Source organism: Neoarius graeffei, chromosome 14 (assembly GCF_027579695.1).
Source record: "Neoarius graeffei isolate fNeoGra1 chromosome 14, fNeoGra1.pri, whole genome shotgun sequence".
Taxonomy (NCBI): domain Eukaryota; kingdom Metazoa; phylum Chordata; class Actinopteri; order Siluriformes; family Ariidae; genus Neoarius; species Neoarius graeffei.
In genome coordinates this window covers 52,864,218-52,936,306 of record NC_083582.1, presented here as the reverse complement: position 1 = coordinate 52,936,306, position 72,089 = coordinate 52,864,218, and the positions used below count along the sequence as shown (strand labels likewise).

General features: G+C 39.8%; 4 protein-coding genes across 5 annotated transcripts in view; 2 read left to right on the top strand and 2 right to left on the bottom strand.

Moving 5' to 3' along the window:
- Positions 1-11,699, bottom strand: part of cyth1b (cytohesin 1b) — a 97,781-nt gene extending 86,082 nt beyond the window's left edge. For both annotated transcript variants that reach the window (XM_060939988.1, XM_060939991.1), the window contains exon 1: positions 11,554-11,699. In XM_060939988.1, coding sequence (XP_060795971.1) covers positions 11,554-11,572 — 19 coding nt within the window. In that variant the 5' untranslated portion in view covers positions 11,573-11,699. The remainder of the gene's footprint in view (positions 1-11,553) is intronic.
- A 5,629-nt stretch (positions 11,700-17,328) lies between these two features.
- Positions 17,329-38,138, top strand: timp2a (TIMP metallopeptidase inhibitor 2a). Its single transcript, XM_060939993.1, has 5 exons — positions 17,329-17,735; positions 32,673-32,773; positions 32,872-32,980; positions 35,215-35,339; positions 35,624-38,138. The coding sequence occupies exons 1-5, from the start codon at positions 17,609-17,611 to the stop codon at positions 35,819-35,821; spliced, it is 660 nt and encodes a 219-aa protein (XP_060795976.1). The 5' UTR covers positions 17,329-17,608; the 3' UTR covers positions 35,822-38,138.
- A 795-nt stretch (positions 38,139-38,933) lies between these two features.
- Positions 38,934-54,794, bottom strand: sfxn2 (sideroflexin 2). The gene is made up of 12 exons (XM_060939992.1): positions 54,391-54,794; positions 51,161-51,340; positions 46,650-46,820; positions 43,113-43,211; positions 42,874-42,949; positions 42,682-42,767; positions 42,509-42,569; positions 40,459-40,525; positions 40,292-40,341; positions 40,080-40,129; positions 39,880-39,927; positions 38,934-39,737 (listed from the first exon to the last, which is right to left on the bottom strand). Exons 2-12 carry the CDS (start codon positions 51,316-51,318, stop codon positions 39,638-39,640), a joined length of 966 nt encoding a protein of 321 aa, XP_060795975.1. The 5' UTR covers positions 51,319-51,340; positions 54,391-54,794; the 3' UTR covers positions 38,934-39,637.
- Positions 54,656-57,795, top strand: arl3b (ADP ribosylation factor like GTPase 3b). The gene is made up of 6 exons (XM_060939994.1): positions 54,656-54,939; positions 55,500-55,643; positions 56,228-56,344; positions 56,430-56,480; positions 56,569-56,754; positions 56,922-57,795. The coding sequence occupies exons 1-6, from the start codon at positions 54,937-54,939 to the stop codon at positions 56,967-56,969; spliced, it is 549 nt and encodes a 182-aa protein (XP_060795977.1). The 5' UTR covers positions 54,656-54,936; the 3' UTR covers positions 56,970-57,795.
- The last annotated feature ends 14,294 nt before the right edge of the window (positions 57,796-72,089 follow it).

The window sequence follows — 72,089 nt, the reverse complement described above, 5'->3', positions numbered from 1 at the left end:
GCCTGATGAGCATCAGCAACACTTTTTCTGAGGTCCTCAGAAATCTCCTTTGTTCGTGCCATGATACACTTCCACAAACATGTGTTGTGAAGATCAGACTTTGATAGATCCTTGTTCTTTAAATAAAACAGGGTGCACACTCACACCTGATTGTCATCCCATTGATTGAAAACACCTGACTCTAATTTCACCTTCAAATTAACTGCTAATCCTAGAGGTTCACATACTTTTGCCACTCACAGATATGTAATATTGGATCATTTTCCTCAATAAATAAATGACCAAGTATAATATTTTTGTCTCATTTGTTTAACTGGGTTCTCTTTATCTACCTTTAGGACTTGTGTCAAAATCCGATGATGTTTTAGGTCATATTTATGCAGAAATATAGAAAATTCTAAAGGGTTCACAAACTTTCAAGCACCACTGTACATGTATTTGAATTTGTATTTGTATGTCCTTGTGCAAATGTCAATACAGTATACTTAGTAAGGAGGCTATAATATTTATTCTGAGGGTGGACCCCCCAAAACAAAATAAAACAACACCAGAGGCCACGTCACCACTCGCACACCCCTGACCCATTTTCATGCCTGATTAAATTCTGGAGCTGACTATAATAATTATTTTAACTTAAAATAAATAACTCATCCCATCTCATTATCTCTAGCCGCTTTATCCTTCTACAGGGTCGCAGGCAAGCTGGAGCCTATCCCAGCTGACTACGGGCGAAAGGCGGGGTACACCCTGGACAAGTCGCCAGGTCATCACAGGGCTGACACATAGACACAGATAACCATTCACACCTACGGTCAATTTAGAGTCACCAGTTAACCTAACCTGCATGTCTTTGGACTGTGGGGGAAACCGGAGCACCCAGAGGAAACCCACGTGGACACGGGGAGAACATGCAAACTCCACACAGAAAGGCCCTCACCGGCCCCGGGGCTCGAACCCAGGACCTTCTTGCTGTGAGGCGACAGCGCTAACCACTAAACCACCGTGCCGCCTAAAATAAATAACTATTTAATACAATTTTATTCACTTAAAAACATGTCAGTGTGGTAAATGTTGAAAGTAACTGTTTTGTTTGTCTAAGCTTGGAACATTACTCCCTGTAATATATATAGTTAGGGAACTCTGAGATTGTGATCTATTTGAGATCGTGCAGGAAAATCCACCCAGAACTTTCCAAATCCCTCCTAAACTTTCCCTATTTCATCTCCTATTACTCATGCACTGGGTCACTCCTTTCCTTCTCTTTTATCTCAGAGCTATATTATAAACCTATCACATCATTTATGTCTATTTCTCTGTAAGTAACCTTTTAACAATATTTTTCTATTATTATTATTATTATTAATAATAATAATAATAATAATAATAATAATAACAACCACCATAGGAGTCTAAAATAACCTAAAGTGGAAAATGGACACACACTCTCATTCTTACAGGCCATCACTCTCCCTAGCTGGATTTAAGTGACGTCATAGCCTTTCCTGTTTATAGTTATAGCTGGTTTTAATTAAGCAACAAATTTTTATGACCATCTAATGTGACTGAGTAATATTCATATTCTTGAGAGCTGCAATTACATTACATTAAAGGCATTTAGCAGACACTCTAATCCAGAGCGATGTATGACATACCCAGAGCAGCCTGGGGAGCAGTTGGGGGTTTGGTGCCTTGCTCAAGGGCACTTCAGCCATTCCTGTTGGTTCAGGGAATCGGATTGGTGACCTTTTGGTCCCAAAGCTGCTTCTCTAACCACTAGGCCATGGCTTAATAATTATACCAAATTAACAACACAGACAGTTTCCATTTCAATATAATTAATAGTTACCTGTGTATACTGTGTAAACTACTAGAGGTATAACAGAGTGGCACTATCTTCATCTGTTTATTGCTCCAAACAGCAGTATCTGTATTCAGATACTGTATTCAAACCTGATGTGGGCGTGATCTATTTCTGAACAATATCTTTTTCCATTAAATATGAACCCTATCACTATGAACAAAATTTAGTGGGTAAACAAATGAGCATGAATGTACTATTTCTGCATAATCAGAATCAGAAATACTTTAATAATCTTGAGGGGAAATTGAGTAATAATCCTGACGGGAAGTTGAAGTAACAGCAACATATTAAAAAAAATAATAAATAAATAAATAAATAATAATAGTACTATAACTTAAAACTACTGCAATTCTGACCAGGCAGTTATTAAGGATGCTGCAAATCCATCATGGTGTGCCGCACATTCATATTAATGAATGTGGTCTGTCTTTGTCCTGCAAGTTTTATATCTGTTGCTCACACCTGCATAAAAGTAAAAACTTCTTGATCATAATGTTTTTGCTGTGTACCATGGGATCCCACCTCTAGTCTCAAGCTGAAGTCATGTGAATCGAACACAGAACCTTTCTGGTAAGCTGACCCCAGCCAATAAAAATAAAATTGAATTTAAAAATTCTATTCATATCTTTATTTGTATTAATTTAGAACATGTCATTCATTTCTAATAATGTATTAGTGTTCAGTTATGTTCCTAAAAAACTACCATATACATTAATATTCTACATTAAATTTCAGTTACAAAAAAGCTTCTTCCTTCACAGCAGTAGTTAAAAAACAGAGAGAAATGCACTGTCAGGATTTGAAAATTAACACAACATCACTGCTGAGGAACCAAAGGCCCAATAAAACTCCTCAGTCAGCAAATTCCCATCAGTGTTATATTTGATTTTGTTTTGCTTTCTTCATAATATGCCTCATGAGAAAGCAAAACCGTGGGGTGAGGATTTGTTGGCGCATACAAATGACCAGATATTAAAGACCAGAATATGTTTATCTAAATCAGACTACAGAAAGTATATTTTTTCCATGAATCATGGTTTCACATTAAAATAAAATGTGGAACAGGAACCACATTGTTTACTGTACGTATAAAGATGTTAAATCGTCTACACATCAATAAGTCATATGTGCTTGGTTTAAACATATATTAACATAACATTGCTGGGATCCGACCACACAATATTTTTGTCTTTCACGATGGTCAGCATGTCAGATTAGGCAAATCATAGTGCCATAAATTCTTGCTGTATCTTTGTCAGGAGACTGAGAACACTACAAGTTTGACCTTGACCATTCATTGTTCACTTCCTTGCTTGTCATCGGGGAGGAAGGTCAAGGAACTGTCAATCATGGCTATTAAGGAACACGCTGTAGGAGTTATCAAACTAGGCGAGAAAATACAAAAAAAAAAAAAAAATTCTGGTGTGTTCGACTTTGTCAGTGTGTTGTGAGGTGTTCCAGATGCCACATTTCTGTTCTTTATTTAATGTCACACTACAAGGCCCATTCATTGTTCCCTATATTCCAGCCTCTCTCAACCGGGTTGCCGTGGTACCCTGGGGTGCCGTCTGGCTTTGTTAGGGGTGCCGTCAAAAAATTATATATTCTAACATTGAAATAAATAAAATGAATTAAAATTCCAAAAAATGATAGTTACACTAATGCAGATCATCGCCGCCTCATGCATCATCAAAATTTGTCTCACGGCTCCCTTTCCCATGTCACAACGTCACTGCCGGGGTCAGCGTATGGTCAGCGTGACTGCGTATATTTTATATGGGGGTACCTTGAGAATTTGCATACTTCTGAAGGGTGCTGTGACTGAAAAAAGGTTGAGAAACGCTGCTATATTCATAATCAGGCCAAAAACTGGACATTCATTGACTACAACAAAATCTTGTCAAAATCAGGCTGAATTCATGTTCTGATCCCATCATGAAACACAGTTTAGTCAAGTTCAAACAAGACTATCTTGTGTAGCCTGATTGAGTTATCTATAGAGTGTGTTAAAATTATAGCTATTACTATAATTCCCACTTTTAGGCTTAGGCTTTTGTGTTAAGGTTGTAATATCATTGTAAAATGTAATTGAGAGCAAAAGTCGGAAAGCTTAAGTGTTACCAATTTAAAAAATTTTTTAACTAATCATAAACATAAGAACTCACATCAACGTGCTCTACAAAATAACTTTTTTAATAGCGCTCAGTTTTTAATCTGATGGAAGCTATCTGAAAACTAGAAAGTGATACTCAGATGCCAAATTTAGTGGTCATTATATAAACAGAAGACAACAGGCACCTGCAATATGTGAAAAGCCGATGTGTGTATTTGGTACCACTTGATGATTTGATTATTTTCCTTTTTTTTGGGCTTTTTTCACCTTTTTTATTATTGGATAGGACAGTGTAGAGACAGGAAATGAGTGGGAGACCAGAGACGGGGAGGGATCGGGAAATGACCTTGGGCCGGAATCGAACCCAGGTCCCCGGATTTATGGTATGGCGCCTTATCCACCTGAGCCACGACGCCCCCCACTTGATGATTTGATTGATTTTTTTTTTTTTAGAAATTCATTCTGATTTTGTTATAGCTTATTAGGGTTTTACATGCCGTTTCAGTTTGCTTCTGTGTTCGTTTTGACAGGGTATTGGTTCACCTACGGATATATTTTTTATTAATTTACACTGGACACTTCATGAGCAGTCAGTTACATGTACTGTATATTCTAAAGCTTATGAACTGTATCGCCTATAAACAGGATTGTCTCCTTTAATAAAAACACAATACGTGGGATGTGAGCTTATTTTGAAATGTTGTCTTCATTCCATCAACAACAGCCTACACAATGCAGACTTAACATCTGACATGTATAATTTAATTATACATTGTTTCTATGATTTCCTCTGTCCCTCTAAACTTCTGTTATTTAAATCGGCTATCTTGGTTGTTCGCCTACAACACAGCAGTGTGTACAGTGTCTATTAGTCTGAATATGGCACCAAAGATCTGTTTCCTCTGTTATAAGCTGTAACTACTGATGGTTGCCAGCCTGGTATTTTTGAGCTACAGTCATTATGTGCTGAAGCTGCTGTTTCAACTCATGGCATGTCTCAATAGCATGTCTGATTCGATAATGCAGTGTGTCAGTTGTTAACTCTTCCCAAGAGCAAATAGCACTGCAAGCATTCACCATTAAAATTCTTTCGTTAACATCTGCATGCCTCCTCTGATGTGCAGAGATTCTTAGCACGGTCACTGCTACTATGGCACTGAAGATGTGAAAATGAGGAAAAAAAAATAAAACACTTAGTGACGCATCAATATCAGCAGGCTGTTTACATCCGATGTAGCATTATCATTTCATCTATTCACACAGCAGAGAGTAACAGCAGCCAAACAACCTTTACACTCGCATACATCATACAAAATAAAAAGGCATTTCAACAATGTCAGTGTTTCCGTCACTGCAAACCCTTCACCTATAAATATGAACTGTACAGAACAAAGGATTTCTGTCTCTCACATCTTCCTGTCTCTCTCTCACTCTGCTAATGAACATACAAACACTTATGTACAGTGTGTATTCATTATGAGAGGCTCTTAAATTGCAAGGGCATTCACTGACCCTGCCTCAGACCCAACAATCCCATGCTTTACCACCAGAGGTCATCATCTGTTACCATGGTTACACTGTTGTTTCTAATTAGCACTTGTTAGTATTCTGCATGTACTGTATAATCAGCTTCACCTCAAACCTGCTGTGAGGTTTTGCTCTCTTAGTACTAAGACAAGTTTGTCGAAGGAGGTTTTTGTCTGATTCTTTTGGCCCTAACCTAAAATGTTAACAGTACTTGGATTACCCCTGCACATTTTGCCACTGATTGAGACAGACGTTTTTTTGTTTTTTTACCCAATGCCTGTGACTATGGCTGGGTATAAAAGGTAAGGGTGTGTGGATCTTGAACAAATAGCTAGCACTGCAGAGGTATGATTCATGTGCTGGGTTTTACTTTTTTTTTAACATTTAATTCAAAATTCACAATCAAAATACCATAACATGCTTGTTTTAATTCTGGCTTCTCTGACCTTTAGAGAAAAGGTTAAAGGTTAGAAAAGCAGGTCTGGGACCAAAAGGTCACCATTTAGATTCCCTGAATCAGCAGGAAAAAAAAAAAATGTGTGGGTGGCAAGAGTGAATGAACAGTCCTTTCCCCTGCCCCTACAGCCACAGAGAAGTGCACTTTAGCAAGGCACCTAACCTCAGGTGCTGTCTGGGTGTGTGTTCACTGCTTCAGATTGTTTCTCTGCAGAGAAACAATTTCACTGTGCTGTAATGTACCTGTAACAAATAAAGGCCCAAATGCTTGTCCTTTGTCTTCTAATTCAGGCTTATAAAACTGAACTTGTACTAGATACATTTGCCATGATACCCCATCTGTTATCCATTCTCTTCGCCATGGATGAATGCTCCAAATCTCAAATACCTGCCTTTAATTCCACGTGTTTCTTTAATTTCTTCCTACATCTGTAGTATAGTTCATATTGAAATATGCAGCAATATCAATAGCAAAGTTAAGAAGCGTTAAGAGATGGGAACAACTAACGTCACTAGTCACATCAAGACAGGACCTCGCTGAATCTAATGCCATGTCAATATATCTCATCTCATCTCATTATCTCTAGCCGCTTTATCCTTCTACAGGGTCGCAGACAAGCTGGAGCCTATCCCAGCTGACTACGGGTGAAAGACGGGGTACACCCTGGACAAGTCGCCAGGTCATCACAGGGCTGACACATAGACACAGACAACCATTCACACCTACGGTCAATTTAGAGTCACCAGTTAACCTAACCTGCATGTCTTTGGACTGTGGGGGAAACCGGAGCACCCGGAGGAAACCCACGCGGACACGGGGAGAACATGCAAACTCCACACAGAAAGGCCCTCGCCGGCCATGGGGCTCGAACCCAGGACCTTCTTGCTGTGAGGTGACAGCGCTAACCACTACACCACCGTGCCGCCCCATGTCAATATATACCTCCAGCAAATTGATGTATATTAAATTCATTTAAAAAAAAAAAAAAGCTTAGTGTTATGGTGGTGCAGAGAGTAATGTTACTGCCTCACAGCTCCAAGATTCCTGGTGCAAATCCTGAGATCAGGTTACTGTTTGTGTGGAGCTTCTCATGTTCTAACACATGGATTTCCTCTGGGTTCTCCAGTTTCCTCCTTCATCACAAAAACATGCCTGTAGGTGGATTGGCTATTTTAAATTGTCCCTAGGTGTGAATGTGTGTGTATGCACTGGCATTCCATTCAAGGTGTATTCTCATATGTCAGACAGTGCTCTTGGGATATACTCCAGATGCACCATGACCCTGACCAGGATAAAGCAGTTACTGATGTTGAAAGAATGTTTAAATAAGCATTTATTAACAACTGACAAGCATTACATAACTTCACCATACTGTCATTCAAGTCATTCATACAAGTGATTCATTTTCTATGTGAGCCAGCGTCTCTCTGCGGTGAGACTGTTGGGCAGTGGGGGCGTCAGAATAAAGTCAAGGCAGCTTTATGGTAATAAACTATGATTGGAATTTAGAAATGCTCCACTCTAAAGAATTCTAGAGAACACAGTCATGAAAATGTTGGTTCCGTTCAAACTGTTCCCAAGTAGACTACCATGGAAGAGAAACTGATAATTGCAGTGGCAGTTTCCCCATTATTTATGATGTGTCCCTGTTTGCATACAGAGACATAAATAATAATTTAAAAAAGTACACACACACACACAAAGCATGGTCCAAGGTGTCGGAAATCGGTGTTTCAAGTGAGTTGGTAAAGTGCATAATGTATTTTGTGAAGATAGGAGGGAATTGCAAGCTAACTAGTGGCATAGCATGCAAAAGAGTGTTGGCTATTTACTTACATGTGACTTGAATGATGCTCTCGAATGGCAGATATTAAGAGACGAGCGGTGCATATTAGATATGTAAAAAAATAATGATAAAAGCACTTACTTTTGCTGAGCAGTCACTTTTGAAGGCAAAAAAAAAGTAAAAACAAAGTCTACCCAGTCTCCCTAATGGTATTGTTAACCATTTCCTAAAATTATTTTAGTTATTTAAATTATTTTTATTAAGATATGATACCAGTTAACATGTGCATTTGCTTTGCAGCCGTTTTAAATAAAGTTTGCAAGATGAAGCATTCTGAACAACCTCATAACCATGTATTTCATCTACATCACAGAGCATCCATGAACCTATGAACCTCGCTGGCAGGGCAGCCGGAGTGGATTTTGACACTCCCGGGTTTGGGGTGAACGTTGGGATGAACGTTAGTTAATCATGTGAATGTAGGGATGAATGTGGGGTGAACATAATCACTGAAAAAGTTAAATATTTTTGCTCTACTTCATTCAAAAATACCTAAGCTACCACCTCACCAAATGTAGTCAATCTAACTACTTAACTGTAGGTTATTGCTAGGCCCTGTATATGAATTACATATGCCATTGTCAGTTTGGCATTGCCTTACCAGCTACCTATGGTTTTTCTGCTCATCATTGGGATTGTATTTCCAGCCATCTCACTCTCTTTATTGAAACTCTGGCACACTCCTCCTCGCAAGTCATTCAAGTTATCCAAGTCCAAAGTCTTTTTTTCATTTTGTTGAAGTTATGAAATTCATTATTTGGGGCTAGCTCAAGTTATATGAAACACATCCACAGTATGACTATGATGTGCTTTCTCACTGCATTTCAACACATTTAGTTCAACTGCACTTTGGAGTAGATCACCCTCTACTGAGATTTCTGAGCAAGTGCAAGATTTATCAATGAATCTACAGTTAATTTTTCTACAATGTGCGTATCAAGAAAATGCATATAAACCACTGCGCTATTCAACCACATTGATGAAAATACTTTGGTAAAATGTAGCGTAAACTGGGATCACTTGTGCTTATGAATGAACTAAAGAGACAGCTTGTGTGACAGTGCAGATGTCTTAGCTTCGTAGACCAAAAGAGGAGAAGAAAAACCACCAAATGCTACACTTAATCACTGCAGCTGTCTCAGTACATCTTCTAACCAATCTCTTCGAAATCAAATAAAATTCACTGAGAAGGACAATGCACAAGCATGGGCTGGAGGAGTTAAGGGAGCTGACAGATAGTTGGATGAGGTGAAATAAGGACAGGCTCAGAGGTTTGCTTGTGCAGCCTTGCTTCTTCCTGGATGTGACACATTGCCACGTCTGCAGTTGCAACCATGGCAGAGCTGAGAGATCACAGTCACCTGTGTGTACATATTCATAATTACCCCTAAAAATTAAAGGGATCCTAAATAATGGTTTTCATTCAGCAGCTTTTTTCAGCCGAAAGACATTATTACAGAGTGTTGTTTTTTTACGTTAATGAAATTGCACACCAACATAAGAACAGCAATCATTCTGCAGGTTCCTGTGCATCATAATACACCACTATAGCCACAAGGTTACAGTGTACAAGGATTGGTACACCAAAGAACAGCAGCAAAAAAAAAAAAAAACATTCATTATTCTCTTACTCCAAACACAAGGCAAATGCATTCATCGTTTTCACTGCAAAAACATGACATCTTAGCGAGTGAAAATATCTTGAATGTACCTGAAATGGTCTAGCATTTCTTATTAAAAGAATACAAAACACCAACTCAGATTATTAAACCTAGTTCTAGATTGTAACCAACTTATTCCGAGATGTCTTGTCAGGTAAAAATATCTGTCCATGCAGAAAGATAACTTCACTATTAAGTAATTTTCTCCTCACATTCAGTTTTCAAATTTTTTTTTGCAGTGTTCTGAATCTACTTTAATATCTGTAAACAAATTATAGTTTTCCATCCATAAATTTGAGTGTGTGGTGTGCAATATGACCTCAAATATTTCATATCTGTCACAATAAACAGCATTACAATAGAATGTTACAAATACATGCATTTTAAAAAAATACAACAAATATTTATTAGCATTATCATGTTGTTGTATACAAAAACTTTGTATATGTTAGAAAATGTTTTCGGAAAACATTCCATCATTTGCCAAATTTGTAAAATAAGATGTTCATAATCATAATGGCAGTCATTGATCTTAGCTGTGAAATATGCATGCAAAACACACTGCACAGTGGTTGGTGTCAGGTGTTGCTGGCATGTGAGAATTGGAAGTGGGTGGAGTACTTTTGAGTTCCTGTCGTTGATGCATTTTTTCTTATTTCCTGTCTATCTAGCTCATACCAAAACTGAATGTTTTGTTCATTTTGTCTTGTTAAAACTAACAAATAAATATAACCATCACTCTCAGCAAGTAACCATCAAAGATTTCCACAATATTTCCAATATTTATACTATCACAAACACACATGCAGTGGTGCTGTATCTTAGTTCAGAATTCAGACAGGAAATCCTGTTACACCATTTCTGCTTGTCTGATGCTTCATGAAGCACCACATAACACAAAGAAACAGGTCAGACTAAACAATATCTACAAATCAAGGTCCAATACTGATCTGATTCTTTTTTTCTGATCTGATTCTATGTAAAGCCCACTGCACAAAATATACACACATTCATATAAAGAAACAACTCAGCAAAAAACAAAAGTACAACTCATATTCTCTGCACTATATTGTACATTAAGTTGTATGTAAAATGTCTGTAGGAACTACCGTTCTGTCCTACCCTACCTCACAAACAAAGACTAACAAATTACTGAAGTGAATAAGGACACAATCAAGATAGTTGTCTTCTAATTATATTACTGAATTGAGCAGCATGAGATCGTAAAGCACAATGACGTTAAATATATTGAATAAAAGAAGACGACTTTGGTGACTGTATAGTTACAGCCGTAGCACTCCTGAGAGTAACAAATCACAACACTGTTGGCATTGATCAAAAACATTTGGAAAGTGCACTCTACTATTACAGTATATTCGCCATTCTTTGGGTTTGTTGCAGCAGTGAAGTTACAGGAAGCTGTACATCAACAGAAAGCTCTGGGTTACAGGTTGAGTCCCAGAACCTCTAAGCCGCCATCGTTGGGCCCTTGGACAAGGCCCTTAACCCTATCCACATCAACACCACATAGAAGTGGGAAAAGATGTTAAAGAAAAAAAAGTAGTAGTAGGTCTTTTACCATGTAGTGTACCTCTAAAAAAAAAAAAAAAAGGCACCTTTGCTATAAAAAGCTAATTAAAGTCAATTTATGTACAGTCACTACAGTGCAGTATATCCAAGTTTCCAAGTGAAAGACAGAAATTAAAAAGGTACAAAACATGTCCACTGAGGAACCTGTACAACAAGGAAATGTACAGTTTAGTACTTGTGTATTTGAGTGTATTATAAACCCAGTGTTTATATTTCAGCTGGCAAACAAACTAAATGAGCAGCCTAATGAACCTGACTGTTTATGTACCAGGCATTCTTTACAACAAATTTATATTAAAGTATATTTAAGGAGAAGTTGTCTTTAAACTACAGAACAACACAGACAGTGTCAAACCACTAACAGCATGTAACAGTCACACTGTGGTTTAACTGTGATTTCAGTCACTTGTCTGTAGAGTAGACTGATGTACAGACTGTGCATCTTTCTCTTTCAAACTAAACCACAGTGTCGGTCATGACTGCTGTATCGCAATTTACCGTAAATGTCGGTGTCCATCCTTCGGCTTTAGTTCACTCTGCACTGTATCGTTACTTCTCCGGTTATTTAGTCCCCTGTGTTGTGAACATCAGCTCCTGTGCCGCTTCTCTATCTCTCCCTCTCTCTCTCTCTCTCCATCCCACCCACTACCACGTGGCCGCACACATCCACTCAGCCGCTGCGTGTGCACGTGCGCTTTTACAGTAGGAAGTATTGCCAAACGCCAAGTGTTGTGAATCTCCCTCTGGGATTAATAAAGTGATCTATCAAATATCTCCCTCTGAAATATTTCCTATGAAGTTCTACGAGGCCGAATGGTGATTTACGGTCTCTATTTTGACATATTACACAATGATGACACAAATACAGAGCATCCTGTTACGGCCCTGGTACAGGTTTAGCAATAATATAGATTCTCCAGCAGAGGGCGCACTTCTACCACGATGCATAGCTAAATATCTGTAAACGTGCCCTCTAGCGGTGAAGATTCTATTTTGGTCAAGATTCTATTTTGACGTACACTATTTTATAGAGGATGGTACTTGGTCTAGAAGAGCCATTTTGGGGCTGAAGAAAAGCCGGAAATTTTATGGATGACAAAAGACAAAGAGAGAAGGTTGCTCCTTAACCTCATTTCTTGCTTCAGCCACTAGGTGTCACTCTATACCTGACTTTGGTTTATATGAAAGTAGACTCACGCAGTTTTTGCATTTGGATGAGAAATAAGAAAACTCCCAAGCATGAATATGGAACAAATATCAGGCTCAAAGCTTAGATAGGTTCGTAGCATGTTCATACTGTTGAGTGTGGTAATGCAGTTTGTTTTAATAACAGTGTTTTTCTGGTCTGTTTAAAAAAACTACAGAAGACAATATAAATGTCCAGTTAATTAAATTATTTATTTACTGTTTATTTGCATTGTACTGAAGGTGGTGGTTTTTATTGTACACACTGGATCATCGTAGTTAATTATCACGTACATCAAGATTCTTCCCTGCACTGGCACGCAGGTGTTAAATGAACTTCCCAGACAGCTGAGTCACTGTCTTCAAAAAAAGACTGAACACCTACCTCTTCTCCAATTACTATAAATGAACCAAAAAAATAAAAAAAAATCCCCATATATTAGTTTTTCTTGCTGTACACACTGCTCTCTCTTACAGGGTTTCAGCTTAATAGCATTCCTAAACCCTGACTTACAGCTGTATTTATACTAGCATGAGGATATGTTTTTGATGGAGACTATAGCACTTTTGGATAATTCTGGATAAGGGCATCTGTTAAATACTTTAAATAGAAATGTAGCAAAAACACACTGTGGCTTGATGTCATGGGCTATCATTGTAAAGGTAACATTTAGAAATATCTAAATGTAAGCACGTTGCTTTGGCCCATGTTGTACCATGTAGGAAGGGAAATTCTATGTATTTCACCAGTCAAAAGTTTGGGCACACCTACTCATTCATAGATTTTTCTGTATTTTGACTATTTGCTACGTTGTAGAACAATACTGAAGACATAAAAACTATTAAATAACATATGGACCATATATGACATTATGTGGTAAACAAAAAAAATTGCTGTTTTTTAAAAAAAATATATGCTTCAAAGAATTAGAAAGTGCATCCAAACCTTTGACTGGTACTGTGTACTGTGTGTGAACTGACTGCATTTTTGTCATAGTTTCCTTGTTAAGCATTTGTACAGACACAAAATTGTTTTTGTATGTCACACATTCAATAACACTCAACATAATAGGTCTATGGGTGTTTTCACTGACACAGTAAATAACACAAGACTCTTTAAAACCACAGTCATGGTTTGGAACCAGAAATTGAGATCCTTAAGGTAAAAGGGAAAGAGTTAGGGAGAAGTTAACTTTGTTTTTTCTTTCTTATTATGCCAATTTGAGAATGCACAAGGCAACAGTATTTTGTCCTGAGCAAATGTTGCATTTTAAGGATAAAAGTGCTGTTAGTTATAAGATTTCTTTGAACTTAAACTAGCATGATCATATACATGACAGGAACGGCAATCTTCTCTTAATATTATTGGGAATATGATAGGAAATATTAACTGAAGGCGGCACGGTGGTGTAGTGGTTAGCGCTGTCGCCTCACAGCAAGAAGGTCCTGGGTTCGAACCCCGGGTCCGGCGAGGGCCTTTCTGTGTGGAGTTTGCATGTTCTCCCCGTGTCCGCGTGGGTTTCCTCCGGGTGCTCCGGTTTCCCCCACAGTCCAAAGACATGCAGGTTAGGTTAACTGGTGACTCTAAATTGACCGTAGGTGTGAATGTGAGTGTGAATGGTTGTCTGTGTCTATGTGTCAGCCCTGTGATGACCTGGCGACTTGTCCAGGGTGTACCCCGCCTTTCGCCCGTAGTCAGCTGGGATAGGCTCCAGCTTGCCTGCGACCCTGTAGAAGGATAAAGCGGCTAGAGATAATGTGATGTGATGTGTGTGATATTAACTGAATACAATAAAGTCATATAAACACCTCTAAGATAGAAATTTATAAATCTAGGCCAAAACATCAACAAAGAAGTGTATTGCTAAAGCTAGAGAGTGTGTGTAGCTATGGCCAAGGAGATGATGTCAGGAGCCTAATGCTGTAAAGAGCACGAGCCTTGCCACAAGATTTTCCAACCCCTGTATCTCTCTCTCTCTCTCTCTCTCTCTCTCTCTCACCAAAGCACAGATTTTTAAATTTTTTTTTTTTGTGCTTCTGCACATGTCAAAGTGGAAATAATGAGAGTGGGCCAGCCTAGTTGGCAAGCTTAAAAGCAGTGGGAGCTTTTTTACCAGTCCTCTGAGTGGGAAATCATACAATAAAATGAATTTCAGTAGGTTTATGACTGAGAAGGCACATTCCTCATTGATGTGATAGTTGAAACTATTACCAATACTATTACCAAAAAAAATGCTTTTGTGCATTTATGTGAATAGGAAATAGATCTTTAACAGAACAATATCAACTCATGTTCAAAGTGAAACACAGTAGTTTTCAATAGAAACTTTTTTTTCAAAGTTACTCTGGAATTTAGTTAATTGTGGTAATAAGTCCATCAGAATTTTCCCTTAATTATTACAATTATAGACTGCTGCTAGTCATTAATATTAGAATGCTGTTCTTGACTGAGCTTTATTAACCCATGAGGAATTATAGATAATAAAGTGAAGTGATTTAGTGACTAATGGAATGTGTTGTGTTACTAGTTTTCTGCTTCTCTGTCAGTCTTTTGAGTTATAAGACTGATTATTTCACATTGATTATAAAATACTACAATTGACCTTTAAAGCACAGAATGATCTTGTGCCACAGTACCTGAGCAAACTTCTGGTCCTTTATGACCTGTCACGCCTGCTTAAATCAAAAGGTGCAGGCTATCTGTTGGTACATCAGGAGGCAGAACCTTTTCTTTCAAAGCCCCACAGTTATGTAACAACCTTCCAAGTAGTGTTCAGGTCTCAGACACAGTCTCAGTGTTTAAGTGTAGGCTGAAAACATATCTGTTTAGTCAAGCCTTTTGTTAATAGCTTTTTATTAGGTAAAGGAGTAGATCTAAAAGGTCATCAGGCATAGAGTGTTTTGGTAAACTGGGATGTATGGATGCTGTGTCCCCCCCACCCCCCCACCCCCACACACACATCCACACACACTCACATGTTCACTCGGGTTTGTTGACGGTGGAGTGGCTGGCTGCTTTATGTCCCAGGGCTATATCTGTGTTATCTTCTGGCTCTCCCTTTTAGTTATGCTGTCATAGTCAGTCTTGCCGGAGTCCCTGCTTGCACTTAGCGCAAAATGTATACTGTTCTTAACCATTAGGTGACACCGGGCAAACCTAACAACCTGTCCTTCTCCCCACCCCCCCTCTCCCTCCCTCTGTCTCTCTCTGTCGAGTTAAGTGTTGATCCTGAGACACCAGTGATGCTGACCTCTTCTGCTCTTCGGACCTGCCTGATCCATCCTGATGTCCTATGTCTGGCTGAGGTTCTCATCACTTTGCTCCTGTGGGGGATGGCCCCATATGGACAGTTGAAAGTCACACTTGGAAGATGGCTCTGGACATTTACCGTTTTGCTATGATGGCTGAGGACTAGAATTGCCATGATAACTTTAGGACTGCAGTTGTCATGAACAGTTTTGTACTCAAGTCTCCATCAATGAACAGTTGATAGCTTCAACAAAATAAAATTCATGATAAAACTATAATGATTTTCCTGGTTGCACAGTTGTACTTTGTGACTATATAGGACACCACTTATAGAAACAAGTTATTTATAATCACGCTATCTTTTATCCACCCAGATGAGGATGGGTTCCCTTTTGAGTCTGGTTCCTCTCAAGGTTTCTTCCTCATGTTGCCTAAGTTTTTCCTTGCCACTGTCATCACAGGCTTGCTCATCAGGAATAAATAAATTTATTAGGGATAAAATTAGCTCATATGTTTAAAGTCTTTAATTTTATCTAAAACTGCTTACATTAAAAGCACTATACAATTAACTTGATTTGACTTGATTAGGGGCGGCACGGTGGTGTAGTGGTTAGCGCTATCGCCTCACAGCAAGAAGGTCCTGGGTTCAGGGGCCGGCGAGGGCCTTTCTGTGCGGAGTTTGCATGTTCTCCCCGTGTCCGCGTGGGTTTCCTCCGGGTGCTCCATTTTCCCCCACAGTCCAAAGACATGCAGGTTAGGTTAACTGGTGACTCTAAATTGACCGTAGGTGTGAATGTGAGTGTGAATGGTTGTCTGTGTCTATGTGTCAGCCCTGTGATGACACATACCCCGCCTTTCGCCTGTAGTCAGCTGGGATAGGCTCCAGCTTGCCTGCGACCCTGTAGAAGGATAAAGGGGCTAGAGATAATGAGATGAGATGAGATGAGATGACTTGATTAGTCAGTAAATTCCATACAGCAGCCTAATCACTGTTTTTCATGATATTTTGGAGTTCAAGATGTAAATTTTCAGTTTGATAACTCTCATAGCATTTTCTCTCCTAACCTTTTCTCTCAGAACAACTAAGTAGCATTAAATCATATTTCTGTTTCAGATTGTAGCTTAGTATGGGTGGCACAGTGGCGCTGTGGGTAACATTGCTGCCTCCAAGATCCTGGGTTTGATCCTGAGCTGAGGTTACTGTCTGTTTGTGTAGATCAAATATTTGCCCTGTGTTCAAAAGGGTTTCCTTCCACTATCCAAAATATGCAGGCATGAGGACCTGCTGTGCTAAATTGCCCCAAGGTGTGAATGAGTGTATGAATGGTGCCCTGTGATGAACTGGTGTCCCGTCTGGATGATGATGATGATGATGATGGAAACCATTACATAGAGATCATAACATTTGTGATAGACTCCATGTCGATTCCATCATTGTCAGTTTCCAACCACGGCACAGCTCATGGCTGAATATTTTTGTTGGTGGACTGTTTCTCAACCCAACAGTGACTGTGAAGTTTTTAAAAACCCTCAGCCATGCTATTGCCCATGATACACTCATACCAGCACCTACGTCACTGTTAATGTTGATCTGGTGCAAATTATATCTGCCTCACAAACTGGGCACCAGATGGACACAGGAATATAGTCATGATATGGATACCTAAAGTCCTTATATATATATATATATATATATATATATATATATATATATATATATATATATACTGATTCTAAAGTGTTTATTCCTGACCAATCTCTCTCTTTCTCTAGCAGTGTGCTGAAAGCGCCCACCTCTGGTCATATGAAAAGGAGGAGGAGGGGCACAGACAGACTAAAAGCGTGATGATCCTGTGCTCCAGAATGTAAAACACACCCGTGAAGGGATACAGAGAGGCTACAGTGTAGCAAAGTGTGTTTTATTATCACTAACCCAATCCAATTCCTTGCAGACTTTCTTTAAATCACCGGCAGCGCGGCCGCATTGGACGCTCTACTTTTTGTTGTTGTTTTTGTTATTGTTATTGACTGAATCAGGGCGGGCGATTCAGCCATCAGCTCCGTGTGTGTCTGTGTTTTTTGTTTTGTTGCTGTATTAAAGCTGTAATAAGCGAAGAGATGGCGTGTGTGAGCGGTCTGCTGGCCACCGTGGTGTTGCTGATCCTCTGTCGGATGGAGGAAATAGCAGAAGCGTGCAGCTGCTCCCCTGTGCATCCTCAACTGGCGTTCTGTAATTCCGACATCGGTAAGTGGGATAGAAAGAGAAAATGGAGAGGGGATGTAAGGAAAAGACCTGACACGGACCTCACTGCTAAGAGCAATGGTTACTCCTGGCAATGCGGAAAGCAGTAGGTCTTCTCTTGGGTGTTTTGTATGTGCATGATGATGACTTTACTCTTACTGGGTACTGAGTCGATATTTCATATTACTGTGGATGTACCACAAGTAATAAGTTCAAGTAAATTCACTCTTTTTACAAAGGAAATAAATGACCTTCTCGTTCATTTTGAAGCAGTCTGGTTGATTACGTATTTAAGCGCTCTGATCAAAACTTGGCTCATCATACACATTCATTCTTAGAAAGAAAGAAAACCAAGTTGCTCCAAGGTTCTTTGGAAAGGTGCTGGTTGTAGCTTTCTTTAAAGGCTGTTTCCTTAAATGAATAGCATTTGTTACAGGGTTCTACACAGAACCTATATGGGTTACCCCAGGACAAACCGAATAACGTTTTAAGGTGATAAGATAAGATAGCCTTTTATTATCCCACAAGGGGAAATTTACATTGTTACAGCAGCAAAATGTATAAAGAGAAAAAGATAAGGCAGTGAAGTAGTGCAAAAGTACTCTCTCTCATTATCTCATCTCATCTCATTATCTCTAGCCGCTTTATCCTTCTACAGGGTCGCAGGCAAGCTGGAGCCTATCCCAGCTGACTACGGGCGAAAGGCGGGGTACACCCTGGACAAGTCGCCAGGTCATCACAGGGCTGACACATAGACACAGACAACCATTCACACTCACATTCACACCTACGGTCAATTTAGAGTCACCAGTTAACCTAACCTGCATGTCTTTGGACTGTGGGAGAAACCGGAGCACCCGGAGGAAACCCACGCGGACACGGGGAGAACATGCAAACTCCGCACAGAAAGGCCCTCGCCGGCCACGGGGCTCGAACCCGGACCTTCTTGCTGTGAGGCGACAGCGCTAACCACTACACCACCGTGCCGCCCTGCAAAAGTACTAAGTATACAAAAAAGGATATATATATATGTGTATATATAAAAGAAATAAACTACAAATTTAGAGATAAAAAATTAACAAATTTACATAAATTAACAGGTTTGCTGATATATAGTTAACATAAGTGTATTACAAAGGTGGTATTGCATGTGTAAGTATTGCACAGGTATTATTACCAGTATTACCCAGGTAGTATTGCACAAGTAAGTAGGTATACTGTACAAGGGCCATTTTAACCATGTGTAGCTAGCAGTTCTCTGTAGGAGGAAAAGTTGCAACTCTTATTTCAAAAAGTCCTATAGTCCGATGGCTTATCAGACAAGTCCTATGAAAACACTTGCAGAGAACTTTGGAGCAAGAAGCACTACCCAGTAAATCCAGTAGACTCGTAACTCATAAGGTCCTTTGTTTTAATTATCACCGGTTTGGTACTGTATGTGTTGAATATGGAGGGTTTATGTGCTATTTGGTTATAATACATTTTCAGGTATTATGGGTCTCTGCTGTCTCGACTCTTCTTTGTTACCAACCCTCAATAGTCTTGTATACAGGCAGCCATTATTTTGACTCCTCGTATATCTGAGCCTGCAGCCCACATAAGGCTAGATGATGTTTTGGAGGTCTGCAAATGGGACAGTGTAAAAATACATGTCTCCAAAATAAATTAACTGAAAGTCCTTTTCTATTCATAGGCTTTGTCATTTCTACCCATTCCCTCCCTAAAAAAAAAAGCTCTAGTATCAAAAGTATCATCAGTTCTCAATGACACCTTCATATTGCTCTTGACGAATGTTGCTCTTATTCAATTGTGTATATGGGATTTAGCATATGATTAATGTAATTTTCTTTCCGGAGAATTTGTTAAAATAAATACCTGATATGCAGGTGGTGATACTGCATGTTTAGTTTATGGGTCTGTTGTGTTAGTAGCATCACAGTTGAAGCTGAAAAAGATTCAGTTTGCATAGCAGCCTGAAACCAGCACCCAAACAGTATGACACATTCACAGCATGCTGCTGGTCTGTTTACTCATACTGTCTAGTTGCAGGCTATCGATTCATCATTGGTCACAAATGTGTAATGTTATTGTTAAGTATTGCCTCAATATGGGCAATAACAAGAACTATGTGTCTTCATGAATGACAAGCAATCACATAAGGCATAGGCTAATGTATAAATGTATGTGTTATAGTGCAGTGGGGGATGGGGGGTAAATGAAGTAGAGTAGTCTTGTACCCAAATCCCACATTTTCCCTCTTTCTCTGGATGCTGACGACTGTTTTCTGAGCTGAAAGGTACTGCTCATAAAGCCTGAAAAATTGCAGGAATGTTTTATGTCCCACTGGGGCTTTCCCACCAGTCTCATGCTTAATTCATTGGGACAGTATGTCCAGAGACTTGATACTACAAGCAGCTGAAACAGGATCCAAGCTTTGCTGTGAACTGGTGAAATAACATGAGGGAAACGCAGACAGCCAGGCTTTCTCAGATGGTGTTTTTATAGGGCTCATTTGGTGTAGTTTGATTAGTGCCACACCCCTCTTATTAAAGGAAGTGGAATCGTCTGAGAGTTTCTGACATCTGGCTGACAGTTTTGGATGTGCCTGAGAGGAAAAAGCTATGAAAGTCAAGGAGCTTTCAGAAATATGCAAGGCATTCTTCAAATGGTGAGAATGGCCTTCTCTCTCTCTGCTCCAGCTTTGCCTCAGCTTACTGGCACTAAACCTGGAGTTTTTGGGTCAACATAGCGAGTTTTTTTTTTTTTCTTCCTCCAACTATTTGTGAACAGTTACCTTTAAGGCCTCTTCTATGAGGGTTGCTAATTTCATGATTTTGGACAGCAGGCAACAAACAGCAGTGCTAGGTTTCATATTTTACAAGAGTATAAAGGCTTGCCTCATTAATATCCCATTAATCTACCTTCTGATGTCATTCAGTTTTGTTGCCAATATTCCTGCCAGTCTGACCTCAGTGTTCATGAACCCTGTGGAGTAACCGGTCAGAACGCTCTTGCAAACCACTACAGCCTTATTAACTTTTGATTCTTCTTCAAATGAAACCCACTAAAAAACAACAATGTATTTTAATGGGTTCCATTATTTGCCTTACAATTCATGGTTAGTGTGTCATAGAAAACAGGCAAGGGGGCTAAATGGTGACTAGTGTTTTTTTTTTTTTTAATTCCAAGTTTTATTGAGAGCAGTATACACTCTTGTACCTCTAGGTTATTATTTCTGCATGAACTGATAACTTTTTTTATCAGTGATGTAGTTGTTGTTAGGCATCATTGACCTTTTCCTTACATACATAAATAAATGGACAAAATTAGAAAAGCCCCCTTTCTACAGAATTTGGTCAGAAATTGTAGTTTACCTGGCCCTATTGTTTACACTGGAAGGGCACATATGACCACTGTTTTTGAAGCAAACTGATTTTTGCTGATCAAGGTCTAAACAAGTTAGCAAGTTGTTTGAATCATATTCTGGCTCTTCCCCTTTGGCAAGAAGTAACTAATCATTCAGCTGAATCACATCTCAAGTAAAAATATGTATTTAGCAATGCTACAGATTCAAATTAAAATGCTAGATGTTCTGAGTCAGAAATGCATATTCTGCTGAGTCACTGCTAATATAATTGGTTGCCTTTTTTAATGTGTTTTTAGTTTTGTTAACTCTATCATCAGTAAACCATGTACTGTGATTACTTCTAAATGTCTTAAGATGTGAAGTAGCAAAGACAGAACTAAAAGCCCAATGTTGATTTTTTTTTTGACCACTCCATCTTACTTTAAGCATTTTTGTAGATCAATGCCAAACATCTAATCAGGACTGGCAATAGGAGATGGAAAAATGGCAACGAAGCAGCTAATTATTAAATGGAAAATACTGAAATGTTTATGTCTACATTCTACAATTGGAATCACACTGGTTTCAGTCGCTTTGTACAAGCAATGAATTTCCTTGAACACAGTGTGCTAGACATGGTGTTGTGGTGTGCACCAGATGAACATGAACTTCCTAAACATTCACAAGACTGTGTGACTTTGTGCAAACAACTGAAAACCTGTTTTACCCCTTGCAGATTTTGTGGATCTGTTTGTTAGTTTCACTACTTTTTTTTTTTTTTGAGTATGTACAACCTCGATTCCAAAAAAAGTCAGACACTGTGTAAAACTTAAATAAAAACAGAATGCAATGATTTGCAAATTCTTTCCAACCTATATTCAACTGAATACAATACAAAGGCAAGATAGTTAATGTTCAAACTGATAAACTTGATTGTTTTTTGTAAATATACATTCATTCTGAATATTGTTGTCTGCAGCATATTCCAAAAAAGTTTGGACAGGGACAGCAAAAGACTGGGAAAGTTGTGGAATGCTCAAAAAAACACCTGTTTGGAGCATTCTACAGGCAAACAGGTTAACTGGTAATTAGAAAGACTTGATCGTTCACAAGCAAGGATGGGGCGAGGTTCACCACTTTGTGGAAAAACTGCGTGGGCCAAAAAGGAACATTGAATGCCCGTGACCTTTACTCCATCAGGCAGTATTCCATTAAAATCTGATATGATTGTACAACAGATATTACTACATGGGCTTGGAAACAGTTTGGAAAACTGTTGTTGGTAAACACAGTTAATTGCTGCATTTACCATGCAAAGCAAAAGCCATCAACAACATCCAGAAACAAGCTCATCTAAGATAGTGACACAAAGTGCACTGTGGTCTGACGAGTCCACATTTCGAATTCTTTTTGTATCATGGCTGTTGTGTCCTCTGGGCTAAAGAGGAAAAGGACCTTCCAGATTGTTCCCAGCACAAAGTTCAAAAGCCAGCATCTGTGATGGTATGGGGATGTGTTGGTGTCCATGGTATGGGTAACTTGCATACCTGTGAGGGCGTCATTAATACTGAAAGGTACATAAAGGTTTTGGAGCAACATACAGTGCTCAGCGTAAATGAGTACACCCCCTTTGAAAAGTAACATTTTAAACAATATCTCAATGAACACAAACAATTTCCAAAATGTTGACAAGACAAAGTTTAATATAACATCTGTTTAACTTATAACATGAAAGTAAGGTTAATAATATAACTTAGATTACACATTTTTGTGTAATGACAGCACCAAGTCTTCACCAAGTTATCTAAAGAAGTAGAAAGCCAAACTGGGGTGACTATTTCCCGTGACACAGTACAGTGTACACTGCAGAGGAATGGCATGCATGGATGCCGTCCACGAAAGAAGCCTCTCCTAAAGCCCAGGCACAAAAAAGCCCGCCTAGAGTTTGCCAGGGCCTATACTGACAAAGATGAAGACTACTGGGACTCTATACTCTGGAGTGATGAGACCAAGATAAATGTTTTTGGAACTGATGGCTTCAAAACTGTATGGCATCGCAAAGGTGAGGAATACAAAGAAAAATGCATGGTGCCTACAGTGAAACCTGGTGGTGGCAGTGTCCTTATGTGGGGCTGCATGAGTGCTGCTGGTGTCGGGGAGCTGCCTTTCACTGATGGCATCATGAATTCACAGATGTATTGCTCTATACTGAAAGAGAAGATGCTACCATCACTCCGTGCCCTTGGCCGTTGTGCACTTTTCCAACATGACTAAACACACATCTAAGGCCACTGTTGGATTTCTAAAGAAGAACAGGGTGAAAGTGATTCAGTGGCCAAGTATGTCTCCTGATCTGAACCCAATCGAACACCTATGGGAAATTCTGAAGAGACAAGTTGAGCATCACTCTCCATCCAGCATCCAGTCACTAAAAGAGGTCATTGTTAAAGAATGGAAAAAGATTGATGTTGCAAAATGTCGCCAACTTGTTCATTCCATGCCTAGAAGACTTGGTGCTGTCATTAAAAATCATGGAGGCCATACAAAGTACTAGATGTAGTAGTTTTTGTTGTGGGGTGTACTCATTTTTGCACCACCCTAATTTGAGTAAAACTGAAAAAATGTGTAATCTAAGTTATATTATTAACCTTACTTTCATGTTATAAGTTAAACAGATGTTATATTAAACTTTGTCTTGTCAACATTTTGGAAATTGTTTGTGTTCATTGAGATATTGTTTAAAATGTTACTTTTCAAAGGGGGTGTACTCATTTATGCTGAGCACTGTATGCTGTCATTCAGATGACCTCTTTTTCAGGGATGTCCCTGCTTGGCAAGACAGTGCCAAGCCACATTCTGCACGTTACAACAACGTGGCTTCATAGTGAAAGAGTGCGGGTGCTAAACTGGCCTGCCTGCCTCCCATTGAAAATGTGTGGTGCATTATGAAGCACAAAATACAACAACAGAGACTCCAGACTGTTGAGCAACTGAAGTCGTATATCAAGCAAGAATGGGAAAGAATTTCACTTTCAAAACGTCAACAATTGGTGTCCTCAGTTCCCAAACACTTACTGAGTGTTGTTAAAAGGAAAGGTGATGGAACTTGGTGGTAAACATGCCCGTCCAAACTTTTTTGGAATGTGTTTCAGGCATCAAATTCAGAATGAGTGTATATTTACAAATAAGTTAAAATTAAATATCTTGTCTTTTATATTGTATTTAGTTGAATATAGTTCAAAAAGGATTTGCAAATCATTGCAATCTGTTTTTATTTACATTTTACACAGCGTCCCCGATTCCAAAAAAAGTTGGGATGATATATAAAACATCTCAACTTATCCCAACTTGTATATAAGATGTAGATGGGAAACATGATGCTCTAGATGGACAGTCTTCCTCTCTGTGTACTGTTGCAGATACTGGGGAAGGGATCTTAGACTTTGTCCAAAAAAAAAAACTTGACTCAACTTACTGTCTTTCCACATCCTTGCTACTCCTCTTTTCTTGTTTTTGCTGGTCATGGACAGTCTCCAGCCATCAGTTGTCCTGTCTAGTCATTTTCCATGGTGGTTAACCCCAATGCCATAGAAACCTGCTTGTCTAACCAGCAGATTTTTATTCAGGAGCCATAGTGACAATGCAAATGAAACCATCTAGCTGCTTTCTCACTGTGAGTCATCCTGCAGCTCTTTTTACTCTAGCCAGACATAATCAAACATTTTAGCAGATCTGTCAGACCATCCCCTTTTGTGAAGATGGTACCAAAATATTATAATTAAAACAGCTTTACTTTTTTTTATTTTTGGCAGAAGATGACAGCTTTAACAATGATAAGACAGCTGAAACAACAATGCTAGTGATTCACTCACAAAGTCAGCTTTGATGGTATAAAGACTGAAGGATTTTTTGTGTATTTTATTTTACAGAATCACTTAAAGGGCAGGACAAGTCACAAATATTGTTCGTAAAAAAATTGCAATATTTTATTAGCAATCTATTATTGAACATGCAAGCCAACAAAATATTCCCTTTTAGTTTTCTAGATTTTAGGGCAATTCATGCTTCATTCAGATTAATCACGCTTTTGACCTGTGATCACACTAAAAGGCAGTGAACTAATCATCTAATTCATTTAGATTTCAATTTAGGTCAAATTCAGAACAGCACAAATAATGTACAAAGTGAGAAATAATCTATTGCCAAAAAATATACAAGGAATGTTTAGTGAGAGAGAGGGGGGATATAATCTAAAGGGAGACCTAAATTTTAAAAAACCAAAGGTTCGAACAAATATGAAAAACATGTGCGTATTGAGCTGTGGGGTGACTTTATGGAACAGACTGGAGACAGAAATAAAACAAAGTGCAAATATAAATCTGTTTAAAAAAAGGTACAAAAAATATTTTTAAACAAGTATATAGAAGAGGAAGTATGTTAACAGAGGATGATGAGGGATAAATAGAATAGGGTTGATTGTTATATTAGAACTAACTTAGTATATGGTATATATGGTATATATTTATTTATAGGGATAGTTTATATATTTATATTTACAGGGATAGGTATGTAGTAGACATTTATTTTTGTAATTATATATTTATATAGATATTTATGAAGTGTATATGTGGTATATAGTATATATATATTTTTGTAGTTATATATTTATATAGATATTTATGAAGTGTATATATGGTATGTAGTATATATTTATTTATTTTTGTAATTAAATATTTATATAGATATTTATGAAGGGGCGGCACGGTGGTGTAGTGGTTAGCGCTGTCGCCTCACAGCAAGAAGGTCCTGGGTTCGAGCCCCGGGGCCGGCGAGGGCCTTTCTGTGTGGAGTTTGCATGTTCTCCCCGTGTCCGCGTGGGTTTCCTCCGGGTGCTCCGGTTTCCCCCACAGTCCAAAGACATGCAGGTTAGGTTAACTGGTGACTCTAAATTGACAGTAGGTGTGAATGTGAGTGTGAATGGTTGTCTGTGTCCATGTGTCAGCCCTGTGATGACCTGGCGACTTGTCCAGGGTGTACCCCGCCTCTCGCCCGTAGTCAGCTGGGATAGGCTCCAGCTTGCCTGCGACCCTGTAGAAGGATAAAGCGGCTAGAGGAGATGAGATGAGATATTTATGAAGTGTATATATATGGTATGTAGTATATATTTATTCTTGTAATTATATATTTATATAGATATTCATGAAGTGTATATATGGTATATATTTTTATAGGTGTATTAATGTAGTTTGGATTTCGGGATAGTTAAAAAGGGGTGGGAAATTAAAAAAGTATTGTACTTCTTCCCACTCCTTTTTCGAACAATGTGCGGTGTTTTGTAATGTCTTAGCTCTTTATGTTATTTATTTTTTTAATTTCTCGTTTTCTTTCTTTTGTATGTACAAATAGTTACATACATTTTTTATACATGTTCGAAATAAAAATAAATTCATTCATTCATTCAATTCATAAACTGAACTGTCATCTAAATACAACCGATCTAGTTGGATTTAGACCTAAAGAGAAAAGACGCATGTCAGTACTAGCAGTTAAAATTCATTTTACTATCAACCTTTCAACAAACCCTATTGTGTTCAAAAATATGCTCGTACAAATGGTAACTGGCTGATCCCACAGTCAGTGTATATTCTGCCTTTGGTTTGTATTAAAGGATTTAAATGTGAGTTAAGCTTGAGTATCTATGGGACAATAAGTGATCCAACCACAAGTAAGGGCTCCAGTGCTGTGACTGGCATTGAGCCAACAAGAATTCACACTGTGAAAAGGGCAAGTACACAGTGCTGAGGAGAGATTGAATTACTGTGCTTTGTTGTGTCATGATGCATGAATGCTTGAATTCAAGAGTCTCAGTAAGATGGAGATTGAGCAGAAGATGCTCAGCCTTGTGACTAGTTAGTGCATAAACTTAAATGTTATATCTGGGTCTAGCACCATCCATTTTTTCTCGTGTTTGCCAAGTTGTTCTTGTGGCTAAATTTTAGAAACAAAATTCCAGTATCTGTTGTACTGGCATATCTACTGTACATAATGACTAGCAATTATTTATGAATTTGCCTTGATCCAAGCTTTACCCACAACATGCCATTCAGAGTCATGCTAAGACGATGCTATTTAATTGGCCTATGCATTATTGCCAAGTGACTTTTTTTTGGTGTCTTAGAGAGGTGGACATAAAGGTAGGAGTGGATAGAGCCATTTGGGGCCCAAAACTTGTCATGATTGCTAAAAGCTATGCAATGGAACAACCTCAGGATGTGGCTAGTCCTCATGGTGGGTATGCTTTCATGGAAACTATGACACTGTGATTATGATATGTGCATATGTAAAAGGATGTGGGTTTTAACATGATTATCAGAAAGCAGGAATATGGGTCAGTCAAAGGAGAGATCGTGTACTGGAGGTGATGGTTGTAACATCAGATGGGGCAGATCTCACTAGGAAATGAAAAAATGTGGTCACAGTGTCAGTCATAGCATGGTCCTGATATTGTGAAGATCTAATACAAAGGCCTTGTCATTTAAAACTCGTAACTTGCATCTGCTGGGGCATTTTGCACTGGCTTTATTTTATTTATTTATTTATTTATTTGCTTTGTCATTGCAGTAGGCGTTTTGCCCACTTACAAGCCTAGTAGTCCCTATGTTTAGACATGTGGGTGTAAAACAGTCTATAACTCTTTCGGCTAGTTAATCCAAATTAATGACTCACTAGTGCAAAAACAGTTCATACTGAGCCTTAAATTGGTAGCAGTTTCCTATGTACAACCTGTACTATTAGCATGTAGCATAGTCCAAGTTGCTAGTCACAAAGTGTTGACCTGCACACACAAAAAAAGTCACTTGGAGGGAACTTTTTGTTCAATTTAAAGAGCCATGATCCCTTCATATTTGTGTCTTTTCCAGCCCATAAAATGAATCCATTATTGTGGAATGATGTCTGTGTGTGAGTGAGTGAAAGAGAGATTTTTTTTCACCGGGTTATTTTGTCTCTGCATGCTATATCCATGGTCTCATATTTTCCATGGTGAGCAAATACCTTCAAAAAACAGCAGCTGTTGCACACCATGGAGTCGTTCTTCCATTCTACTCCCTCCATTGCTCTTCCACCTCTGTATTCCCCCCTCATTGTCATTATCCTTGTCCTTGTCACTTCTCAAATGACCTTTATGTCTTCCATCTCTTTATGTAATATACTGTAGACAGTCTACAATCTAACATACCCCACCAATCTGTGTTCCTTCTTTGTATTTCTCTGAGTTAGTAGTTGACTGTGTTCTTGAATATCCCTCTATTAAAACAAACTGTACTGCCAAAACACATGGCAAATCTTTGCAGCTGGCAAACACTGATGCTGAGGAGGAGACAACCCCAGAATTCAGCAGTAGCTCAGTTGATGTCTTAAAACTTTGTCAACTCCTCTGCTGATCTGGGTTGTTTTGTTATTTATAATATATAACAGTACCAATCAAAATTTTGGACGCCTACTCATCTTTTCTATATTTTGACTATTTTTTACATTGTAGAACAATACTGAAGACATCAAACTATGAAATAACATGTATAGAATTATGTGGTTTAAAAAAAGGTGTTTTTAAAATGTTTCATACCGTAAATCCTCTAATATAGGCCGGGGCCTTTATTTCACTCAAGTGCATCTTGGTCCAGGCCATTATTGGAAGGAGGCCAGAATTAGAGGCAGGCCTCTATTTCTATTTGAGCAAAACAGACTACCAGTGGAATGAATAAAAACGAGATTTTGTGTCTATTTGAACCTATAAAATAGGTTCATTTATTGAAAAAGTACAGTTACCATAACGGTATACAGAACATTATCAACAAATACCGGTAATTCAGACATCCTTTCCAGCAGCTGCAATTTTTCTGCACGGCAATACGAAAAAAAAAAAAGACAACACAGGCTGCAATCTTGGCCAGACCGACTTTGGGGCGCCTGCAGGGTTGACCTGTAAGGTACGCACTAGCGGTGTAATCCCCCCCCCCCCCCCCCCCCCCCCCCCCCCCCAAAAAAAAAAAAACGCTTGCGTGCTGCAGTTTCTATGAAGAGTCGATCTATAGGCTTATACACAAAACAACGATAGAACTTTAACTTGAAATTGAACAATAGCCTTCCATGAACACAGGCTGATATTTGAACAACATATGTGAACTACACACGACAATAAACAATAAACTCTTTATAGCCTCGATTAGAATCTAGTGAACTTGCTCAGCACTACCGCACGCACGACTCTGACACGCACTGTAGCGCAACGTGGGGTACACAGACTCGCTGAAAAACTCCTCGGGTATTTTTCTGAGTTTACCGAAAATCAAGAGTAGAAGGAGCCACCCACCCTCTGTCTGGTTTGAAGCGGTTCTGTAGGACATTGAGCTTTACAGAGTCCGGTGCACATTTTAAGGCATCTGGTTGAAGTTTACCTATGTCTGATAAATCTGATGTCAGTGATAGCGGGCTGACTCGGGGCTCATTAGTAAAGCTATCTGATGGCTCATTTGTCAGCAAGGTGGAGCAACCATCTACTTCTGATCGTAAGGGACATGGGGAGATGTAGGTGTTTTTATATGAAATTCACTGGATGTATGGCTAGTTTCAAACTCGGAGGTAGATGAAGGCAATTCCCTCAAAGGAACTGAGCTAGCATCCAGCTGCAGCGCACTGCTGCTCGGTTGCGGAGGAGTGGAAGCTGCCGGTGCCGTGTTACTGGCTGATACTGGAGAGGACTGGCAAGCAGATGACACCCCTGGATCACTGCTTTTGGACTTTTTCGTAAAAGTCTGAAACAAGCTCGTTTGTTTCAGGGTTCGTTTACTCATTTTTGACTCGCTTCTCAATAAATTCTCGCACAAGCTCTGACTACTGACGATTGTCTGTCTCCGTTTCTCAAAACTGGAGAGAATCTCAGTGGTGCAAGAAAAGTATATCTGCATTGACCAATGAGCTTTCTTGGTCACGCACACCCCGCCCACTCCTGAAGCACACAAATGCGCCGGCACACACACGTCTCTCTCTCTCTCTCTCAAATTATGTTGCATTGCCAAAGCATTCAGGTAACAATTATAATTAAAAAATATATATATCTCTCTCTCCCAGGCGGCACGGTGGTGTAGTGGTTAGCGCTGTCGCCTCACAGCAAGAAGGTCCTGGGTTCGAGCCCCGGGGCCGGCGAGGGCCTTTCTGTGCGGAGTTTGCATGTTCTCCCCGTGTCCGCGTGGGTTTCCTCCGGGTGCTCCGGTTTCCCCCACAGTCCAAAGACATGCAGGTTAGGTTAACTGGTGACTCTAAATTGACCGTAGGTGTAAATGTGAGTGTGAATGGTTGTCTGTGTCTATGTGTCAGCCCTGTGATGACCTGGCGACTTGTCCAGGTTGTACCCCGCCTTTCGCCCGTAGTCAGCTGGGATAGGCTCCAGCTTGCCTGCGACCCTGTAGAAGGATAAAGCGGCTAGAGATAATGAGATGAGATGAGATATATCTCTCCCCAAGGTACGCCTAGTGCGTACGGCCATACGCCTGGCGGCGCCACTGATCACAATTGTCTTTCAGATCGGAACGATTGTGTAAGGCCACTATGATCTCAGAAACATCATTGGTTATAGCCCCGGCCTGTATTAGAGTCCGGCCATTATTTACCTCCTCCGACAGCGAGACCGGCCAATATAGAGTCCCGGCCAGTAATGGAATACAGGCCAGTATTAGAGGATTTACTGTATTTAAGATTCTTCAAAGTAGCCTCAGTTTTCCTTGACACTCTGCATACTACTGGCATTATCTTAACCAGATTCATGAGGTAGTCACCAGGAATGCATTTCAATTAACAGGTATGCCTTGTCAAAAGGTAATTAGTGCAATTTCTTGCCTTCTTAATGCATTTGAGATCAAATAGTAAACAGTAAATAATAAAAACACAGTAAATAGCCCTTTTCCACAACTGTAGTAATCCATATTATGTCAAGAACCGCTCAACAAAGTAAAAAAAAAAAAACAGCATCCATCATTACTTTAAGACATGAAGTGTCTTTTAATTAATAAAAATAAAGAAAAATCAATGAATTAGGTGTGTCCAAACCTTTGACTGGTACTGTAAGACTGGAAGAGGCCTGTAATTTGGGCAAACAGTCATTAGGACGTTAATGCAGGTGGTTCACTTTATCCAGAGGAATTTAACCAGGAAGTCCTCTGTTGTTGGTTATATTGTCCTCTTATGTATCACCTATTTTCCAGTGAAAGCATTCACCAAAAACCATAGCATGTGTCCAAATAAATACAGAATTGCATATGTATGATTAGCACCTTGATTCCTATCCTGGGTTGCCACTTTTTTCTAAAACTTTTGTTTCAAACACTCTTATATAGAGCAATTTTTTTTTCACTGCTGGTAATGCTGTTTTTGGCATTCTGGTCAAAGCTACAGATGAACAATCAGTAGGTATTTGTCTACTTGAGGTTTGGCTTTCTTTTTGAAAAGATTGTCACTTTTGTGTGTATGTGTGAGAGAGGTTGCTGATCATCAATATTTAACCAACACAGGTTATTACCCAACAAAAACCCTATCTTCTGATTTCAGAAATTACTTGCTTGACCACATTAAACAAAATATTAAGCATTGCACTCTAAAAAAGGTAGTATGCTTTTTGTTATTCGCATTTAAAACTGTCAAAGCCACAAAATCAAACATTACCCTGACACATACAAACTCACACACGCGCGCGCACACACGTACTCCAAGTTTAAAAGAGTGTGTGTAGGTGCATGTGTCTAATATAAGGAGTTGCGTTATTGTTTATATTCGTGTGAGTCCTGTGTTCTCATCACTGTTGTTCACAGGCTTCCTTATACATCAACCTGAATGTGTTGATGTTACAGAGGGTGGTACTGGGAACCTTTAGTTGCTTGACTGTAACAATATGCTACTATTCCATACTTCTACAAACAGCTTTCTGACAACTATGAAGGAGACTTAGAAAAAATAAAGAGAGAGATATAAAAAGCAAAAGAACTGAGGAGTCAGCGGAAGGTTGCCATGTGTCAGCTCCTCGTGTGCAGGCTTCTCTCCCACATGTTGGCTGATCTGACAAAGAGAGCTTAAGACAGCAGGGCAGCTGCAAACACTCAGCTTGCAGGAAATGGGATTTGGGATGGGGGCATGACTCTTTGTGAGAGAAATCAGTCACTGCTGTTTAGGCAAGGCCTCAGCGAGATGGCAACTCCCTTACAGAAAGCCAAGAGACAAAAAGAGTCATGTGCGCTGTGATTATATGACCAACCTAAAATAACACTTTGTGGTCACACATGTGCTTTTTATTTAAATAGTCATATTAGGCAGGTGTAAATGTATTAATTAATCATTCATTCATTCATCTTCAATAACTGCTTTATCCTGATCAGGATCACATTGGATCCTGAGCCTCTGGGGGGAAAACTGGGTGTGAGGCGAGATACGCTCTGAATGGCATCATGCAGATACACATTCACAAATTCATCCCTATAAATATGGGAATCAGGATATTAATAGTAGGGTTTTAGCTAAGTTAATAATTTGCCTTTTTCCTGTTACAGTAATCAGAGCAAAGGTGGTAGGAGGAAAAGAGGTCAGTGCTGGGAACGATATTTATGGCAACCCTATCAAGAGGATCCAGTATGACATCAAGCAGATTAAGGTAAGGAGAGAACAATGGTTTGTCAGATTCTTAAGGGTACACAAATATTTATCTTAATTCATAAACCTGTTTACATTTTTTTTCTTTTTTCCTTCCAGATGTTCAAAGGACCAGACCAACCCATTGAAGTGATCTTTACTGCACCTTCCTCAGCTGTGTGTGGGGTAACCATGGACACCAATGGAAAGAAAGAGTACCTCATCTCAGGTAGAGTGTGTGAAATTCAGTGGTGTGCAGTGTTTTGTGAAGGCGAGTATATCATTTCAGGATGTTTAACGAGAAACCCAAACCACAGGGTGCTATTAGTCCCTGAGTGGCAGCAGAGCACTGTGGGACATCCAGAACTTGTGTTTGGTGGTTAAAAGTGGCAGCAACTGGCTGAATGATATACAATATTAGATTTATATTTGGATTTGATTGCTCTCATCTGTGAACTGAATGAGCTGCTGATCAAATAGCAGAGAAAATGAAAGGTCATGAAAGTATGAAGACAGACATCTTCTGGTTTCTCCATTTCAGACTGATTCAGCATAGCCCAAATTACAGAGTGGACGAGGCAGAGGGCTGCACAAGGTAGCAATTGCCTTGTAAAGCTGAAGGTTTAAGGAAGGAGGGGGTACCATAATGAGAGAAACTGGGCTTGTAGCTGACAGCAACTGCTGAGGTTGTGATTTCAAAGCATACCATACTTAATGTGCAAATACAGCATGTAGGGGGAAAAAGCTATATGAAGAAAATGTAGAAGTCATGGTACACAAGGAAAGAGCATGTTTCATTTCTGATCAGCTGATATTTGGCTTAATAGATGATTTCATGAATCTTACATTTCAACAGAGGGGTTCTGAAAATCCCGATTTTTGTTGGGTAGCCAAGATGGAGCTTTTGGTCTTACTGACTGATCCTCTATTATTCAAACACACAGGCCGAGGGCAGTGAGCGGGACACCCATATAGTAGGTAGCTGTATATATACTTGTGCCTAATGTGTATACACTAATATGGGCTAACAATTTGTCGTTAAATTCTAAGATAGCTAGTCATCTCATCTCATCTCATTATCCCTAGCCGCTTTATCCTGTTCTACAGGGTCGCAAGCAAGCTGGAGCCTATCCCAGCTGACTACGGGCGAAAGGCGGGGTACACCCTGGACAAGTTGCCAGGTCATCACAGGGCTGACACATAGACACAGACAACCATTCACACTCACATTCACACCTACGGTCAATTTAGAGTCACCAGTTAACCTAACCTGCATGTCTTTGGACTGTGGGGGAAACCGGAGCACCCGGAGGAAACCCACGCGGACACGGGGAGAACATGCAAACTCCACACAGAAAGGCCATCGCCGGCCACGGGGCTCGAACACGGACCTTCTTGCTGTGAGGCGACAACGCTAACCACTACACCACCGTGCCGCCATAGCTAGTCATATTTTAATCAATTAATAGCATAATTCAATGATGCCATGAACTTTTCTTATAGCTTTTTTTTTAAGCCTTGTTCTCAGGCATTGATCAAATACTTTGTCATTTATGCGTATTGAACAACTGATGAAATGAGTAACTGGTACGGAAAACATGTTGACATTTTACCTTTTGGCTGTACTCATAAGTTTGTCAGCTGTACACCAGTAATAACAGGCCTCCTTCCACACAATTCTCTTTTTATCTACTGGTCGGTCTGTCTGTCTGTCTGTCTGTCTGTCTGTCTGTCTATCTATCTGTCTATCTATCAACATAATCTTGTTTATGTGTCCTCCATTCCTCTCAAATTCCTCCACCCTGGAGACCGTCCTGGAGTGACTTTATCTTCGTTACAAAGTGTCAACACTGTAGACTCCTTCTGTAAACGTTAAATAAACATCTCTTTAGAAAGCTTCTCTGTATATTAAGTTTAGATTATGTGGAGCATCTGCCATACAAGTCCCTGTAAGCTGTTAATATAGAAACAATAATATTAGAATGAGCAAATTAATATAAACCTGTGATTTACATTATAGCCAAACTACTGTCAGAGCTTCTGCTGTAGAAAATCAAGCAACACCTTTTAACTAATCAGATTTGAGAATTCAACAATGCAAAATGAAAATTTTACAGGCCAGTGTACCTCACACTGATATCTGAGGAACAAGCAAGTTTACAGTTTGCTGCCGACCAGTTATCAGAACGTGTAGCTCTAGCACATAGGCTTTTTTCCCCCCTTTTCCTTTTGTGTCCCATAATTAATAATTTTGCATCCAGTCAGAATTTTAACTTGAGTATTAGTAGACTTGGACTACATAATATAGGATAGCTGACTCTAAAATGGTACAGTTTTTATTCTAAATTAAATAAGGTTTTATCTTTGTTTACTGTGCACTCTTAGGGACAGTTGTTATGTCTATTTTTACAGCTGGTACTTGCTATGTCCACATATTGTTTTGTCTGACGTGCATTTTTCCAGGAAAGGCAGATGGCAATGGGAAGATGCATGTGACTTTGTGTGATCTCATCATGCCCTGGGAGTCCACAAGTGCCACCCAGAAGAAGAGTCTGAGCCAGCGTTACCAGATGGGCTGTGACTGCAAGGTGATCAACATAACAGCTCTGTCTGACACATGGAAAATCTTTATACTTCAGAAGGGTTCAAACTTGTCACAGGTTTTCGCATTATCAACAATTATGTGCTTCATAATCATGATACATTTCAGATTGCATGGTTTGGGATTGTTCAATACTAAACAAAGAGAAATGTAACCGGGAGTAGTAAACTCAGATATTCTTAAACAAGATGATGATGATGATGTGCCCTAAATAGCACACAATTGTCTTTCATTATGGTTAACCTGACTGTTTATTTTTGCTGTGACCAGATCACCCGTTGTGCAGCCTTCCCCTGTGAGATCAGCAGCCCTGAGGAGTGCTTGTGGACGGACTGGGTGACGGAGAAGCTCATTCATGGACGCCAGTCTGAACACTACTCCTGCATCAAGAGAGGAGATGGTTCGTGTGCTTGGTACCGTGGAAGTGCTCCACCAAAGAAGGAGTTCCTGGACAACGAGGACCCATAATAAATGCATGTACATTTCTATACAATGCAGTCTTTAAAATAACCTGTATTAAAGATGTTACATAAGTCAGAACAAACAAAAACTGCACCAAACAAAGTTTAGATTAGATTTACAGTTTAATTAGATATCAGAATGTAGGTCAGTGCAACTGCTCAAAAAGCTTGTACTCTGTGTCATCACCATTACATGATGGATAACGCTAATATATGAATACTTTCTGCCCCAAAAGCGCTTAAGGGTTGTTTTGCTTTAAATGACCGAAATGGCCTTTCAGTCTGCAAACTTGTGCAGACTCACAGCTCATTTCACACTTTTAATTTCTTGGGGGGGTTTCCCTCCACAAATACAGAGTTTTCAAGCGTTACTCTTGCAAATGTAGTTTCCCAAAACTATGCTAATTGGTCGAGTCAAATACTTGGTGAGGCAGGACTTCCCAGAGAGTTAAAACATTTGACTGAGATCAAATGAAAAGCATTGAAATGGGCATGCATGGGTTGTTAGAAAATTTGAGACTAAAGTCATTCTGCATTGATTTGTGAGGGACAAAGAAGCTTATAGTTTGCTGCTGACTAAATTTAAGAATGTTTGTGCAAGGGGACAAGTTGTTTCTCAGAAATCCTACCTGTATTGTGTTTGCTTTTAACCACAAAATCCAAGCATCCCTGTTAGGGAAAATAAAGGACTGATAATGCAATACCATATAATCAGTTGACACTACTTGTCACAATATTATTAGTTTCTTTCTGATTTGATATATGGTATTGTGTAACAGTAAGAAGTCAGCTTACATGGTGTTTTCATTTCTGTTATTTACTTGTTGGATATTAACTGATTCTGTCTATACCTCTATCTCCCTTTAACATTCTTTCCTTTGCAATATTTTGTCTGTGCTATTTTTATAATGTTAGATATCTGCCTTTTTACAAATAATTTCTCTGAAATCACTCTTGATCCTTATTGAACTTTTTATTGCACTTCGTAGGAACCGCTACAGAACTGAAGCCTCTTTTCAGGTTTTGTAAGTCTTCTCGCTGTCTATAGAATGCCATTTAATGCCTTTTTTATGCTTATTTGCAAATGACTTTGTGGTGTTCATGTGGGACATAAGATACTGAGGTTTCATTAACAAATGCTTGATAAGAATTTTCTAGCCTTGGACTATCATGTGCCATCAGGGTCTCTGCATACTGTATGTTAGTTGATGTGCCACTAGAACATTTAATGAAGTACAGCTACGCAAGACTAGTTGCCATGGTAATGGGTACACCCCAGTTTTGCCCTTCAGTTATCAGACTGATTTGATTAACATTTGAATAACAGGCACTTCTTCTGCATTGGGGAGAAGGATGGTTTCTTCTGTGTTAGCAATAAACACAGTTTATTGGTTGTCTTGAGAGGAAGGCACCGTGAATTATGTTTTTTGTAACCATTCCCTGATTGGGCACTGTTAAGTCATGTGACAGACAGAGCAAGGTGTGAGGGTAGTAGTTGCTAGGCGTTTTGACAGGGTGAAGAACCAGAGCACAATGAGAGACTGAGACAGAAGGAGGGAGGGAGAGCAGGCCATTGTGGAATAGAAAAGAACAATCATTTTCTTTTCTTTTTTTTTCAGTGGGTTGGGATGATTGACGCTTTAATGCTATTGCTATTTTGTGTATTTGTTTAAAGGTATTAAAGCTGTACAAGATTAACATAATGATGGTCTGCCAAACACAAGCAAGCTTTTAGAGGGCTGTTGCTCAAATTGATGTCTATTCTAGTTTGGCAAGCTACATTTTTTTTTCTTTTCTTTAATAAGGCTGACAATGTTGAAACATAATTTGCTAAACAACTTACAGTGCTGTTACAGAAGCTGTGCTTTAAATTAAAAAGCTTTATCACCTAATGGTTTTTCTTTTGACCTTTTTATATATCTTGCCATGAACATGCTTGACCATCTATAAATACTTACAGGAATCTAATGTAAGGTTAGTGTTGGTAGTGTTTAATATGCATCATGCTATATCTACATTACAGCTTTGTATTAAATGTAATGAAATATAAACAGCATAATTTAAATGTTTGTTGTTGCCATGTTTCTACATTTTACTGTCACTAGCTTTATTTTGATTTTTTTTACCAGCCTTTGTCTTTTTCTTTAAAGATTTGCTGAAAGTACAGTAACGCAGGACCTCTTATGTGTTAACCACATGAGAGAGCAGTTGTATGATGAGAACCAGACTATGCATGTCTTTGATGCTTTGTGTAATTTCCTATGTGGATGTTCACTTGTTGGGCAAATTTACAGTATTATCAGAAATAAAACTGTTGATCATTAGGCTGTCTGGCAGATTCTTCAGTTAGTCATACGTTTTTGGCTAGAAATGTGTGAGAACTTTGCTGATGTCTGATGTCTGCATGTCAGCTTTATTACAGATAGTAAACAGGCCAGAGCAGCATGAAGTCTGTAGCTTACTCTTAACCAATACAAAGTACACACCAGAGTCCCACCCTCTGATCCCCTAAACCAGCTCTTCCCAACCTCAAACATCCAGAAGCACAACGCAAATACTGGTCTAATAGCAGCTCTCATGTTTCCTACCAGAAACAGATTTCCACATTATTTTCAAGGCGTTCCTCCGTGGTGTGAAGGTTTGCTTTAAAAGCTATTTTCTTTTCATTCTCGACAACAGCAGAAGCCCATCACCTATCAACATGACTGGAAATGAAACACTTCCCTCTAGTGGCCAGAGCACAACACTGCAAGTACCACAAGCTCGAATTAACAACTCTATAAACTTGTACAACACCACGTGAAATGCAAGATACTACACTATTGTGTATAAGATTTTATTTCAATATTTGGAAATGAATATACAGTAAACTAGTATTCATACTGATGTGAGGATGAGGGAGTATTTCCAGCCAAGATTTTTTTTTTGTAAACAAGGCACATCTTTCTTCAGAACAAAGAAAAATAACATGAATAACATGAATACCATGACATGCCCCAATGGCACCATTAAGACGGTTATTCTCAAAATGTATGTAATAACATTGTGTTCGTCTGTTAAATTTGTTATAATGGGGGAGAAGAAAAAAAAACAAAATGCATCACAAAATGAGTCATCTGTAACTGGACATAGGTTTGGTTTATTTTAAAAAAAAAAATTGCACCTTTGTTTGACTTAACGTGACTTTTGCCACTTGAACAGCTTGGTATCTGGTAATTACTTGATTACTTAAACGGTTCAAGTCATCAAGTATTAAAGCACATAACCTCTAAATGGAAAATTCCTGAGAGAGCAGTATGCAACAGTAGGTCCCCTCTCCTTACAAACTATTAATGACAGAGTGCTCAGAACCACATACATCAAGAAGAGGCTCATTAATCAGTTTCCACATTTTCTTATGGACAATTAATCAATTAATAAAACTGAATTGGGTAAAACAATTATCTACCATAAACATAAAGGCATTTCAACCAATTCCATTAAAACTTAGTCCATATTTGATTAAATTTCAGTTCACAAGTCACCTAAGTCAGGAAACCAGTGTTTCATTGACTGCAATCTGGCCTAGTTCAAGAGTTGAAACAAAGCAACAATAAAGATGTGCTGGAGGTTATTCAGAAGTAGGACAAAGGCCTCAAATTTACAGCAAACACCATCCCCCCAACACTGTCAAATACTGTAGACAACAATTAAAATATTAAAAGAAATTTGTCCTAAATGTATGAATATGAGAAACCAGGCACTTGCACTGGTCTTGTTCAGGATTGGCCAAGATCAGGATCAGACGATGTTCCTCCAGCCTAAGAGAAGCAGGGCAACAGTATCACAAGCCCTTGTTGAAATAAACATGGGTGATGCTGTCACCATATTGGGAAATGATGGATTCTCTGAGCTCTGGCTCCAGCCTGGACAAAGGCAGAGAGCTAGGAAACAGGAGCAGTGAGATCAGGTTGTGCCCAACACAGTCTAACAGGGTTGCTGATGGATTTTATTATGCATGCTGTTACTTCATCCAGTTTAATGCTTGTGGTTAAATACTAAATGTGCATTAATCTTCATATTTACCATCTCTGTGGAAACAGTGAACATGCTGCAGGCACCATGAAGATCAGGCTTTTTTTTTTTAAATAAAAATTGGGGGGGGGGGGGGGGGGGGGGGGAGAGAGACCTGATGAAATATTTGTTTTTACAGTAACCTTATTTAGCCAAAAACAAGATAGTTGCTAATAATATAACTATGATTTAAAAAAAATATATATTCTTACAATACTCCAACCATCATCACTTGCAATGGCGCATGGAGAAATGTAATTTTCTGTATTAAAAATAGAAAATTAAATATATAAGGGGAGACATTAAAAACAATGTAGGATATTTAAGTAACAGGGCTACAAAATGCAGGCCTCTGAATAAAGTTTAAATGTTTATCAGTGTAAGGTCTCTGCTTCTTACAGTTCCAGGATGTTGCCAAACTTACCTGCATAAATCTGTATTTTTCTAGTCTCTGCATTAAAATAGGGAGAAGAACTGGAGAGAGAGAGAGATATCATACTCTGTTGTTTTTTTACCATTTCATATTCTTTAAGTAAATTTAGTTTACAAGCCCCATCACATACATACCACTAGCCATTTGTCGGTACTTACTCATGCCTGGTGCTGCCATGGTGATTCGAGAAATGACCACCTGTGTGATGCCCTTTACCGCTGCTTTCTGTGGCACATGGAAAGAATTATAAGTTACTCATCTGTTGTCTGAATAAATGAACAAAAGCTTGATCTTATTTTATGAACACAGTACAGTCTTGCAGTGGTGTTTAATCTAAAACTCAGACAAGTGTGGGGCAGACCAACATGTTTAACATCCAGAAAAAGAAAATAATTCTTATTATTGACTTTAGCAAAACAAAAGATTTCATTTGCTATATACAATTAAACATATAAACAATAACTATAGCGCCTGGCTCAAAACCTGACCACCTGCTGCACTAACACACATCACCCAAGGCATGATATGACTAACTGTACAACAGTGTTTATTGGGTCGATAATTAGCATGCACACATAAAAGGTCTTTTCAGAATCAAGGACATGCAAATATGGGAAAATTCTGATGAAATCAATCAATATATATATTAGTGCTGTCAAGCGATTAAAATATTTAATCGCGATTAATGTCGCGACAGTCATAGTTAACTCGCGATTAATCGCAATTTAATCGCACATTTTTGTCACATAAAAGACCATTGTAATTCTCTTATCAGCATAAAAAAGTGAATGGGCTTGCTTTGTACCAATGTTTTTTTTTTTATTACAAAGCATAACACGTCTTGTCACAGCCACTGCAAAGTAAAACCTAAGCCGAGCACCGGCGCGGGGCTAGCAAAAGAACCATGAGTGAAATGAGCTACTGTTTGAGTTAGTCTACAACTTTTAATCAGAGAGATAGGTTACACAGTGACGGTAGGCTTGACATGCTTGATTATAATATAAAGTACACTATTATATTAAGTTTAAGTTGTTCGTTGATAAATATTGCATTGAATCTGATCTTTACTGTTTCAGCTCACTTAACACATTTTGTACTTTTACACTTTCTGCCTGTTGATGCGTCGCGCTGTCCAATCGGAGGCGGCCAAATTTGCATATTACAGGAAGGATTTCTGGGATAGCATCGAGTTTACAGTTCAGAGGGATCTGGCTTCTTTAGACGCTGTCTTCTTAAAACTGAATAAATATTTAAAAAGAGCCAAATGAGCCAGTCTTTTGAACAGCTCTTTTCAAAGAACGGATCACAAAGATGCGGATCCCATCAAAGAGCCATAAATCCCATCTCGACTAGCGCGCCCTGCCCGCGCTGATTCTCGGGGGGGCAGAGGACTCTGGCTGTGCGGGGCGTGGCATTACAGTCTAGCTGCTATCGTTTTGTCTCTGTTCCAAGTTCCTGGCAGTTTCAAAAGCTTATGAAAAACCTACATCATGTCACAGAGCGTTAATCTCGCGATAAAAAAATTATCGCCGTTAAAATTGAGTCAAGTTAACGTGTTAATAACGTGACATTTTTGACAGCACTAATATATATATATATATATATATATATATATATATATATATATATATATATATATATATATACACACACACACACACTACAGAGTCAGCAAGTCACCTTGAATAATATATTTTATGCATAATGTTAGGGTAGAACACACATCTTGTAACCGAAACACTGGACAATGACACTTTTTTTTTTTTAAGTGTATCAGACATTACAATACCTGAGTTAGTAAACCTGACAACTTACATTCACATTAGCAAGCAAAAGGCAACCATTTATATTCTACTGTATGCATGGAATGCAAGACGGAGCCACAATTTCAGCAACAACTACAAACAAAAAGTGACAACTGAATCAAGATTGTCAATTCTATGCAAATTAAATATGACAAGGTAAGACAACAAATACAAACAACTGGCTCAAAAGATTCCTCAGATCATTTCTATGGCAAATGTGATCAGTTCCTCTGTGCAAAACATAATGGCATTAATGCCAAGGGTAATCACAAATGATACAGTCACAGTACACAGAGATTACATTGGAAATCTGCCTTGAGTGTTTCTTTATGGATTTGTTTTGTTTAACATGCTACTAGTTATTATGAGGTTCCTTTCTGGTAATGGCATCACTGTTACTCACTCTAGAGGCACCAAGTTTATTCCCATTTTCGTCTGTGACTGCAATGCCATTCAAGATCTCCCTACATGAGAACAGAAATGTGAGCATGGAAAGCAAAACCAGGTAAAAAACAGCCACAAACACAAAACTATTTGTTCAAAATAAAAGGATACCAACAAGTGGACAGGACTCACTGTTGTCTCATCATAGGGATATTTACACAGTTAGCTGCAGCCACGGCTGCAAAAGGCACCCAGCGAGCCACCAGAGGTGGTGCTTTCTAGAGAGAAATCAAACACCAGTATGGTCATGAAATAAACTGGTGACAGACTGTTGATAAAAGAATAACATTTTCAATGACACTGACATTCAAAGATTGAGAATACCTTTGTGTAGAGGTTCAGACCCACAGCAGTGGCCAGTGCAGTGCTTGTTGCAGTTGCATAAGCCACACCGATCTGTCTGGAGGAGGCAGCGATACACATGAAAAAACACACACGCATAGCCCACTGCACTGCTGCCGTTTCCAAAATAGCTCACTGTGACACTCCAAGTTTATATTCAAATATGTTATTTAAATCACTGATTACGAGAATGCAAAGTATTGCAAGTGCAAAATATTTACTTTGGTGTGATGGGAGAGGCAGCGTTGCGGTTAGTATAGTTGACCAAAGCATTGAAGGACTGATTTACCCACTGCCAAAACACCACAGCAGGCACTGTCCTGCAGTAACACATACAGAGCCATACTCAGTCATACACCAGTATACAGTGGTGCTTGAAAGTTTATGAACCCTTTAGAATTTTCTATATTTATGCAGAAATATGACCTAAAACATCATCAGGTTTTCACACAAGTCCTAAAAGTAGATAAAGAGAACCCAGTTAAACAAATGAGACAAAAAAAATTATACTTGGTCATTTATTTATTGAGGAAAATGATCCAATATTAGATATCTGTGAGTGGCAAAAGTATGTGAACCTCTAGGATTAGCAGTTAATTTGAAGGTGAAATTAGAGTCAGGTGTTTTCAATCAATGGGATGACAATCAGGTGTGAGTGGGCACCCTGTTTTATTTAAAGAACAGGGATCTATCAAAGTCTGATCTTCACAACACATTTGTGGAAGTGCATCATGGCACAAACAAAGGAGATTTCTGAGGACCTCAGAGAAAGCGTTGTTGATGCTCATCAGGCTGGAAAAGGTTAAAAAAAGAGTTTGGACTCCACCAATCCACAATCAGACACAGATTGTGTACAAATGGAGGAAATTCAAGACCATCGTTACCCTCCCCAGGAGTGGTTGACCAACAAAGATCACTCCAAGAGCAAGGCATGTAATAGTCGGTGAGGTCACAAAGGACCCCAGGGTAACTTCTAAGCAACTGAAGGCCTCACTCACATTGGCTAATGAGTCCACCATCAGGAGAACACTGAACAACAATGGTGTGCATGGCAGGGCTGCAAGGAGAAAGCCACTGCTCTCCAAAAAGAACACTGCTGCTCGTCTGTAGTTTGCTAAAGATCACGTGGACAAGCCAGAAGGCTATTGGAAAAATGTGTTGTGAACGGATGAGACCAAAATAGAACTTTTTGGTTTAAATGAGAAGCATCATGTTTGGAGAAAGGAAAACACTGCATTCCAGCATAAGAACCTTATCCCATCTGTGAAACATGGTGGTGGTGGTAGTATCATGGTTTAGGCCCGTTTTGCTGCATCTGGGCCAGGATGGCTTGCTATCATTGATGGAACAATGAATTCTGAATTATACCAGCGAATTCTAAAGGAAAATGTCAGGACATCTATCCATGAACTGAATCTCAAGAGACGGTGGGTCATGCAGCAAGACAACGACCCTAAGCACACAAGTTGTTCTACCAAAGAATGGTTAAAGAAGAATAAAAGTTAATGTTTTGGAATGGCCAAGTCAAAGTCCTGACCTTAATCCAATCAAAATGTTGTGGAAGGACCTGAAGCGAGCAGTTCATGTGAGGAAACCCACCAACATCCCAGAGTTGAAGCTGTTCTGTACGGAGGAATGGGCTAAAATTCCTCCAAGCCAGTGTGCAGGACTGACCAACAGTTACCGGAAACATTTAACTGCAGTTATTGTTGCACAAGGGGGTCACACCAGATACTGAAAGCAAAGGTTCACATACTTTTGCCACTCACACATATGTAATATTGGATCATTTTCCTCAATAAATAAATGACCAAGTATCATATTTTTGTCTCATTTGTTTAACTGGGTTCTCTTTATCTACTTTTAGGACTTGTGTGAAAATCTGATGTTGTTTTAGGTCATATTTATGCAGAAATATAGAAAATTCTAAAGGGTTCACAAACTTTCAAGCACCACTGTATTACACACATGCACAAAGCTACAATATTAAAGGAAAAAGCAAGTCACAGAAACAGTGACGCTAAGAACATACACATTAACATGGCACCATAAATAAATAGTCTCACTTTTTACTACTGATATGTCATTTTATTTATGCTGAAAAAAGCCTCAACAACTCCAAGCTTAAAGGATATGGGACATGGATTTTTACCTGGGCATAATTATGTATAAAGGACATAAGAAATGCCATCTAAATCACTGCAGGGCGTCAAAAATGTGAAAATCATCACATTATTCAAGTTTTTCTATACATCAGAGTAAAACAAGGATTCGTTAATGAGCTAGGTGGTCACGTGACCCGTGACGTCACAAAAACTTTCCAAGGGCCAGCGCTTGGGAATCTAATGTAAACAGGTTACCGAAATGGACACCATTGACAGTGATATTCCCGATGTTTCACAGAGATGTGAAGTTAGACCCTATCAATTCGAACCGATAGCTGGAAATTCACATGAACATAGATCTTGTCTTTACTCTGACGGGTCAGATGATTCTGAGAGTGAGAGTTCATTCAGTCCCCATGAAACTGAAAGCGGTCGGCTGGATAACACTTCCTGGTAAGTTAAAAACAATTCTGCTCAAAGGCTAATGATCTGTTGAAAGAAGTATTATTTTTGTATCATACATTGAAAGTTCATCATAGATCTAGCTAAAGTCCGTTGCAAGCTAGTTTTTTTTTTGCTGATATTTTTCGAGATTGATTGAGATACAATGCTTCCAGAGTCCGAGATGAAAACATTCAAATGGCGAAACGAGTCAGAATTATGATAATCAATAATTGATACACCCAAAATTATAATACTAATCCTTACCTCGGCTTTCAGTCGCTTAGCGCAGAGGTCTTCAACAGGGGGGTCGCGAAATCGCACCGGATCACTCATATCAACAAAAATATTCCTGCCCTGTCCCCTGGCCTCCGTGCAGGGATGCAAACAGTGCGCCTTTCGGCGGATGCCGCCTTTTTCACGGCTGAATCGCGCAGATCCGATTAAAAAAAAAATAATAGCGATGTTGGTTCATGGAGCATGAGGCATGAAGTGTAAGGATGAGAGAGAGGCGGTTTGGGTCGGGAAGCTGCGCGCATTTGTGCAGCCTGGCGCAGGTGTGCGCGGCTTCACGATTTGAACTGTTTTTTTTTTTCTCATCCTTATGCTTCCTGTTTCATGAATTAATATCGCTCAGTACCTGAGTATTAATGTTGAAAGAATCCTCAGTGAAATGGTCCGAATACAGTTTGTGGGAAACAGTAGGTGCAAAGTTTTTTTCAACAGGTGTTCTGTAAAGTTGTCCTACCAAGCCTACTGTGCATGCGCAGGTGAGCCCACACTTTCCTCAGCTTCGGGTCCTTGGGGAATGCAAAAAAACTTACTCCAGGGCATTTCCTATTGGAATTATTGCAACCATAAGTAGCACAATACACCATGATGTCCAATGTACTTTAAAGACTATAAAAACAATTTTCTTGTCATCCACTTCTCCATTCATCTACCTGCTTGTGCTGTGCCCGAAAGTTTTTGTGACGTATGATCACGTGACAGCGGCTCTTCCGGTTGCAAAAAATGCATATCAGAAGTCGAGCAGAAATGCCATATAATCATCACGAATATAACGATTTTGCTGAATTTAATAGATGATTTTGTATTTGTTGATGCAATTAATTCATATTTTTAATGGAAAGAAACTGATATAGCGTGCTTTTATGTTTCATGTCCCATATCCTTTAAACGTTTGAACTGTGCTTGTGCAGGAGCTCAGACCTGTAGAACTGCAGCATAAAGCCGGTGATTGCCATGCCCCCTGGCACCTGGAAAGACATTCTGCCAATCAAGTTCATCCTGTCACCACTATCAGGGTGAAATGCTGAGTCATAGAGCTTCTTGGCATAATGCAGCTGTTCCTCAGTTGTACCTGGAGGGATAGTGCCTGCTCTGAAGACAGGAGGAGGATGAGGAAGACAGAGAGGGTTACAGTGGGGAAGAGAGAAAAGGGAGACAAAAAAAAAATTCAGCTGCACTGAAAGTTTATGGTCTATAATCTCATACACTGCATAACTTCTAAGGAAATACAAGTGTCCAGATACAGACTTTGCAATGCATTCAGACTTGTCTGCTTTTTGCACACTTTACTATATTATACATATAATTTAAAATTAACTACATTTACTTTTTGGGCATTAATCTGCACACAATACTCCATAATGACAAAGCAAAAATGCATCTCATCAAGTTTGTAGACACTTGGCTAAGGCACTTCAAGTTGAGCTCAGGTGCCTTCTTGATCACCTTGAGATGTCTCTAGAATTTGACTGCAGTCCATCTGTGGCAAATTCAGTTGAATGGACACAATTTAGAAGAGCACATGTCTGTGTGTAAAAACTCTGACAGTTTACAGTGCATGTCAGACTAAAAACCAAGCCATGAAGTCCAAGGAACTCTTTTTGTGTCGACATGTATCTGAGCAAGGGTATAAAACAATTGCTAAGGCTTTGAATGTTCCCAGGAGCACAGGAGGCTCCATCATTAAGAAATGGAAGAAGTTTGGACACCACCAGGACTCTTCCTAGAGTTGGCTGTCAGGGGATTCAGAAGTCCAGAGAAATTTGAGAACCTGGAAAAAAAAAAATCTCAGAAATACTTGTGTGTTTATGGTGGGAGTTTAGAGACAGAAGCCACTCCTGAGCAAAAGGCAGTTGGGAGGCACTTACAGGACTCAGAACATGAGGGAAAATAAATTTCTCTCGTCTGATAAAACAAAATGTAATGCTTTGGGCTGAACTTCAAGAACAAAAGTTACTGTTTGTCAACTCGATAATAATGTCCCAATTGTAAAGCATGGTGGTGGCAGCATCATGCTATGGGGGTGTTTCTCATGAGCACTGAAGGGAAGACTGTTTGGAATTGACATAAGAATGAACTTGAACCCTAATCAATATTTGTAGAGAGACCTTAAAGCATATACGCAGAACCATGGCCTCACTTTTAGTTTATAAATGCCTTGAGACCTCAAGAATGGCATAGGAATAGTTTTAAGCGTTAACAATAAATCTAATATAGTAATTTTTACGATTAAAATGATTCATACAGGTAGTGGTCTGAATGAATGACCTTGACGTCGGTGACGTCACAGCAGGAAGTCTATCGGTCTCATCACCATTTCCGCTATACTAAAACACAGAGCTGACTGCAAGTCCTATCCTCCATTTTGAGCTAATTTATCGCCATGCTACGTAGATGTGTTGCTGACGGGTGCAGAAGCACGACAGAAGGTGGATTTATGTTGCATTCATGGTCCAAGAATGTTCAAACTGCAAAGATTTGGACGAGTTTTGCGAGAAATTCATGGATTGGGTGTCTACGCAGTGGTCTCTCCTCTGCTCTGTACATTTTACTGAGGACTCATACGAAACTTCTGATCCATTGAGGAGCGTTGGCTATAAGCCTGTATTGAAAGAGAGTGCAGTACCAACAATTAAGAAAAGAAAACTAAAAGAAATGGAAAGTAAGTTCAGTTGCACCAGTTCTCCCGGAGCGTGAGCCGAGCAGTAATGGTGGAGTACTCAGTATGGAGAATGAGTGGATCAGTCATCAGACTTTTCCACTGGATATGCTCTTTTTTTTTCCTTTTCTTTCTTCCCCCCCGCTGGATATGCTTGCTTCAGCAGCAATCTCTCGCCCTTACATGGAAGAAGCGACTAAACGAAGGAAAGTCAGACTGTTTCAAAACAATCGGCCACAAGCTCGGCCTTCAAAAGCGAGAACACAGACAACTAAGACTCTCATTTGGTTACAAAACAAAAACAATACTCTTTGTTTACCTGCATTTAGATTAATACATGTAACTTGTATTGTGCATTTAAGTTACCGGTATAAGATTATTTAAATTTGAATGTGATTGTCTCAGTTCATCTGATTATTTAATTAGCCTTTTATGTTTTATCAGTGAAAATGCATGCATGTACATGTATGTTGCATAAATTATAATGCCTATCCTGTTTTAATGAGAGTCACATGAGACAGTCAGTTCAATTCTATCCAATTCTCTAGACGGCTTTATTCTCTGGCTTTATTTCATAAGGTGGGGGCCTCCATGGCCTCTGTGTTACTATCGGATTCACTTTCAGACGGTTCGAGCTGATACGGTTCTACATGTATAGCAGTAGCATGTACACACACTCCGATTTCAGGACTATCACAGTCAGATGTATTACTATCTGAGGAATCTGAAGAATCTCCAATAAATCCGAACGAAGAGGCCATTGCAACCACTCTTGCCTGCCGAGTCTGGCTTTGGTCTATAGCACTGGTTCCCGCTGTGACGTCACCCACCCAGGGCTGGCTGGCTCAGCGGGGCAGCTCGAATCCCAACTTTCTGGTTGATTTTAACTCTCAAAAATATTTTTTTTTTATTCCCAATTATGCAGCATACAAGAGTCAAGGATGGAGATACTATCCACTCAGAAATGTACTTAAAAATAAAGGTTCTGCGTATCTCCTTTAAGATGGCAGTTCAAAGACACTCCCCATTCAATCAGATTGAGCTAGAGAGGAATTGCCAGGAAAATTGGGAGGAGCTACTCAAATCCAGGTGTGCAAAGCTTTCATCATCATCATCGTGTTCCCTTTTCTGGAGAGTTTGACTCCTTAGGGTGCGTCTATTGTATCCAATAGATGCTGAAATTTTGTCCTATCCATCATCATTCTCCTTATCTGTGGGGCATCTAGCCCCAATAGATTCAACCTCATCCAACTTGGGGAGCGTTCGTCAAAAAGTATCTGTTTCCTTGTGTCTCCGTTATCCATCCTGCAGACATGCGCCAGGTATTTTAATCGCTGGTATAAGCAGAAGGACTTGATCGGTTTTGTCTCAGTAATGCAGTGTAGGTCTGCATTTGAGAGTTTGAATCTCCAATCCTGTTTATCATCATTCACATTTTCTTCAGTTCTATCATCCTTCTGTCTTCTGTATCCACCTTTCACCATCTTGCTCAGGAATCCATTCCATACAATCTCGATCTTTGTGACTTCTTTCGCAGTCAGTTGCCATGTCTGTACACTGTAGATTTACCCAAGAAGATGAAAGCTGTTATTGCTGCCAAAGGTACTTCTACAAAAGTACTAAATAAAGGGTGTGTATACTTATCTATGGTGGTGCAGTTGGTTAGCACTGTCGCCTCACAGTAAGAAGGTTCTGGGTTTGAGCCCAGTGGCCGACGGGGGCTTTTCTGTGTGGAGTTTGTATGTTGTCTGTGTGGGTTTCCTCTGGGTGATCCAGTTTCTCCCACAGTCCAAAAACATATGGTTAGGTTAACTGGCTACTCTAAATTGCCCATCAGTGTGAGTGTACATAATTGAGAGGAGAAAACCTCTATAATAATCCAGTAGAATGCAACAGGAAACCACTATTGTAATTCTTCCCTAGAGACTTTGATAGCTGAAGCCGTCAGAGCGGCCACGTCACTGCAGTGATATGCCAGATAGATAGATAGATAGATAGATACTTATCTATATCAGTTTTTTTATTTTTTTTTAAATATATATTTGCAAAATATTTCTATACACTTTTGTTTTCATTATAGATTATTGTGGGTAAAATGGCCAAAAAATTATTTAATGCTAAATTAAATATATAACACAAAGTGTTAAACTATAAAGCAAAATAAAAACCCTAAGGGGTTTGAATACTTTTTGAAGACACTATATTATTTGTCATATCCAACTTATGCATATAAACCTACTTTCTGCACTCTGCTTCTGAGATGTACTAGAATCCTAGTTTGGGAACGGACTTTAAAGGAAAGGTTTCTTTGTTTTTAAATCTAATCAATCTTGGTATATTGAATCTATAAGGTTTCTGCAATTACCACAAGCAATAAGAATTAGGCTTTCAGAGATAGGACTACTTTTTCCAGACAGAAGACTTATAATTGACTAATCATTACCAGTGTGGATTTGTGTGTCTGACTGTGCATTACAGAGCAAAGTGCAGGCTACCAGAATGATGTTTTTCTGTATTGCTCCAGTTTTGACAAGTTGGATGAAACTTAGAGTAGCTTTGGCAAGACTTTCTCTCATGTCTGTTTCATCTTAAATTTATTTTTTTGTTAAGGTGTAATGCTTATGGTTTTAAATTGCATGAAATGTCTTTAAAACGTCAATAACTACTGTTACGCTTGCATTATTAATGGGTTTTGAGGTGAAAAATACTGGAGTATTTTTAATGTGATATAGATTCCATTATTCATATAGTTTTCAGGATTGCTTGTATTTACCTGCAACTATACACTAAGGCTTTTGCTTCATCCAGCTTGGCATTAGGCAGGAGGGCAGTGCGACAGTCCGTGATGTTAAAGAAGTGTTTGAGACGGCCCATAAAAGTGGATTGATCCCAGCGTGGAGCATCGATATCAAAGCCACTCAGAGCCGCCATGGTGCTGTACCCTGTCTCCACACTAAAATCAACAGAAAACAGAAAGACACACGCTGCATCACTTCTGACCTCTGAACATTAATGGCTCAGAGAAGAGTGTGCAAATTCTGGTTAATGTATGAATTAATTGTTAACCTGCATTTTTCTACACTTCTCCCAGCTAACATTTGTATCTCATCAGTCATGACTTTACTCTGCTTATGCAAACTATGTTCACCAAACAAACATTTTAAATGGATATTTACTATAAGTGTAAATATATAACAGTGTTAACTAGTCTGTTTTGTAAGTTTTGAACATTCATTTACATAAAAAGCACACAGTATGGTTTAGCAGTACATTATGCTGGACCCAAAATACTCTGTCCTCAATGTCAGACCATCATAAGGACAAATTTTATTTTAAAATTACAAGGTTTCTTTGGCACCTTTGGTTATAGCCTACAAGCTTAGCCAGCCATAAGAGTCAACATTACAGGTTAAACAAACAGTTAAATATACATACCAGAAAAGAACAAAAGCTGAACCCTGATCTGCTTAGTGTCACAGGGTGCACATACGGAATGCAGACTGAGTGTGACCTAGTTGCAGTTATGATTGCTCAGACCTGTCAATTTATGCACACCGTTCCCCGTTAAAACTAGTCATATCTCTGCTTTCCACAAGAGTGAGCAAAAGTGTACACTAAAATAAAGAAGCATATCAAATGATAAAATCACATTATATTATTATTTCACTGTTTCCAGCAGCTTCCATGTTGTCAGCAATTAAACGAAGGCTTTTTCTGCCCAAGCTTTGCATTAATGACAAGGAAAGCAAATCAACAACAAACAGAACCAAGCATTGTTTAAATGTATCAAACACCACTGATTTAAACTCACTTGGATCCAAGTTCAGCTTTGAATTGCTGCTCTCACATATTCAGATTATGATCATACTCTTCAATGTATTCAAGCAAAGCAGACTTCTCATCTCATCATCTCTAGCCGCTTTATCCTTCTACGGGGTCACAGGCAAGCTGGAGCCTATCCCAGCTGACTACGGGCGAAAGGCGGGGTACACCCTGGACAAGTCGCCAGGTCATCACAGGGCTGACACATAGACACAGACAACCATTCACACCTACGGTCAATTTAGAGTCACCAGTTAACCTAACCTGCATGTCTTTGGACTGTGGGGGAAACCGGAGCACCCGGAGGAAACCCACGCGGACACGGGGAGAACATGCAAACTCCACACAGAAAGGCCCTCGCCGGCCACGAGGCTCGAACCCGGACCTTCTTGCTGTGAGGCAACAGCACTAACCACTACACCACCGTGCCGCCCCCAAAGCAGACTTTATATGCATAAATTCTAGGAACCTGTGCCAATTTGAGAACTCATCCTCACCAAAGTAAAAATAATTTGGCCATTGTGTTACAACAATGTATGCAAGAGTTTCATTTAGTTGAGCATATTACACTTAATAAATTGATTATTTCTCCTCAGTCAAATACTTCACTTAATTCTAAAACATATTATAAAACTCAAAAATGTAATATGGTCAGCAATGTTATAGCCAGTTGTTAAAGTAAGAAAAAAGTACATGAAAGCTCAGAACTTGAGTAGCTAGTCAACTAAGTATGGGCTGAGTAACTGCCTCCATAAAATTGCTTCAGTTAGTCAACTGTTAACATTGAAGAAGACCAAAATGCCCTAGAGCACATGCAATTTTGTGTTTGGGTGCAACCTTTTTTGCACTACATCTTGGCAATTACGTACACTGCTGTCTGTGACTTCTGTAATGTTGCACCAAGAATATCTCATCTCGTCTCGTTATCTCTAGCCGCTTTATCCTGTTCTACAGGGTTGCAGGCAAGCTGGAGCCTATCCCAGCTGACTACGGGCGAAAGGTGGGGTACACCCTGGACAAGTCGCCAGGTCATCACAGGGCTGACACCAAGAATGTAATTTTGAAGAATGTAATTTTCTTTTACTGGATACTCATATATAGATAGAATGACAATTAAAAAAACCTCCTAACTTAATAAATGTAATTTAAGATAGTGCTCCTACAGTAAGACACTCTGAAATGTTTCAGTGTTCTTAAAATCTCATCTCATCTCATTATCTCTAGCCGCTTTATCCTTCTACAGGGTTGCAGGCAAGCTGGAGCCTATCCCAGCTGACTACGGGCGAAAGGTGGGGTACACCCTGGACAAGTCGCCAGGTCATCACAGGGCTGACACCAAGAATGTAATTTTGAAGAATGTAATTTTCTTTTACTGGATACTCATATATAGATAGAATGACAATTAAAAAAAACTTCCTAACTCAATAAATGTAATTTAAGATAGTGCTCCTACAGTAAGACACTCTGAAATGTTTCAGTGTTCTTAAAATGTTTTTTTAAATGTATTTAACTTTATTACAGTGAAATCTCACATTACTTCGAGTTTCGAAAACTACCTGTATATTTAGATCACATTGTTTTTCCACATTTTAAGTGATGACACACAATATTAGTGTTACCATAAGCTTTACTGACAGCAAGATGTTTAATACTAAAGACATTATTAGACAGTCTCACTTTTTTAGACATAAATCGCTCGTCTTTTGGATAATTATGCACAATTTGTTTATTGTAGATTCTAGGAATAAGTTGATTGATGACAATTTAACAAGCCTTTAAGAAGAATGCTTGAATATGTGAATCTACTGTGTAAGTTACATCTATGGTTTGACATCTATGTTAGAGAGAGAGAGATTTTTTTTTCTCGGCTCAAACTGGTAATGAACTACAGCTTTCACAACAAACTCGCCACGTTGGACTCTAAACTAATCAATCAGACAACACGGTTGTTGAATGCATACCGATCTTTAAAATCAGAACTTTAAAATAACTCTAAATCTGTAGAATTGTTTATCTACGATGTTACATCATAAGCACTAGACGGAAAGGTGAGAGCAGACTGTACTGTACTTGCTGGAACTTTGGTTTGAATCCGTAAGGGTTCATTTCTGGCTGCACAGTCAGTTCAGATTCAATCCTTATGTAGCTCAGATATTAAATGCTGGGACAGAAAGCACTTACAGTGTGCGTGTCAGCGGTGTGGCTCTGGTGGGTGACCGGCTGTAGGAGTAATGTAGTGCGAGGTGGCCGTCCACGTTCCTCGAGGCGCACGGAAGCACGTGGCACCTCCACTGCCAATCACGGAAACGGGCGGATCCCAGGACTAGGCAATAAAACGGATTATATGCATTATATTTCGTATTGCTGCAGCACAGGGACTGTTCAAGTGGTATTGTTTACTTTGTTAATAAACAGCTCTTTTCCTACAGTGCTTAGCTATAATACTACTTGATTTTATCAATCGTTATCTTTGAAGAAAGCCAAAATGCTCTTGTAAATCTGTAATATTATATGTTCGTAAAGAATACAGCAGTGCAATTTAGGGTAGTGTTACTTAAACCGCTCCTTTTCACACAAAATTAGCTAACTACAAAACCGTATTTTCATACAAAGCTCCTTCCGCTTTGTGCAAATAAAACCACGCCCCTTGTACGTGTATCTTGCGTACTACGTCATCGGCAGTCCTTAGTAACACGGAGGCGTCTCGAGGCGGCACAATCACACAACATGGTGAGTTGAAGCCCATTATGCAAGCTTTTACACTGCACATCAAACCCGGAGCGTAAAGGATAAGAGCAGTTATCACGGTGCAAACCGTCGTTTAATCAGTTGTTACTGATGAGGATAAATATGTAGTTTATTTGTACAGTTGATTTTATATTTACACACACTGAATAAGAATCAGCATCATTTTCTGGCTAAATCTCTATTGAGATTAGCGAGCTAACTCGCTAGCTGTAAAGCAGCATCGTTATTCACTGATAGACGTGTTTAATAGACCAGATCCAGTGGTATAGAACTATAACTTGTGTTCAGAATCGAAAAAAGGAGAACCAAAGATAATAATCGGACAGTTTGTGCATGCTGATAGTATACAAGTGAGGAAAAAGGAATGGGTGGATGGATGGATGGATGGATGGATAGATAGATAGGCAAGGTTTATCAGCTTTATGGCTGAGCTCTGTTTACTCTCGCGGCCCTTAAAGCAACATTGATGCATGTTGCACTAGTGTAACCCAACTAATCGAAAACGAGGTTTGTTTGGGTTTTTTTGTTTTTTCCCTCTTCAGGGTTTGCTATCAATTTTGCGAAAGCTGAAAAGTACCCCGGACCAGGAGGTCCGCATTTTGCTTCTTGGGCTGGACAATGGTGGCAAGACCACTCTGCTCAAACAGCTGGCCTCAGAAGATATCAGCCACATTACACCAACACAGGTCAGAGCACAGGATCCCAACCCTGGTCCTGCACATTATTGTTTTCTCTGCTCTCAACACATCTGATTCACCATTCTTATCTCATCTCATCTCATTATCTCTAGCCGCTTTATCCTTCTACAGGGTCGCAGGCAAGCTGGAGCCTATCCCAGCTGACTACGGGCGAAAGGCGGGGTACACCCTGGACAAGTCGCCAGGTCATCACAGGGCTGACACATAGACACAGACAACCATTCACACTCACATTCACACCTACGGTCAATTTAGAGTCACCAGTTAACCTAACCTGCATGTCTTTGGACTGTGGGGGAAACCGGAGCACCCGGAGGAAACCCACGCGGACACGGGGAGAACATGCAAACTCCGCACAGAAAGGCCCTCGCCGGCCCCGGGGCTCGAACCCAGGACCTTCTTGCTGTGAGGCGACAGCGCTAACCACTACACCACCGTGCCGCCCACCATTCTTATCTAATAAGTAAAAATGGAGGAATACACACTGTAATACAAGACAGCATGGATTTCATTTTTAGTTTCATGTTCTGTTTTTGATTCATTTTTGTCTGCGTATGTTATGATTCTTGTAGGGTTTCAACATCAAAAGTGTGCAGTCTCAGGGTTTCAAACTAAACGTGTGGGATATTGGTGGACAGCGTAAGATCAGGCCATACTGGAGGAACTACTTTGAAAATACAGATCTTCTGGTGAGTGGCATGGCATTTGTACATCATAACTCAAAGTGCTTTCATGAGTTTTCTTTGAAAGATCAATTAATTTCTTTTTCTTCAGATTTATGTTATTGACAGTGCAGATCGCAAACGATTTGAAGAAACAGGACAGGTAATGCTATGCATCATACTTCACCTGCTGTTATTTTACTGTTAATTTAAAACATACGACACTAATGTTTTTGTGCTGCTCTTCACAGGAGTTGGCTGAGTTATTAGATGAAGAGAAGCTCAGTGGGGTTCCTGTTCTCATCTTTGCTAATAAGCAAGACCTCCTCACTGCAGCCCCTGCATCTGAAATCGCTGAGGGACTGAACCTGCACACCATTCGAGACAGAGTATGGCAGATCCAGCCCTGTTCAGCTCTCACTGGTGAAGGTGTCCAGGTAATTATACATATAGAAGGGTTTTTATGGCTTTCGGTTAAATCCTTGCTCATGATAACTTCTTAACTGTGTTTAATTTGTATCTTGTAAACAAAACAGGAAAAATTAGATTCTAACAATGTATAATATATATAATAATAAAGTGCTAATTTGTTTGTGTGTCTCAGGATGGCATGAACTGGGTGTGTAAAAGTGTGAACGCAAAAAGGAAGTAGACCTGCATATTCCCTACACAGTCACTCCAGGAAAGCAGTGTGTACCTCTGTATGTATAAACATGTTATGTATATACAGCTTTAAAAATTAAGATTATTAAGACGTATATAAAGAGAATTCACACAAGGACCTGTGGTCCATTTTTATACTTTCAGGTTCTTCTTTCTTAAAAGCTTTTGTCATTATGGCTCAACATTTTGTCAGTCATACATTTGAGTGTTTTTATTTAAAAAAAAAAAAGGGAGCATTTTAGTAGCCTGATTGTTGATTTATAGTTTGAATAAACACATTTTGTCGTTATATTTAAGGTCAAAACCAGGTCATCGTTGCACTGGCACTACATTTCCAAAACATTCTGAATCTAATACTGTGTTACACTTTGAATAGTTCTTGCACATTTAAAATTTGCCCCTACAGGTTACATTTGTGACTTTTTTTTTTTTTTTTTTCCTTGACCATTCTTGTCACTCCAACTTTTATTGCAAATTTTTTTTGATCACATTCTTTTTCTAAGTATATTTTTGTAACATATTGTAGAAGGCTTTAATGTCACTTTTCATAGAATGCTGTAAAAAAAAAAAAAAAATTTAAAAATAAAGTGGTTGTGCCCAAACCTGATATAACCTTCAAAGTTTATGTACAAAACAGCAGGAAATGGAATGTGCTTAAGTCTGATGTACATAATTTTGGAAGTTAACTAAATATTTTCCGCAAACACATTAATATGATGCCGAAGTTTAAGCATCTTCCTGTGGCATCTCTGAATTTATTGCTGTTGTATGTGTAATAATGAAATATATACATAAAATAAAGTTCTATGAGATTATTTGGCATGTTAGTTTCTTTTTTTCTTTTTTTGTTTGTTCTGCTTCACTGTGTTTACTGTTGCTCTTCCAGAGGTCATATATCTTTTTCTCTTTGTTACCATCCCCCATTAAGCAAGGAAACAGATGGTGTTGACAGAACTCAGGTGGTTTCCTATATACTACAGCACTCTTCGTCGAAAGGCTTCATATGTTTTCTTATGTGTTTTTGTTTGTTTGTTTTTTAATATTCAGAAGGAATAACCTACCAATTAGAAACAATGTTTATTGCCGATTTCTGTTTGAATCACTGCAGTAAAGATCTGCTTTATTTATTCTGATGATTAAATCTTAAACATTCAGTAAATCAGATGCACATTCCGTATTTGATACTCTAACTACAAACCTGGTTCTGTCTCTTTACATTCTGCTCATGCTGTTAAAATAAGATACAATGACAAAAATAAAGTTATGTTATAATTCCATTCTGCAATCCTCCCAATATTTTCTCATTATATTTATTACAATTTGTTTGTGTGGGTTTTTTTTTTTTTTTCCTTTCTTAAATGAGGCCATGAAATGTATCTGGATGCATCTCCATGGTTAATAGAATGCCTGCATGTGAATATACCCAGCCAGTTCCAGTGATTCCACACACTCAGCTTCTTTGAGTGACATTCTCAAGCTGACACATGCACTCTGGTGAGGCACGCAGGCTTTATTAAGCCTGAATAAATCCTTTCAGTATCTGCCTTTCTGAGACAAGCAATTATACAAGCCACCTTACGGCCCTGTGTATCCTTGCTCCGAAGCCAGAATTCTTATCTAGAGCTCTTTCCTTCCATCTGCCCCTGAAACAAGCAAGAATGAAGAGTCTGATAGTGTACTAGCCCTTCTGAACTCTGTTCATTGAAGAAAAGGTCTTCTTGTAATTCTGTCTGGGGTGTAAATGGCTGATTCTGAAGCAAGGCTGTTTTTGATGGACAAAGTCTGAGATTTTGTTGATGTGCATCAATGCTGCGTTGATGGATTAGTGTGTGTGTGTGTGTGTGTGTGTTGGGGGGGGAATAGAGTTATGCATGTTCTATATTTTGCATCTTTAATATTTGACATAATTCTAACCATTAATCAAGTAATCATCGTGTGTGCATCTCAAACAAATATCTTGAAAAGGTTAATTTTTTCATAATTTAAAGTACATTTTCATATATTCCATATTCATTACATGTAAACTGAAATATTTCAAGCCTTTTTTTTGTTTTAATTTTGATGATTATGGGTTACAGCTCATGAAAATCATAAATCCAATAAATTATTAGAGCATTTACTAAGATCAACCAAAAAGCATTTACAATACAGAAATGTCCAACTTCCGAAAAGTTCATTTATACACTCAATACTTGGTTGGGGCTCCTTTACCACGAATTACTGCATCAATGCCGTGTGCCATGGAGGTTATCAGCCTGTGGCACTGCTGAGGTATTATTGAAGCCCCAGTTGCTTTGATAGTGGCCTTCATCTCGTCTATAGTTTTGGGTCGGGTGTTTCTCATCATCCTCTTGGTGATACCCCATAGATTCTCTATGGAGTTCAGGTCAGGCGAGTTGGCTGGCCAGTCAAGCACAGTAACATCATGGTCAGCAAACCATTTGGTAGTAGTTTTGGCACTGTGGGCAAGTGCTAAATCCTGCTGGAAAAGGAAATTGGCATCTCCATAAAGCTTGTCAGCAGATGGAAGCATGAAGTGCTCTAAAATCTCCTCGGACACGGCTGTGTTGACTTTAGACTTGATAAAACACAGTGGACCAACACCAGCAGATGCCATGGTACCCCAAATCATCACAGACTGTGGAAAATTCACACTGGACTTCAAATACCTTGGATTCTCTGCCCCTCCACTTTTCCTCCAGACTTTAGGACCTTGATTTCCAAATGAAATGCAAAATTTACTTTCATCTGAAAAGAGGACTTTGGACCACTGTGCAACAGTCCAGTTCTTTCTCTCCTTAGCCCAGGTAAGACGCTTCTGATGTTGTAGCCACTGTAATATCAGCAACTGATATTACAGTTGTAGCCCCTTTCCTGAAGACATCTGTGTGTGGTGGCTTTTGATACACTGATACCTGCCTCAGTCCACTCACTGTGAAGCTTTCCCAAGTTCTTGAATCGACTTTTCTTGACAATCCTCTCAAGGCTGCAGTCATCCCTGTTGCTTGTGCACCTTTTCCAGCCAGCCTTTTTAGCAGTGACCTTCTGCGGTTTACCCTCCTTGTGGAGGGTGTTGATGATCATCTTCTGGACAACTGTCAAGTCACCAGTCTTCCCCATGATTATGGTTGCATGTACTGAACTAAACCAAGAGATACACAGTATTTTATACTGTTTTACTCCAACTGGAAATGAAATATTCTCATATTTTGAGATTTTCTTTATTATTTTTTGGGGGTATAGGCCATAATTATCAAAATTAAAATATAAAAATGCTTGAAACATTTTAGTTTACATGTAATGAATCTAGAAAATATTTTTCACTTTCTTAAATAATTGATGGAAAATATTGAACTTTTTCACAATATTCTAATTGTTTAACAGGGAACTGCTGTTCAGGAGAAGGCCCTGGGGCTTCCTGGATATGATCAAGGGGGCCTGGGAAGAGCAGCCCTCACACTGCTGGACTACCATCGAGCATGTGAAAGAAATGCAAGAGCACATTGACAAAGTGACTCTGATCATGTGCCAACACGTGCTCGCCCCCCAGGCTGAGCAGAGCCGCTACAACAACCACTCTGCCCAACCCCAGGAGTTCCAGCCCAGAGATCAGATGCTGCTACTCCTCCCCACCACCAACTGCAAGTTCCTCGCATGGTGCCAAGGTCCCTTCATGGTGGCTGAGCATGTCAGGCCAATGAATTACTGCCTGCAACAGCCAGGTAAGTACAAAGATACCCAACTGTACCATATAAATCTGTTAAAGCACTGGATTGAGCCCCTTCCACTGCTCTCAGCCCATGCCCTTGTGTCCCCAAAAACTCACAGGGCTTGCACTGGTCCAGCTGGGAGAAGACTTCTCCAGCCGATAGTGCCAAGAGCTGGGAGAGCTGCTGGACCAGTATGCAGATGTGTTTGCAGTAAAACCAGGTTGGACCTACCTGATCCAGCATGACATCAAGATCCCCCCTGGGGTGGCAATTCATCAGCACCCTTATTGTGTTTCAGAGGCCTGCCATCTTGTGATTGAGGATGAGGTGGCGCAAATGCTGCAAGATGGCATCACTGAAGAGTCCACTAGCCCCGATCAAGCCACATTGTGGCAGGACTCAAGCCCAATGGAAGTCTAAGACTATGCACTGACTTCAGGAAGTTCAGTGCGGTCTCAGACTTCGACAGCTATCCCCTGCCCAGAGTGGACAATCTGGTTGACAGGCTTGGGAGGGCTCAATCCATCTCCACCCTGGACCTCACCAAGGGCTACTGGCAGGTGGTCCTGATGCCCCAGGTCCATCTCAAGACCACCTTCATCACCGCGTCAGGCCATGGTAGTACCAGTTGCTCCCATTCGGCCTCTATGTGGCGCCACCGACCTTCCAATGGACATTGTGCTGTGCCCCCACTGAAAGTTTGCTGCCGCATACCTGGATGATGTCATCACCCCTTAATCCACCTGGGCTGATCATGTGCACCATCTAAAATCCATCCAAGGGGAGCTGAGAAAGGCTGGGCTCACTGTCAACCCCCGAAAGTGCCATCTGGGGTTGACCGAAGCGCAGTACCAGGGCTACAGCATCAGCCAGGGGCTGCTGAAGCCACAGGAAAAGAAAGTGGGATGGAGAAGTATCCCCGGCCCACCACCAAGTGCTGGGTAGGTGCGTTCTTGGGGCTGACTGGATATTATAGCAGATTTGTGCCTAACTTTTCCTCTCTGGCCTCTCCTCTAAAGTGCGATGGACCAACCAGGCAGAGCAGGCATTCCAGGCCCTGAAGAAGGCCCTCACCATTGCCTGTCCTCCAAAACCACTGTGTCGACCTCCTGTTTATTGTACATATGGATGCTTTGGGGATGGGCCTGGGTGCTGTGCTCTCACAGGTCGGAGAGGGTGATGAGCATCCCATGCTGTACATAAGCCACAAACTACCTCCAGCTGAGAATTATTATGCAGCTGTGGAAAGAGAAGACTTGGCCATCAGGTGGGTAGTAACTAAGTTAAGGTATTATCTGTCTGTTCATCATTTCACATTGGTCACTGGCCATGCCCCACTACAGTGGATGGTGGCCACCAAAAATACCAAAGCTTGTGTTACTCACTGGTTCTTGTCTCTTCAGGACTTCTTTTTTCAGGTCTAGTACAGAACCGGGACCCAGCACGGGAATGCCAATGGCCTTTCCAGGAGGTACTGCCTCTGGACTGAGACTTGGAAGATGGAGGCTTGGAGCTGGGGGGCTGAGATGGTGGCTGGGGAAAACTGCTACATAAACAGTGCATAGCTCCTCATTCTACTGCTTCAGCAGTGCTGTTTTCGACAGCCAAAAGCAGCGTGGCTACAGGGCACAGCCAGCTGATCAGACAGGACTGGAGTGGCATAACCACATTTAGAGGTTAGTGAAGGTCACACAGTGCATGTACACTCATTTTCGTTCTCCCCCTTTGTCTAGGGCACCGGCACCAATGCTGAGGGCAATGCCGAAGACTACAGAGAGCCTTCCCTTCTCTGCCGCTATATACAGTGCCTTGAAAAAGTATTCATACCCCTTGAACTTTTTCACATTTTTCCACCTTACAACCACGAACTTAAAAGTTTTTTATTGAGATTTTATGTGATAGACCAACACAGAGTAGCACATAATTGTAAAGTGAAACGAAAATTATAAATCAAAATAATTAGTTTTCTTTTGTTTCAGACATGTAAAAGCTTTTTACCTTTACCTGACATGTTTCGACGGTGTAACACCTCCGTAACATCAGCTGATTATAAAGGCACGTCACACACCAACATCCGGGTGACCCTCTGATGAAGACGGAAGTTACACCGTCGAAACATGTCAGGTAAAGGTAAAAAGCTTTTACATGTCTGAAACAAAAGAAAACTAATTATTTTGATTTAAAGAAGAAGACATAATGAACGTAATATATTTATGAAAATGATAAATGGTCTTCAAAATTTTAAACAAATAAAAATCTGAAAAATGTGATGTGCATTAGTATTCAGCCCCCCCTGCGTCAATACTTTGTAGAGCCACCTTTTGCTGCAATTACAGCTGCAAGTCTTTTATGGTATGTCTCTACCAGCTTTGCACATCTAGACACTGAAATTTTTGCCCATTCTTCTTTGCAAAATAGCTCAAGCTCAGCCAGATTGGATGGAGAGCATCGGTGAACAGCAATTTTCAAGTCTTGCCACAGATGCTCAATGGGATTTAGGTCTGGACTTTGACTGGGTCATTCTAACATATGAATATTCTTTGATCTAAACCATTCCATTGTAGCTCTGGCTGTATGTTTAGGGTCATTGTCTTGCTGGAAGGTGAATCTCCTTCCCAGTCTCAAGTCTTTTGCAGCCTCCAACAGGTTTTCTTCCAGGATTGCCCTGTATTTAGCTCCATCCATCTTCCCATCAACTCTGACCAGCTTCCCTGTCCCTGCTGAAAAAAAGCATCCCCATAGCATGATGCTGCCACCACCATGTTTCACAGTGGGGATGGTGTGTGCAGGGTGATGAGCAGTGTTAGTTTTCCGCCACACATAGCGCTTTGCATTTAGGCCAAAAAGTTCAACTTTGGTCTCATCTGACCAAAGCACCTTCTTCCACATGCTTTCTGTGTCCCCTACATGGCTTCTGGCGAACTGCAAATGGGACTTCTTATGCCTGTTTTTCAACAATGGCTTTCTTCTTGCCACTCTTCCAAAAAGGCCAGATTTGTGGAGTGTACGACTTATAGTTGTCCTGTGCACAGATTCTCCCACCTGAGCTGTGGATTTCTGCAGCTCCTCCAGAGTGACCATGGGCCTCTTGGCTGCTTCTCTGACCAGTGCTCTCCTTGCTTGCTCTGTCGGTTTAGGTGGACGGCCATGTCTTGGTAGGTTTGCAGTTGTGCCATACTTTTTCCATTTTTGAATGATGGATTGAACAGTGCTTCTTGAGATGTTCAGAGCTTGGGATATTTTTTTATAACCTAACCCTGCTTTAAACTTCTCCAGAACTTTATCCCTGACCTGTCTGGTGAGTTCTTTGGTCTTCATGATGCTGTTTGTTCTTCAGTGTTCTCTAACAAACCACTGAGGCCTTCACAGAACAAGTGTATTTATGCTGAGAGTAAATTACACACAGTAGGACTCTATTAACTAATTAGATGACTTCTGAAGGCAAGTGATTGCACTGGATTGTATTTAGAGGTATCAGAGTATGGGGGGCTGAATACTAATGCACACCACATTTTTCAGATTTTTATTTGTTTCAAATTTTGAAGACCATTTATCATTTTCGTTTCACTTCACAATTATGTGCTACTCTGTGTTGGTCTATCACATAAAATCTCAATAAAAAACTTTTAAGTTCGTGGTTGTAAGGTGGAAAAGTTCAAGGGGTATGAATACTTTTTCAAGGCACTGTATATATATATATATATATATATATATATATATATATATATATATATATATATATATAAAATACACACACACACAGGGTGTTTCAAAAAAATTGATATTATTTGAGATGTAAATATCCCAGAAACTACATAGTCTAGGCAAATGAAACTGAACAGGCTTAATATTGATCAATATAAGATTTCTCATCTCATTATCTCTAGCCGCTTTATCCTGTTCTACAGGGTCGCTGGCAAGCTGGAGCCTATCCCAGTTGACTACGGGTGAAAGGCGGGGTACACCCTGGACAAGTCGCCAGGTCATCATAGGGCTGACACATAGACACAGACAACCATTCACACTCACATTCACACCTACGGTCAATTTAGAGTCACCAGTTAACCTAACCTGCATGTCTTTGGACTGTGGGGGAAACCGGAGCACCCGGAGGAAACCCACGCGGACACAGGGACAACATGCAAACTCCGCACAGAAAAGCCCTCGCCGGCCACGGGGCTCAAACCCGGACCTTCTTGCTGTGAGGCGACAGCGCTAACCACTACACCATCGTGCCGCCCCAATATAAGATTTATTCCTCAAAATTTGAATGAGAAATTCAAAGGTATGTGGATTCCATGAACAATTTCACAAATTTTAAATATGCACGCTGCCTGAGACATGGTACTGAACAAGGTGCAACTTGTAGGGTTTCATTCGCAAATGTTTCCTCAGGACACAGCAAACTGTTGTTGGAGGAATCTGGGTCTCCAGGCTTGCTCTTCTTATGGACTTCTTGGGGTTTTGCAAGAGTTTTTCGCGAACCCGCTCGACCATCTCTTCCGATGCTCAAAGAGCGTTCCGTGGTCGTCCAGATCATTTTGCCTTGCACAGACAGCCTTCCTCTTTGAACTTTTTGTGCCATGTCCAAATCTACATTGCAGTTGGTGCATTCTTAGAGAATTCTCTCATAAATGCACGCTGCACAGTCTTGTTCAACTGTGTTCGAGTGTACTCTAACAGACAAAATGCCTTTTCTTTTCCAGTGAATGGCACTTCTGTACCTAAAAAGATAATTAAAAAAAAATAAACATAACATTTTGACCTGTTTCCACACATGCTGTTAAAATTTGAGGTCAATTGAATGAGAATTGGTAAAGTTATTAGATTGTGAAATCTCATCTCATCTCATCTCATTATCTCTAGCCGCTTTATCCTTCTACAGGGTCGCAGGCAAGCTGGAGCCTATCCCAGCTGACTACGGGCGAAAGGCGGGGTACACCCTGGACAAGTCGCCAGGTCATCACAGGGCTGACACATAGACACAGACAACCATTCACACTCACATTCACACCTACGGTCAATTTAGAGTCACCAGTTAACCTAACCTGCATGTCTTTGGACTGTGGGGGAAACCGGAGCACCCGGAGGAAACCCACGCGGACACGGGGAGAACATGCAAACTCCACACAGAAAGGCCCTCGCCGGCCCCAGGGCTCGAACCCGGACCTTCTTGCTGTGAGGCGACAGCGCTAACCACTACACCACCGTGCCACCCTGATTGTGAAATTATATAAAATTTTTTGAAACACTGTCTGTCTGTCTGTCTGTCTGTCTGTCTGTCTGTCTGTCTGTCTCTCTCTCTCTCTCATAGATAGATAGATAGATAGATAGATAGATAGATAGATAGATAGATAGATAGATAGATAGATAGATAGATAGATAGAAACACAGAATTGTGCAGAAGTCTTCAGCACATGTAAAGAAATACTGTAGGCCAAAAATGGGTAAAAAAAAAAAAGAAATGTTTCGACATTAAAAAAAAAATACCATAAACAGAAGTAAGACATAGTAAATCAAGCAAAGTCAATATTTGGTGTGAGAGGACCCTTTGCTTTAAAAAAAGTAGTAGTCTCAGGTACAATGAGTGCAGTTTTATAAAGGAATGAGCTGTAGGTTTACCCGAGCATCTTGCAGAACCAGCCACAGTTCTTCTGGACACTCTGACTGTCACACTCGCTTCTTAATTTTGCAGCAAAACCCAGCAGCCTTCATTATGTTTTCTTTTTAATTTGAAAAGTGGTCTCTTATGTAATATGCTGTTCAGACACAAACATTTTTTTCTGGAACATTTAATTTTGTGCTTCAAAATGAATGTTTGGAACTCTAAAATGTTTTTGTACTGACTCAGTAATGTAGAAGTCATAAAATAGAAATCTATAACAAAGTTTGTATGAAAAAAAATAGGGTGCCTAATACTTTTACACTGTATTGTGTGTGTGTGTGTGTGTGTATATATATATATATATATATATATAAGGGCGGCACGGTGGTGTAGTGGTTAGTGCTGTCGCCTCACAGCAAGAAGGTCCTGGGTTCGAGCCCCGGGGCCGGCGAGGGCCTTTCTGTGCGGAGTTTGCATGTTCTCCCCGTGTCCGCGTGGGTTTCCTCCGGGTGCTCCAGTTTCCCCCACAGTCCAAAGACATGCAGGTTAGGTTAACTGGTGACTCTAAATTGACCGTAGGTGTGAGTGTGAATGGTTGTCTGTGTCTATGTGTCAGCCCTGTGATGACCTGGCGACTTGTCCAGGGTGTACCCTGCCTTTCGCCCGTAGTCAGCTGGGATAGGCTCCAGCTTGCCTGCGACCCTGTAGAAGGATAAAGCGGCTAGAGATGATGAGATGAGATGAGATATATATATATATAAAATCTCATCTCATTATCTCTAGCTGCTTCATCCTGTTCTACAGGGTCGCAGGCAAGCTGGAGCCTATCCCAGCTGACTACAGGCGAAAGGCAGGGTACACCCTGGACAAGTCACCAGGTCATCACAGGGCTGACACATAGACACAGACAACCATTCACACTCACATTTACGGTCAATTTAGAGTCACCAGTTAACCTAACATGCATGTTTTTGGACTGTGGGGGAAACCGGAGCACCCGGAGGAAGCCCACGCGGACACGGGGAGAACATGCAAACTCTGCACAGAAAGGCCCTCGCCGGCCATGGGGCTCGAACCCGGACCTTCTTGCTGTGAGGCAACAGTGCTAACCACTACACCACCGTGCCGCCATATATATATATATATAAAATCTGTTATTCCACAAAATCCGAAATCGAGTCATACATGAGCTGATAGCCAACAAAGCATGTAGCGCTGAGTTGTCTTTAAAGCAGATACGCAGAACCTTTGTTTTTTAATAAATTTCTGAGTGGATAGTATCTCCATCCTTGACTCTTGTATGCTGCATAAATCTCATCTCATCTCATGATCTGTAGCCGCTTTATCCTGTTCTACAGGGTCACAGGCAAGCTGGAGCCTATCCCAACTGACTACAGGCGAAAGGCGGGGTACACCCTGGACAAGTCACCAGGTCATCACAGGGCTGACACATAGACATGCTGCATAAATGGGAATTAAAAAAATATATTTTTGGGAGTTAAAATCAACCACAACATTGGTATTTGAGCTGCCCTGCTGAGCCAGCCAGCCCTGAGTGCGTGACGTCACAGTGGTAACCAGTTTTAAGGCCGAGGCCTTTTACAGCTATAGACCAAAGTCATATAAATAAAAATTTATGGTAAAAGGAAGAAATACCCTTACCGACTTGCTCAACTAAGACTGATTTGACTTCATTGATTGTTGGTTGACTCTCATTAAAACAGGATAGGTGTTATAACTTATGCAACATACATGTACATGCATGCATTTTCACTGATAAAATGTAAAAGGCTAATTAAATAATCTGATTAACTGAGACAATCACATTCTGAAGCAAATTAAATAATCTTATACCGGTAATTTAAATACACAATGCAAGTTACATGTATTAAATAAAATTCAGGTAAACAACATGTTGTTTTGTATCCAAATGAGAGTCGGAGCTTACCCATCTGTGTTCTCGCTTCTTGAAGGCCAATCGTGTGGCCGATTGTTTTGAAACAATCTGACTTTCAGTTGTTCGTTCAGTTCTCCGTTCATTCTCTTCTTCCACGTAAGGGTGAGATATTGCTGCTGAGGCAAGCATACCCAGCGGAAAAATTAGATGGCTGCTCCACTCATTCTCCATTTTCTTCATACTGAGTATCCGCCATTACTGCTCAGCTCAGGCAATTACTAAAACCCAGGACAGGATGGGACGTCACCAGTTTTAGCAACAACCGCGGGGAGGTCACTGCCCGAGCGATATGTGACATCCTGTTCCGTCTCGGATTTTACCAACAACCCTTGGCTCACGCTCCGGGAGAACTGGTGCAATTGAACTTACTTTCCTTTAAAAAAAATAATAAATAAAACAAATACTTTCCTTTTCTTGTAGTTTTATTTAATTGTTGGTACTGCACTCTCTTTCAGTACGGGCTTATAGCCAACGCTCCTCAACAGATCAGAGGTTTTGTACTTGTCCTCAGTAAAATGTGCAGAGCAGAGAAGAGACCACTTCGTAGGCACTCAATGTGCCCATGAACTTCTCCCAAAACACATCCAAATCTTTGCAGTTTGAACATTCTTGGGTCATGAATGCAACGTAAATCCACCTTCTGTCATGTTGCTGCACCTGCCAGTAACACATCTACATGGCATGGTGATAAATTAGCTCAAAATGGAGGATCGGAGTTGCAGTCAGCTCTGTGTTTTAGTATAGCGGAAATGGCAATGAGACCGATAGCCTTCCTGCTGTGACGTTACGGACGTCAAGGTCATTCACTCAGACTGCTACCTATATGAATCACTTTAATCATAAAAATTACTATATTAGATTTATTGTTAACGCTTAAAACTATTCCTATGCCCTTCTTGAGGTCTCAAGGCATTTATAAACGAAAGTGAGGCTATGGTTCTGTGTATCTCCTATAAGCCATGTACGGCGAGATTGAGTAGAATAACTGTTTTATTCTATTCACATTCACTGGATTTTGAGAAACAGAGCATTTTTATTTTTTGCAAATTTGATAAATAAAAACTTTATACAAAATGTCCGACAAAATAATTTCCGCTTAGAATGTAAACAAACCGGTGAAATGAAAGTAGCAATTTGTGAAAAATGCTACAATAATAATTCTTGAAAAAAAAAAAAAAATATATATATATATATATATATATATATATATATATATATATATATATATATATATATATTCTTATCATCAGATACTTTTATTCCGTATTTTGTTCTTTTTTTGGGGGGGGGGGGGGGGTCTGCTTCTTTTTCTTCTTCTTTAGGATTTTTTTTTTTTGACAGTTGATAAACCAACTTAAAGGTGCATTACCGCCACCGACTGGGGTGGAGTGTGGAACAGGGGCTCTATTTGTGTGTGTGTGTGTGTGTGGGGGGGGGGGGGGGGGGGGACTATATTCTTTTTGCTATTTCTGTTTCTTTTAAATACTTGATAACAATTTTAGGGGTTTTGTTTTTGATTAGAGTTTTTATTTCATCCTCGGTTGGTTCAGCAACATGCACTGCCATTTTGCTTTTCTCTACTCACAGTATATGAGTTGATAGCCTAGTAGTAGAGTAACCAATCAGAGTGCATGATTGCTCATATCCAGTGAATGTGTGTATATATATATATATATATATATATATATATATATATATATATATATATATATACAAAATGTATGTATGCATGTAGGATGTATAGTTTATGAGTGAGTAAGCAAAGGGAATGAGTGAAATATTTTTCAACACAAAAAGATAAACTTCATATCTTCATGCCACAATATAATGTTCTTTATATTAGATAGACACATCCACAAAAAAATGTAAGCTAATCAAAAGAATTTTCATTTTAAACCAGTTTACCATTTTGACAACATGCATTAAGTCAGCAGGAAAACACTGAGCGTAACATCACTGGAGTGAAATATTGGGAATTATTATACATACAAGACACTTTTTCGATGGAATAGAAAAACGTATTCTCTTCCCTTCTAGCGGGTTTCGTTTATTTGGTTTGATAGGATGCAATATTGTTATCATTTCGCTTATCCTATGTGTGTTACATCACTCTACCCAATGGAGAATGAGCGTTGAATATGGTTTATGATATCACATGCTGTCAAAACAATATGACATCACACGTCAGAGCTGATGCAAATATTCAGTGAGAAAGTTTTCTGCCGCGCATGCGCAGAAGCCTTTCTTTGTTCACTGGCGGCGCCCGCAGTAAACTGTCTCAGTGAATTGAAAATGCCATAAGATACGTATTACATGTAAAACGTCCATGCTAGCGAACGACTGTGACAATTTGTAAACCCTGTTCTCAACTTTTTGTAAAATCTATAATTGTTCCATCAGATGTGTATGTATTATAATAATAATAATAATAATAATAATGGCTGGCTTTTTTTCATGGTATATCAGATATGTTCCATTCAGCTAGTATGATATTGAACTTGTCTTCGACTTGTTCAATATCATGCTAGCTGAATGGAATATATCTGATACAGTGGGGCAAAAAAGTATTTAGTCAGTCACCAATTGTGCAAGTTCTCCCACTTAAAAAGATGAGAGAGGCCTGTAATTTTCATCATAGGTATACCTCAACTATGAGAGACAAAATGAGAAAAAAAATCCAGAAAATCACATTGTCTGATTTTTAAAGAATTTATTTGCAAATTATGGTGTAAAATAAGTATTTGGTCAATAACAAAAGTTCATCTCAATAGTTTGTTATATACCCTTTGTTGGCAATGACAGAGGTCAAATGTTTTCTGTAAGTCTTCACAAGGTTTTCACACACACTTGCTGGTATTTTGGCCCATTCCTCCATGCAGATCTCCTCTAGAGCAGTGATGTTTTGGGGCTGTCGCTAGGCAACATGGACTTTCAACTCCCTCCAAAGGTTTTCTATGGGGTTGAGATCTGGAGACTCCTTCGTTGCCCGGGCAGTGTGTTTGGGATCATTGTCATGCTGAAAGACCCAGCCACATTTCATCTTCAATGCCCTTGCTGATGGAAGGAGGTTTTCACTCAAAATCTCACGATACATGGCCCCATTCATTCTTTCCTTTACACGGATCAGTCGTCCTGGTCCCTTTGCAGAAAAACAGCCCCAAAGCATGATGTTTCCACCCCCATGCTTCACAGTAGGTATGGCATTCTTTGGATGCAACTCAGCATTCTTTCTCCTCCAAACACGACAAGTTGAGTTTTTACCAAAAAGTTCTATTTTGGTTTCATCTAACCATATGACATTCTCACAATCCTCTTCTGGATCATCCAAATGCTCTCTAGCAAACTTCAGACGGGCCTGGACACGTACTGGCTTAAGCAGGGGGACACGTCTGGCACTGCAGGATTTGAGTCCCTGGCGGCGTAGTGTGTTACTGATGGTAGCCTTTGTTACTTTGGTCCCAGCTCTCTGCAGGTCATTCACTAGGTCCCCCCGTGTGGTTCTGGGATTTTTGCTCACCGTTCTTGTGATCATTTTGACCCCACGGGGTGAGACCTTACGTGGAGCCCCAGATTGGGGGAGATTATCAGTGGTCTTGTATGTCTTCTATTTTCTAACAATTGCTCCCACAGTTGATTTCTTCACACCAAGCAGTTTACCTATTGCAGATTCAGTCTTCCCAGCCTGGTGCAGGTCTACAATTTTGTTTCTGGTGTCCTTTGACAGCTCTTTGGTCTTGGCCATAGTGGAGTTTGGAGTGTGACTGTTTGAGGTTGTGGACAGGTGTCTTTTATACTGATAATGAGTTCAAACAGGTGCCATTAATACAGGTAACGAGT

What these genes read in the sequence shown, in the direction of transcription:
- timp2a (XM_060939993.1), top strand. Translation starts at nt 17,609, where the DNA reads ATGGCGTGTGTGAGCGGTCTGCTGGCCACCGTGGTGTTGCTGATCCTC. An exon ending in GAAAGAGTACCTCATCTCAG is followed by an intron (nt 32,981 to 35,214) that starts GTAGAGTGTGTG and finishes GCATTTTTCCAG; the next exon opens with GAAAGGCAGATGGCAATGGG. An exon ending in AGATGGGCTGTGACTGCAAG is followed by an intron (nt 35,340 to 35,623) that starts GTGATCAACATA and finishes TGCTGTGACCAG; the next exon opens with ATCACCCGTTGTGCAGCCTT.
- sfxn2 (XM_060939992.1), bottom strand. Translation starts at nt 51,318, where the DNA reads ATGGCGGCTCTGAGTGGCTTTGATATCGATGCTCCACGCTGGGATCAA. An exon ending in GCCTCTCCCATCACACCAAA is followed by an intron (nt 42,950 to 43,112) that starts GTAAATATTTTG and finishes TGCCTCCTCCAG; the next exon opens with ACAGATCGGTGTGGCTTATG. An exon ending in GTGATGATGGTTGGAGTATT is followed by an intron (nt 39,928 to 40,079) that starts GTAAGAATATAT and finishes AAAAAAAAAAAG; the next exon opens with CCTGATCTTCATGGTGCCTG.
- arl3b (XM_060939994.1), top strand. An exon ending in GATTTGAAGAAACAGGACAG is followed by an intron (nt 56,481 to 56,568) that starts GTAATGCTATGC and finishes TGCTCTTCACAG; the next exon opens with GAGTTGGCTGAGTTATTAGA. An exon ending in TCACTGGTGAAGGTGTCCAG is followed by an intron (nt 56,755 to 56,921) that starts GTAATTATACAT and finishes TGTGTGTCTCAG; the next exon opens with GATGGCATGAACTGGGTGTG.